This window comes from Acanthochromis polyacanthus, chromosome 14 (genome assembly GCF_021347895.1).
Source record: "Acanthochromis polyacanthus isolate Apoly-LR-REF ecotype Palm Island chromosome 14, KAUST_Apoly_ChrSc, whole genome shotgun sequence".
Taxonomy (NCBI): domain Eukaryota; kingdom Metazoa; phylum Chordata; class Actinopteri; family Pomacentridae; genus Acanthochromis; species Acanthochromis polyacanthus.
The window spans coordinates 10,017,237-10,089,325 of NC_067126.1; the positions used below are offsets into that span (position 1 = coordinate 10,017,237).

A 72,089-nucleotide genomic window follows, 5' to 3' on the forward strand; every position below is an offset into this window, starting at 1 on the left:
TTCACCCCGGCTCTCCCACACCGTCCAACCCACACACATCAGCCGAAACCAGATCTGCCTAATGGTCTGGAATACCCCTGTTCTGTTCGGGGCTGATCATCGCTCCAATTTTCTCTTCAAATGTGCAGTTTTGATAAAAACCGCAGGCCGGTGTGATGTGACGGGAGGAGGAGGAGGGTGTAAACACTGGGGTTGCTATGGAGGCGTTGAAGAGGTTTCATTTGTGTGTGTGTGTGTGTGTGTGTGTGTGTGTGTGTGTGTGTGTGTGTGTGTGTGTGTGTGTGTGTGTGTGTGTGTGTGTGTGTGTGTGTGTTTCACTGCAGACTGGAAGTTGACCTTCTCACCACAGAGGATGTGGGAGTGAAGGGGAAAGAGACAACTCTGCTCTTGATGTCTTTAAAGCGGCGTCTCAATCAGATAATAAGCGGTGGAAACATCCAGGCCTGCTGCACCTCCACATGCCTCCGTCGTGCACCAAGAATCCGGAGGAGGCCCGGTATCGCTTCTCCTCTGCTGATCAAATGCAGCAGCTGCAGGCCGTCCCATATTTGTGCCACTCAGGGCCTTCAGCTCGAACCATTTCCTCATATTTGGCTTCTCTAATTTATGCATCGCTCCCCTTCTGGTTTCCCAACAGGCTGAATCCAGTGGAATAATGCTGGTTTGCTTTGAAGCTGAAATAGCCCTGGGCGGAACCAGACTGACCGGACCCGGCTCACTGTGACTCCACAGTCCGAACCTTGGCCCCTGACGTCAGCGTTCGCAGGGAAGCTGGAGGTTGTCGGGTTTGACGTCGGGGTGAGCGAGAGTCCACGTTCACCGAGGAATGCTCTTAAAAACCAGAGATAATCCGCCTCCCAGAACTGAGCTCTCAGGTTTTATCTGTGCAGGCCACATGGGCACTCTGGTCCTCTGCACTGCAAAAAAAAGAGAAAGGTTTAAATTGTAATTCTTGAAATAATTTAGTATTAGTGTACAGATTTTCAATGTGTTGTTAAATTGCAGAAAGATTGTTACTAAAAGTGTAAATAATGTTTTAAAAAATCTGTATTTTTACAAATGGTAACTCATTCTTTTACAGTGTCTGATCAATAAATTATACTATTTTTTACAGTACTGAAATCAGCACAAAAATTATTATTTTACAGATATTTGCCGATATTTGAAAGTCACAGAAAAAATGTTTATTAGTTTACATATTAGCCCTGAATTGAGGATTTATATGGTTATTTTACAGACTCTTCACTGTAATTTTGTAAAATAGCACTTTTAGTAATTTAGTAAGATCACTGAAAAAAGACACAAAAAAGAGGCCAAAATTATAAATAATGTCTGATTTAAAAATCTTTATTTTTACAAATGGTAGTTTGTAGGGCTGGCCCAAATAGCATTTTCAGGGTAATATATATATATATATATATACATATATATATATATATATATATATATATATATACACACACACACACACACACACATATATATACATATATATATATGTATATATATATTCAGTGCCCTGCGTAATTATTGGCACCTCTGGTTAAGATGTGTTATTAATAAATTCCGTTTTTTAAAAATAATATAGGACCACAATGAAAAAAACAGGAAAATCCAACCTTTAATTCAAGTGCATTTATTCAGTGGGGAAAAAAATCACACATTAAGAAATAATTCTTTTTCATCAAATCATGTGTGCCACAATTATTAGCAATCCTGATGTTAAAATTTTGTACAACCACCTTTTGCCAACAAAACAGCACCCAATCTTTTCCTATTGTTCAACAATTTTCAGTGTGAGAGTATGCTTCTGCAGTAAAAATTTAATTTTAAGGCTTTCAACACATCTTAACCAGGGGTGCCAATAATTATGGAGGGCGCTGTTTATATTAATGGTGGCAGTATCATTACTCTGGGGCTGTTTTGTTGCCACTGGTGCTTTACAACACACAGTAAATGGAATAATAAAGGGATTACCTCCACATTCTTGGATCTTGAATGCAGTTGGGTTTTCCAACAAAAAATATTTAATTTAAGGATTTCAAAATATTACTGATTTTTTTCCCCTATTTTGTTGAACTTACAGATAACATTTATTAAGAAAAAAAATTAAATCATATTTTACTTTCTTTGAAAAGAATAGTACAGTGAAAAATCTGTAAAATAACCGTTTAAAAAACTAGACTTTTTATCTTTCATTTACTGATTTTTTTTTTTTTTTTGGGGGGGGGGGGATTAACATGTAACTGAATTAACTTATTTTTTTCTGTGACTTTCAAATAATAATGTTTTTCTGATTTTATTACTGCAAAAATAGTGTAATTTCATGATCATACATTGCAGCAGAGGAGATTACCATTTGTAAACATACAGATTTTTGGTGCAGGTATTACACACGTGGACAAAATTGTTGGTACCCCTCAGTTAAAGAAGGAAAAACCCACAATTCTCACTGAAATCACTTGAAACTCACAAAAGTAACAATAAATAAAAATTTATTGAAAATTAAATAATCAAAAACAGCCATTACTTTTGAATTGTTGATTAACATAATTATTTAAAAAAACAAACTACTGAAACAGGCCTGGACAAAAATGATGGTACCTCTATAAAAGATTGAAAACTATTTGACCAGAGTGACATGATTAACTCAGGTGTGTCATTTAATTGACATCACAGGTGTTTCCAAACTCATAATCAGTCAGTCTGCCTATTTAAAGGGAGACAAGTAGTCACCCTGCTGTTTGGTGAAAAGGTGTGTACCACACTGAACATGGACAACAGAAAGCGAAGGAGAGAATTGTCCCAGGACATCCGAAAAAAAATTATAGACAAACATCTTAAAGGTAAAGGCTATAAGACCATCTCTAAACAGCTTGAAGTTCCTGTGACAACAGTGGCTCATATTATTCAGAAGTTCAAGACCCACGGGACAGTAGCCAACCTCCCTGGACGTGGCCGCAAGAGGAAAATTGATGACAAATTGAAGAGACGGATCGTTGGAATTGTATCCAAAGAGCCCAGAGCAACCTCCAAAGAAATTAAAGGTGAACTCCAAGGCCAAGGTACATCAGTGTCAGATCGCACCATTCGTCGTTGTTTGAGCCAACGTGGACTTCATGGGAGACGACCAAGGAGGACACCACTGCTGAAAAAACTCATAAAAAAGCCAGACTGGAATTTGCAAAAATGCATGTTGACAAGCCACAAAGCTTCTGGGAGAATGTCCTTTGGACAGATGAGACCAAACTGGAGCTTTTTGGTAAGGCACATCAACTCTATGTTCATAGACTCAAAAACCAAGCATACGAAGAAAAGAACACTGTCCCTACGGTGAAACATGGAGGAGGCTCAGTAATGTTTGGGGCTGCTTTGCTGCATCTGGCACAGGGTGTCTTGAAAGTGTGCAAGGTACGATGGAATCTGAAGACTATCAAGGCATTCTGGAGAGAAATGTGCTGCCTAGTGTCAGAAAGCTTGGTCTCAGTCGCAGGTCATGGGTCTTCCAACAGGACAACGATCCAAAACACACAGCCAAAAACACCCAAGAATGGCTGAGAGAAAAGCGTTGGACTATTCTAAAGTGGCCTTCTATGAGCCCAGATCTGAATCCCATTGAACATATGTGGAAGGAGCTGAAACATGCCATTTGGAGAAGACACCCATCAAACCTGAGACAACTGGAGCTGTTTGCTCATGAGGAGTGGGCCAAAATACCTGTTGACAGCTGCAGAACGCTCATTGACAAATACAGAAATCGTTTAATTGCAGTGATTGCCTCAAAAGGTTGTGCAACAAAATGTTAAGTTATGGGTACCGTCATTTTTGTCCAGCCCTATTTCATTAGTTTGTTTTTTTAAATAATTATGTTAATCAACAATTCAAAAGTGATGGCTGATTTTGATGATTTAATTTTCAATAAATTTGTATTTATTGTTACTTTTGTGAGTTTCAAGTGATTTCAGTGAGAATTGTGGGTTTTTCCTTCTTTAACTGAGGGGTACCAACAATTTTGTCCACGTGTGTATGTAGCGTTTGGGGCCTGATTTTTTAGAATCAACATGTAAATTAATCACTTTACTAAAAGGAAAAATTAGCATTTAAAAAATAAAAAATACAGATTTCTGAAGCAGACAGATGTTATTTACAATTTATTTGTACTTTTTTCAGTGATTTTACAAAATTACTAAAGCTACAGTGAATAATGTGCAAAATAACAGCCAAAAACAATACACTTTTTAAATCCTTAGCTTACAGATTTCTTTAAAAACGTTAACATGCAAATTAGTTAACTTATTTTTTCTGTGACTTTCAAATAACTGCAAATATATTTTATTGAAAGATTGTTTCTTGATTTTTTACAGTGTGTTTTACCTCTCCTTACCCTGCCTCTGTCTCATTCATGCTTCATCTCTTTTTCTTCTTTTTCCTCCTCTCTCCAGGGCTTTTGGCCGTCTGTCATCGTCTCAGAGCATCAGGTTCTCTGGCATGGAAACCGACCAAACACTCGCTCATGCACACACTTGAAGATCAGCCCAGCGTGAACACAAAGTGTGATACAACCCAAACAAACACGCGTTAACCTGAACGCCGCCGCAGCAGCACCGAGCTCCTGCAGGAAATTGCTGAGGGCACAGGAAACCCACAGCTGGACGTGGGTTCTCACGGTGCGTTCAGGAACCCTGACCGAGAGAACAGCATCAGTGGCACCACATCCACAGACGAAGCCAAGAGCAGGCCTGGGCCAGCCAAGTGCAGGAGGTCGCAGAGCCGTGGCACCGGTTCAGAGGGTCTCCAGGGATTGATAAAAGATGATCTGGCAGCAAATGTGCCAGAAAAAACATGTAAAAAAGTCAGAGGAATCCATTAACATTCATAAACTGTATTAATAACAAATGTTAAAAAACAGAAAACTGTAAAAACATTGGCAAATATTTGTAAAACTTAATTTGTTAGCAGATTTAAATAAAGTAAAGCAGTGCGATTTCACATTCAAACGTTAAATATCTTTCAAAATAACTTGCAAAAATAGAGATTTTTTTTTATGTAAATACATAATTTTTCCTGTGTTTTTTTCTAGAAATTATTTTACTTTAACAAAAAAATTTTCAATCTTTGATATACAGAATTTTTCTTTCACACAACAGCAATCATCTGTAAAATAATAATTTTTCCAGCAAATTTAATACCCGTAAACCTGTGTATTTGCATTTGAAGAGTTCATTTGCAAAAAATTATAACTCTGTTTTGATAAAGTTTCAGAAAACTTTTTTTTAATTGTTTACTTGAGATAATATCAATCAAACTGAAGTTGAGTGGATCTGACTCAGTAGAAAAATACATGACAAAATTGAGAAAAAAATTAATTATTAGTTTTACTATTATTATTATCTCAAGTAAACAATAAAAAGATGAGTTTTCTGAAAACGGAGTTGCCTGTTTTTCTTCATTTGATAGCATTTGCATTTGTTAGCATTTGTAAAAATAAAAAAATGCAAATGTGCACCTTATTTACAGTTATAGTCAGTTTGTTTTCACACTAAACATGTACATTTATTTATTTTACTGCTGTGATTCTACTCAATATAATTTAAGAAAAATAAAACTAAACTATTACTATTAAATTAAAATTAATATATATATATATAATAGCAAATATTTGGTAAAAAAAAAATGATGACTGTATGCCAGGGGATTTTTTGCTTTTTTTGTATTTTAGCTGATTTAAATACATTAAAACAGTTTTTATTTATTCAATTTTGCTGTGATGAAATTAATCATTATTTGTAAAAATACAGTTGTGGACAATAGTTACAATAAAATCACTGAAAAAAATATGAATTTACATATTGACTGAAAAAATAAAACGAAACAAAACAAAAATATATATTCATATCATGTTATTATTTTTACTTATATAAATATATGTTAGTTTGTTTTTGCAAAAAAACAAAACAAAACCCAGTTTCATTATATTTAAATCTGAAAATAAACATCATTATTTCACAAATATTTGCTTTTATATGAAGAAAATGTAGTTGAGTTACGGCACAGTTTTGGCTCATAAAAAAAAAAAGTCAACCTGTAAATTAGATAAACTAGATAATACCTGTAATTTAACAAAACTTGCAAAATCTGTAAAATAACAATTTAAAAAGATTTGGTAAGAACAACATATATCTTTAAAATAACTATTTTTCAGATATAAATACGCTTTATAAAGTCATTTTATGGTCAAACATTGTAAAAGAACAAGTTTTCTGTTGTAAAAATGTAGATTTTTTACATTATTAACAGTTTTTTGAGAGTTCAAATGTAATTGTTCACTTTTTGTGTCATATTTACTAGATATCATTTTATTTAATAAACAGGGAAATGTGCCATATAAAATACAGTTAAGTAGCATTCACGTGTTTTTTTTTACAGTGCAGTTTCAGAAGCAAAACATCAACAGAGGCAGCTCTGTACAAGGGCAGTAAAAATGAGAGCAATAGTAAAAGGAGGGAATGTGGTTGTACAACATAACCGAAATCATATGTGTGGTTTATGAAGTTAGAGAGCCCATAATGATGGAGTATTAAATGATTGTAGTGCCATGAGGTTTGCTGGTTTCAGAGGAGGGGGGCAACGTATAAAAAGCCAGCTCCCATGAACTCCTCTGGCACCCAGAAACTGGATTTCGCAAACTCATCCAACCTACTACAAGCGGCCCTCCTTCCCATTGTCACTGAAATAACTCGAGCTCCTGAAGGAAGCTCGTTTTCTGCTGGGTTTTCAAATACTACGCTGTTGTTCTGCTGGCGGCGGGGAAACAGCGGAGGTTATGGAGGTCAGTCTGCAGCCAACGGGAGCCGCTGCCGTGTTTAGATGCTGCAGGAGCCACGATGTTCGACCGCCGGAGCGTCTGTGGACACTGGGCCTGATGAGGTGGTCCAACAGTCCCCCACCGAGCATGTTTTTAGAGAGCGTAGGCGCATTATAATGGGACACTAGAAGGCATTAATAGCATCAACTGCTGTTTGTCCTTTGCTTTTTATAGGAAGGTGCAGATTACGCAACATTTACAACTCTTACTCCCGTCTGTCTCTCTAATTTAAAGTTGCATTAATCAACATTTTATATTATTAGATATTACATTACTGCTGTTTAAAAACATACACATAGTTTACTTATGCTTGTAAACATCATGTATGTCACAGCAGTCTTGAGTTTCCAATGATTTCTATAATGCGCCTTTGTCATGAAAACATTTGGTTCTTTCACAGATTTGTGAAACATTTTCTGGAAATATGACAAAATCTGCTGATTCAAAAATATACACACAGTAGCTTGAATTATCAATTTGTTGATGCAGGAAGCCGTGGTAATCAAATTTTCTTAGTGGCATGGCCTTATAACTTCTCGTGAATGATTACAATTGACTACAGCTGGTGACTCCTCATAATTAGGGCCCATATGATGTTTTCAATAGACTCTTCCACCAAGGAGCTCAGAAAAGATCTGAAAAAGCAAATCAATGACTTGAACGAGTCAAGAAAACCACTTGAAACCATTTTAAAGCTGCTTCAGATCCTAAAATCATCTGTATTTTAGTATAAAGTTCATGGTCCAGTTGGGTTACTGCCATGAATAGGAAGAAGACTCAAACTGTCACTTGCTGCTGAGAGACAACTGGTCAGGAAGGTTAAGAGTCAACCAAGAATCACCAAAAAGCAGGCCTGTCAGTATTCACAGTGTTTTACATCAACATGAGCTGAGAGGCTCCGTGAAGAAGGAAGTTCTTCCTCAAGAACCAGAACCCTAATGCTTCAGTGTAGTTTGCTGCTGATCGCATGGACAAAGAAAAGTCCTTCTGGAGGAAAGTTCTGCGGTCAGATGGAACAAAAACTGAGCACAAATATGTTTGAAGGAGAGAAGGTTTCTAACCCCAAGAACACCAAACTTACCATCAAGCATGGTGGTTTCAGTCTTGGCTGTGGGCTGCTTTAGACCTCGTATTGTATGTAATTTAAAGTTGGTTTAGGATTTATGTTACAATGGATTTGGCTTAGGACTGGTTTTAGACTGTGTTGGGTCTTGAACTTTAGGAATAGTTTAGGTTTGATTTTGGTCCTGGTTTTGAACTGTTTTTTGACTTTTTTACCACTGTTTCTAATACTGGTTTCCGTTTTGGTTTTGGACTGGTTTCAGACTGTATTCTGACTGACTCGTTTTAAACTTTTTCAGGACTAGTTTAAGGCTGATTTCAGACTGTCTTTGATGAGTCTTTTTTGACTCCAAGAACACCAAACCTACCATCAAGCATGGTGACAATATTTTCCTCTGGGGCTGTTTTGGTGCCACTAGAACTGGTGCTTTACACACAGTAAATGGAAAAAAGAAGACGGAGGATTACCTCCACATTTTTCAGAAAAACCTACATTCATCATCCAGAAGGTTGGATCTTGGATGCAGTTGGGTGTTTCAAGAAGACACTTACCCCAAAGAAACGAGTAAAACAGGCCAGAAAGAAGGTTTTAGGCTGATCATCCAAAAATCCTGACCTAAAGCCATCAGAAACCTGTGGACTGTGATGAAGACACAAGTTTGTGTCAGGAAGTCAACAAGTTTAGTTTATCTGCATCAATTTTGCCAAAAGGAGTGGACAAAGATACAACTGGAAGCTTCTAGACCGCTACAGAAAGCACCTAGTTGAGCTGAAAATGGCCAAACAACATTTGATCAAATTTTAGCATTTCTGTATGTATATTTCTGACCTGGTAGACTTTGTCATATTCCCAGAAAACCTTACATTAATCTATAAAAGAACCAAAACACATGAGGGTTTGTTGTGACAAAGACGCATAAAAGGAGTCACTGGAGACTCAGGACTGCTGTGATACATATGATCTTTACAAGTGGATGGAAACTTTTGCTCACAACTGTGCATGCAGACAAAGTTTGGCAAACAACCGGCCAGTGAGTGTAATACAATATTTACCAAATGAAGAGCCACATATTTCACTCCGTTTGGGACCAAAACAGAGCTTATAATGGATTTAACAAGTGGTCAGAAACACACTCAGAATGAATGTTTATGTTACACTGTCTCTACTGGATGTGCACGAGGAGACTTTTACTGAAACATTTGCCAAAAAAATAGCATTATAAGGCGATTACTTTGTGCTAAAGAATAGATGAGAACCGCTTTAAATAAACAGTTTGACATTTCAGAAAATATGTTTTTCCCCCAAAAAGCTGCCAATTTAGCTGCAAAATTCAATTAGTAACAAGTTTTATCTGGTTTGTTGAAGCTGTAGAGACACCAAAGATTAAAAGTGATGTGTTGGAGCCTTGCCAGCTTTTCCCCTTTGTTTCCAGTCTCTGTGCTAAGCTAAGCTAACGTACTCGCCTCATATTCAGAGCACAGACATGAAAGCGATTTATCTGACTCTAAGCGAGGAAATGAAACCAGAAACCAGACCTACAAATGAAATCAGGTGGATTCAAATTCAGATTTAAAGCGAAATACTAGCAAATATGCACATTAATTATCGTGCCTTGTCATTTAAAGCTGCTTAATTTACACCTTCAGACAAACAGAAGCCATGAGGTCTTGTGTGCTTGCTCTTCGAGGTTTGAGGAACTGCTCTTGTGTAGTTGTGGTTAGATTCAAGAGCTCAGAGGAAATCAGAAATCTGTGTTTTTTTGCCTGCAGGAACATTTGAGGCCTTAGTCACAAGCCACTGTGACGTTTCTGCATTAGTTTCTTGACTTTCTGTAATACTGGAAATTCAGGCTTGCTTTCATGTGCGTCACAAAAATTACATGAGCTGTCTTTGGTGAGCATCTGTTTTAATGTGTCTCTTTGGTAAAACTTAGAATTTTACGTGTAGCTGAGCAGATTTTTGTTGGGAGAAGTCATCTGGGAAAGATGATTTTCAGGCAATCTGAAGATATGATCATTCTGCATTTACTTGAGGGGTTTGCAGCACAAGTCATGAGCTCCATGTGAGTAATTGCGTGTTCAGAATACCAGTGAAAAAGGAACAGGCTGCAGGTCATTTTCGAAAAAACCAAACATCACTACCCAACAAATTTGATATTCTGATGTGGGCCTCCACTTTTTTCAGCTCCAATGAAACAGTGACACTTCAGTCAGTCATATGTTTTGTTTGCTTGTTTGTTTTTTATTTCCAGGTGTTCCATCTCAAATCATTCGGATCCTTTGGCTCAACCACCTCAGATTCACTTCAAGCTGTTTTTAGTCATAAAGGTTTGAGATTGATTGCCCCACTTTAGATTAAAAAAAAAAACTGCTTGAGCAACAATATATCAAGAAGTAACAAAGATAAAAGTCTGAAATTGTTATTTCTCACCATGTCATTGATTTAGAATACTCATAATGGAACAAGCAGACCAAATAAGTTAGGTTATGTCCCATCGTTGAACTCTTATTAACAGAAAACTAAAAATGCAGAAGTAAACTAGAAATGTTTTCTGAACCACACGACCATTCAAAAGTTTAGAGTCACTTAGTAATGTCCTTATTTTTGAAAGAAAAGCATTTTTTTCCAATAAGGATAACATTAAATGAATCAGAAATACAGTCAAGACATTGTTAATGTGGTAAATGACTATTCTAGCAGGAACGACTGATTTTTAATGGAATATCTCCATAGGGGTACAGAGGAACATTTCCATCAACCATCACTCCTGTGTTCTAATGCTACATTGTGTTAGCTAATGGTGTTGAAAGGTTCACTGATGATTAGAAAACGCTTGTACAATTATGTTAGCACATGAATAGAAGTGTGAGTTTTCATGGAAAACATGAGATTGCCTGGGTGACCCCAAACTTTTGAACAGTAGTGTATATGTAGCTGCCTGTCACAATAATACAAAGCAAAACACACAGATTATGTTTTATTATGAAATAATTGGCCACAGAAATGAGGAAAAATTGTTTATTTTTGTTTCATAATTGATTGAGCAGGTTTGACAAGTAATACCACAAGATAAGCACTCAGAAAGCGCAATACTCCTCCAAAGTTGTTCATTCCCCTATATGACATTGTAAGAAATGCAGCATTTTATTTTATTTTTAGAAATGCAGAATTTTTTATTAGTTATTGATGATCAGAAATCTTGGCACTATAAAATGTGGCAATTTAGTATGGATGTACCCACAAACAAAATGACCTTGCGCTGAGCACAGAATGTGTGCTATGTATGTGTTGATAGGCCTGCCTCTGCAGGCTCTAGGTAGGGCCCTCCTTCCCTGTGTATTTGTTTTTTTCTTTTTAGGTGTGCTGGCTGCTGCGGCACAGTGTCGTAGTGGTTAGCACGTTCGCCTTGCAGCAAGAAGATCCCTGGTTCAAATCCCAGTATGGGCCTGGGATCTTTCTGCATGGAGTTTGCATGTTCTCCCTGTGCATGTGTGGGTTTTCTCCGGGCACTCCGGCTTCCTCCCAGAGTCCAAAAATATGCTGAGGTTAACTGATTACTCTAAATTGCCCGTAGGTGTGAATGTGAGTGTGATTGTGTGTCTGTGACAGAGTGGCGACCTGTCCAGCCTGTCCCCTACCTTCACCCGAGTCAGCTGAGATAGGCGCTAGTGACCCTAGTGAGGATAAAGCGGTGTATAGAGAATGGATGGATGGATGGATGGATGGATGGATGGATGGATGGATGGATGGCTGCTGCGGTGACAGGTAAAGGCAATTCTCTGCAGGCAATCAGCAGAAGCAGGAGCAGGTGCACCAGTATCAATCAGCCCACCTCACCACACAATATAACCAGACTCTATTCAGCTCTCAGATGCCGGATTGTGAACTCTCACTGTTAGTTCACTTTTAAGTTTCTATAGCCTTAATTCCTGACTGAACCTCAGTAACCGTCTTCTGCTTTTTCTCAGTTTGGACGCCACCTGCTCCTGCTACTCTTTAGTTTGGCTCTTCGGATTCATCTTTGCCTCAAATCCACTCCCCTCTAGACTCGTTGCCTGCTTCATCTCCGCCATCTCCACATAACCCAAACCCTTTTGCCTTCCCCCGTCATTGCAGCCTCCGTCTTTCAGCTCCCTGGACACGCAAGCCTTCAGCTCCCAGTTTTCCCCAGTACATGCCAGTAGCAGTGCCTCAGTCGGAGCAGTCCAGGCGTAAACTACCCGTGACGTCACCCGTTGGTTTCAACGCCGAGAAAATGAAGCCCGGATTTTGCTACTTCCTGGTCGCCGTTTTGGATTTTTTGGAGCCAGTGACATAAAAAGCGTCATCAAACAGACTGGACTGGAGAGCAACTAGGGCAGGATTGGCTGAGGACTCTCTTATCCCGCCCACATTTTACTGCAGAGGCTTCTGTTGCTGTCAATCAAGTATAGCCACGCCCCCTGGCTCCGCCAACTTCAACGATTTATTTAAAATTCAGTATTGATTTATTTTAAGATCGGCCACCTGATCTCTCATTTTGACCATGAAAACTAACGGGGAAAAAATCCTGAGCTGTAGAAAATCAGTCTATCTAATTTTATTTTTTCCAAAAATGAATTGGGGTCTATGGAGAAAAAGCTTTTTGGAGCCAACCCTAGCGGACGGCGAGATATTGCAAGTTTTTGACACTTCCAGGTCGGCTTCAATTCTGGAGCCAGATGCTACGTCCATCTTTATATACAGTCTATGGAGCAGTCACAGGTCAGGTTTCTGTGTTTTCAGCCTACAGAGTATTATAGCCCTGAGTTTAAGCTTTTGTTTTTTTTGCAGATTTCTGTCCACTTCTTAGCCAGTGCTTTTCTTTAGTTTAGCCTTTAGTCTCAGAGAATTAGAATCAGTAGCTTTTGTTCTTGTAGTTGTCATAGTGTTATGACTCTTTAGACAGAGTTATCTTGTGGTACTGTAGCTATTTGGTTTCTTACAGTATTTCCCATGTTGTAGTAGCCTTTTGAGAAGTTTCTCTAGCTAACTTAGTTGAACTATTTTTGAAGCGCACTTTAGTCTGTTATTGTTTTTAGTTGGTTTTCTCATCTCGCATTCCTTCCCAGGTGTTGCCTGCAGTGGGTTTGTGCTTACTTTAGTTTTGTCTGCCTCTAGAGGCAGCACAGTTTTCCCCAGTTTAGTTCCCCTAGGTCCTGAGTTTTAGTTTCTGGGGTTTGATAGCTGGGATTTGTAGTTCTATTTGAATTTATTGTAAATAAATCATTAACTGCATCTGCCTTTCTCGTTCTCATTTCCTGCGCCTGAGTTGTCTTGCACAACCTAACATGTGTGCGTTATGTACAGATATCGAATTGTGACCTGAATGTGTAACAGGTGGTGGGAATTGATGGGACTCAGAAACACCCCCACAATTTAATCAGTGTTCCTTGTATCATTTGACGGATAAGTTTCGATAAGTCGGTGGATTTGTAGTAGGATCACAATCCTCTGATCATCAACAGGCAGCTGATGTACTGTTCATTTGTAGTCCCAGTTACAGTGATGCCCTGCTGCTACCTTGCAATGATACAGAAATCTTTAACCAGTCTGTGGATCCAGACTATAAGTCACTGCCAAAATCTATTGATGTGATCTTTGTATCATTTCTGACCTTCCCTGAAAATTTCATCCGAATCCGTTAGTCTGTTTTTGAGTAATATTTCACATAGACTAACAGACAGATTGTCACATAACTCCGCTGCATTCCTTGGCAGAGCAAAAAGCATCGGTAAATGGAGTTGGGTAGTTTCAAGCTGAAAATTCACAAATATCGTAAATATTCAGATTTCATACTGAATTTGGAGCTATCTTTCAAAGTCACCAGACTGTCAGTGCAGTTGCAAATGTTGGGTATGTGTGGGCTCAGTCGAGAACAAAATTTAATTTAATTAAACCATTTGTAAATCATAAAGTTGCATTTGTAGTTTCTACGTCTGCAGGAGTCCCTCTGTGGACGACTTGTGCATAGGGGAGAAGGCGGCAGCATTGAGAGAGCCACAAAGTCCACCTTAGAATTGGTGGGAGGAGGATGGAGGCTTAAACAAGAAACATATTCATACAGAACTGTACTACAAATAAGTTTTGAAGGGAATCTAACTTTGTTCTGAAATAAATAACTGGAAGCATGAGCGTTCCAGAGTTTACCGTCAGCATAGAGTTTCATTTTCTGTGGTTGTTTACTTTTGGTTTTCACTTGAATTCTGTTTCGGTTTAGGCACCAAAACTGCTTGGTTCGGTTAGGACAACATCATTCCTTGTTAGACACTTTCGCAGGTTGGAAGCTTGGTTAAAGTTCAGAACCGATCGCAATTATTTGGTTAACATTCGGAAAATATGATGGTTTGATGGTTGAAATACAACAGTTGCACCAGATGTTTAAAACGTCTTCTCCTCCAGATTCTGGGTTGCCATCGTGACAAGTCCCAGCCCAACTAATATATGATTGGTCGGCTGAAGAAAAATGACTCTTAAAATAAATGGTAAAGTTGACTAGAAATGTAGTTGTGATACAGAAAATAAGTTATCTTCAAAAACCTAATTAGATTAAAAGTAGTTTAGCTGTACAGGAACGTAATGTGAATACTGGGTTTTGAAATAACTAGGTTTAGTCCATACATACACAGGGATGTTTAAAATGGGGTTTTTCCTCAAATAGAAATATCTGTCCACATGAAAACACAGAACCTGCCAAACCAACAAGCAGATAATATAAACCATGCCGGCCAATCGGATCAGAAGCAGGAAATAAAGTCACTGTAGGCTGCTGACAATGGCACATTATAGAGGAACAATATCATATGTGGACTGATTATGCAACCCGGTCTCACGGGGATTCGTGAAGCTGTCACGTAAGTTTTAGTTTCGGTTTCGTGCGCACCAACACGATTTCGTCATGTTTTTCGTGCCGCTCACCACGAAATGTTTTTCGCTGTGGTAATCACATCTGAAAGTGGTTTATACCAGCGGATTCATGACGATCTAAGCTGTTCATCGGCGTATACTGCTTGTGTGATCGCGTTTGCGGCCGCCGGCCGCCGGACATTCTTGAAATTCCTATGCAAATTGGTAAGTGTACCACCGGCTTATGGTTAGGTTATGGTTAGGTTATGGTTAGGGTTATGGTTAGGGTTATGTTTAGGGACGATGTCATGCAAAATATAGCGTTGGATTCGCCACGGTTTTACATTAAAAATATAATATACACATTCTTTTGAAATACGTTCTGAGTGGCACGAAAAGTCCGCCGTTTAAAATACATTGGTGCGCATTTCGTGGTGAGCGGCACGAAAAACATGACGAAATCGTGTTGGTGCGCACGAAACCGAAACTAAAACTTACGTGACAGTTTCACGAATCCCCGTGAGATCGGGCTGGATTATGATGCTTCTGTTCCTCCATTTAGGAATGTGTACATATGTAAATCCTAAACTGTAAGTAAAAGATGAATATAGTGACCGTTTTGAAGCCTTGACTTTGGCATTTATAACACTTCCCCTGCATTGTCTATTTTCTCCCAAATAGCACAATTCATTAAATAAACACAATGCTATTCTAAAAGAGACTTGAAACCACATATTGAAACCATAAATTCATGAGAAAAATGATTAGTGAAGTCCCACATTGAGTGAAAAGTGAAAGATTTTCTCATGGACTTCCGAACAATCAGACCAGAGGAGTCGCCCCCTGCTGGCGCTTAGAAGGAATGCGGGTTTAAGGTTCTACTTTTTATATGTGGAGGTGACATTTATCTTTTATAAGCAGCCTGTGGTTTAAAGATGTAAAAAGTCTTATCAGGAAGGTCAGCGCCGGCAGTGCTTTAGCTGCCATTGCACAAAATAAAGTAAACAAAGGAGAAAATTCTGTCGACAAATCAACACTGCAAACTGAGTTTCCAAATATTTTCCAAAACTTCACGTTCAACGTTCAAAGTCCAACACACATTTAAAAGAATAAATAATAGTCATGAGAGCAGGGCCCATAATGGAGGTCATATGACTGCTGGTTTCCAGGAAACAGGTGTATTGATCATCCTTCAGGTGACTCATGCTACTTCATTCACCGTTTGTCCTTCAGCTTCAGAACATTTCACTTCATTTTATTGCTCAAGTCGTGTTTACTCTGCTCTCTCTTCAGTTTATTCTGGCATGATTATTATCTTTTCAAGGTGAGGGTGTTTTCATACCGATCGATTTAACAGCATTGTGCAATGATTTCTGTGGAACACCAATGTCTTCACCTCTCACCGCGATGAAAACAAACCACAGCGAGGGCTGTGAAACGCAGGAAATGTAAGTTTTTCTACTCTTAAACTTGTCATCGTAGTGCTTAAAAGTTGTACAGCAGTAAAGTGCACATCTCTTGGCATGCAGGGGGTCATTTTACAAGTTTCCATCATGCAAAACGACAGCTTCAGCTCCACAGTTAGTCCTTAAACCTAACCTGACTTTACTTCCTATATATTAACAAATATTTAATAGGACCTGCTATTGTGCCACATTCAGTCATGATCTATGGAAGTATTCTGAGTCATGTCTGTCTGTTATCTGGAACATTTCCCCAACTATGCTGTCTTGCCAAATTTTAATCAAATATTTCATTTTAATTCAAGATATTGTGAGAAAAAAAAAAAGGTTAGTATGGTTGTTTTAGTTGTAGGAAATGCTGTCAAACCTGCATTCCTGTGCAAATAAGACCAAAACAAATTCTAAAAGATGTGAAGCAGTCAACTGTATGTCCACTGCAAGTTTACATGATGCAAAATGAAAAAAAGCTGAACAGTTAGTCCCTAAACCTAACTTGACTTTACCTTCCTATATACAGTATTACCATAAGATTTAATATGACCTGTTATTGTGCCACATTCAGTCATGATCTATGGAAGTATTCTGAGTCATGTCTGTCTGTTATCTGGAACATTAAACCAACTATTTTTTGTTTTTAGACTTGCTAAATTGCAATTTTGATGAAGTACAGAATTTTAATTTAAGATATTGTGACAAAAAAATATTTGTATGTTTGTTTTAGTTGTAGAAAATGTAGAAAATGCTGTCAAATCTGCATTTCTGTGCAAAAAATAAGACCCACTGACACATCGTCAGGAAAACTAGACAGAAAAATTGATCATTTTCCATCATTGTTGTGCGTCATGCGGCAACTGTGGCACACTGGGTGGTCCAGTTATTGTCCTCTAAACAGCAAATACGTCACAGCTCAATGTGAAAATTCAGAAGTGAAGGATGCCATGAGGGGATGATTCCTCATCAGGCATTATCACCATTTACTGTCACTGTGCTGCATTGCATAGAACTGGATGCCTGCCAGGGACTTTTTGATTTCCACTTCCAGAGTAGAAGACTTTGTCAGTGATTCATGCATGAATAACATTTTTTAAGGTATTTAGCAAACAGGGCTGGTTTGATTTTCGATGGTATTCCTGTTTTTGCAGAAAAACTGCATAAGTTATGGCAAAACAGCCTCAGTGTTCCTGCAGAGAACCTCATTTTACTTTTACTTCTATTATTATGACATGCATATTTTTTTAAGTGTTTAAAATTACAACAATTTTACAGTGAGCAGTGATTTGTTAAAACATAAACATTTAAAATGTATATAAAAATCATTTTAAAAAAAGAATGTGAGTATTGTCCTCAGTCTGACCACTTCTCTTTAAAAAAATCTGTCTCACTGCTAAAAACAGCATTCAGACAGAATGCTTTGAAATATGTAAGTAACATTAATAAATAATGAAAAAATCCCATTTAAATTGCAATATCCATGAATTATTTCAAAGACTATTCATTTATTCATTCATTTACTCTTTAATAAATTAGATCTGTTTATCCTATTGGTTTGCATGTGTTCATATAATACATAAAAAAATCTAAAATATTATTCTGTCAGCTGTGGTGTCAAAAAAACAATAAAAGAGTCATTTTCTAAAATTAAAGTCCATTTTACGTGAGCTAATTTGTATTTATTTGACTTTTTTAGTGCTCATGAAGGATATTTACATGTGTTAAAACAAAGAAATGATATACAGTGGGTACAGAAAGTATTCAGAACCCTTGAAATTTTTCACTCTCTGTGTCATTGCAGCCATTTGCCAAAATCAAAAAAGTCCATTTTATTTCTCATTAATGTACACTCAGCACCCCATCTTGACAGAAAAAACAGAAATGTAGAAATTTTTGCAAATCTATTAAAAAAGAAAAACTGAAATATCACATGGTCAGAAGTATTCAGAGCCTTTGCAGCAACATTCATATGTAACTCACATGCTGTCCATTTCTTCTGATCCTCCTCGAGATGGTTCTGCTTCTTTATTGGAGTCCAGCTGTGTTTAATTAAACTGACTGGACTTGATTAGGAAAGGCACACACCTGTCTATATAAGACCTTACAGCTCACAGTGCATGTCAGAGCAAATGAGAATCATGAGGTGGAAGGAACTGCCCAAGGAGCTCAGAGACAGAATTGTGGCAAGGCACAGATCTGGCCAAGGTTACAAAAGAATTTCTGCAGCACTCAAGGTTCCTAAGAGCACAGTGGCCTCCATAATCCTCAAATGGAAGAAGTTTGGGACGACCACAACTCTTCCTAGACCTGGCCGTCCAGCCAAACTGAGCAATGGTGGGAGAAGAGCCTTGGTGAGGGAGGTAAAGAAGAACCCAAAGATCACTGTGGCTGAGCTCCAGAGATGCAGTCGGGAGATAGGAGAAAGTTCCACAAAGTCAACTATCACTGCAGCCCTCCACCAGTCGGGGCTTTATGGCAGAGTGGCCCGACGGAAGCCTCTCCTCAGTGCAAGACACATGAAAGCCCGCATAGAGTTTGCCAAAAAACACATGAAGGACTCCCAGACTATGAGAAATAAGATTCTCTGGTTTGATGAGACCAAGATTGAACTTTTTGGTGTTAATTCTAAGCGGTATGTGTGGAGAAAACCAGGCACTGCTCATCACCTGCCCAATACAATCCCTACAGTGAAACATGGTGGCGGGAGCATCATGTTGTGGGGGTGTTCTTCAGCTGCAGGGACAGGACGACTGGTTGCAATTGAAGGAAGGATGAATGCGGCCAAGTAGAGAGATATCCTGGTGGAAAACCTCTTCCAGAATGCTCAGGACCTCAGACTGGACCAAAGGTTCACCTTTGAACAGGACAATGACCCTAAGCACACAGCTAAAATAACAAAGGAGTGGCTTCAGAACAACTCTGTGACCGTTCTTGACTGGCCCAGCCAGAGCCCTGACCTAAACCCAATTGAGCATCTCTGGAGAGACCTCAAAATGTCTGTCCACCAACGTTCACCATCCAACCTGACAGAACTGGAGAGGATCTGCAAGGAAGAATGGCAGAGGATCCCCAAATCCAGGTGTGAAAAACTTGTTGCGTCATTCCCAAGAAGACTCATGGCTGTACTAGCTGAAAAGGGTACTTCTACTCAATACTGAGCACAGGGTCTGAATACTTCTAACCATGTGATATTTCAGCTTTTCTTCTTTAATAAATTTGCAAAAAATTCTACATTTCTGTTTTTTTCTGTCAAGATGGGGTGTTGAGTGTACATTAATGAGAAATAAAATGAACTTTTTTGATTTTGGCAAATGGCTGCAATGACACAGAGAGTGAAACATTTCAAGGCGTCTGAATACTTTCTGTACCCACTGTAAATGTGTGTGTGAAAGATGTATGTTATTACTTTTATTTATTCATTTTTGTTTTAAAACGTTTAATTCAAATATTCATTTAGTTGTGTTAATTTTATACACTATATAAAAACACAAAACAACTGTGGTGTCAAAACAACAATGAACAAGAAAAATGACATCATTTGGAGTTATTTTGCTTTTCAATGCTATAAAGGATATTTAAATGTGTAAAATGAAGGATTTTTATATTACAGTATTACTATTTTATAAATTTTAATTTGACTGGTTCATCTATTAAATCAAAAGGACATATTAGTGAAATTATGGGATGGTATAGTATTGTACGAGTCTTTTTAGGCTGAAGAAATACATGTAAAAATAATAGAAATTACCATTTTTCATTCCAAACATTTGGAAGTTTTCTGCATATTCACAGCAGCAGGTTTTTAAAGTGATTTTGTTTTAGGTTTGTGAACTCAGCTTTTACAATTTTACTGATATTTTATGTAAAATCTGTGAAAATTATAATATGTAAAAAAAGAATTAAACTGGTTTGATTAATACATTAAAAGTGAATATTTGTGAATTTGAAACTGTCTTGTTAAAAATATTTTTTCTTTTTTAAACTGGCAGTTTCCATTTTTATGTGGAAATAAAATTTTCTGCTCATTCACAGCTGCAGGTTTTTGATGTTATTTTGCTTTAGGTTTGCAAACTCATTGGTTTTTGTCATTTTCTGAACATTTTTTGTGTATTTTTGAAATCCATGAAAATAAAAATTGAAATATATAAAACAGTATTAAACTATAAATTCGACTGATTCTGCTAATAAATTAAAAGGAAATATTTGTTATCTTTTAGGTTCAAACTTAATTTTCTGCTCATTCACAGCTGCAGGTTTTTATTCTTATTTGGCATTAAGTTTGTGAACTTTGATTTAATAATTTTACTGATGTTGTGTATTTCTGAAATATGTGAAAATGAAAATATGTAAAACAGGATGTAACTTTACATTTGACTGGTCTGATTAATAAATCCAAAGGAAATAATTGTGAATTTGAAACTGTCTTTTTAAATTAAAAAATATCTTTAAACTTTTTTAAAGTGTCAGTTTCCTTTTTTTTTAAAAAAAAAATGTTGAAATTTTCTGCTCATTCATATCTGGACGTTTTTAATGTTATTTTGCACTAAGTTTGTGAAGTCAATCAGTCTGAGTAATTTTAGCAATGTTATTATTTCCAAAATGTATGAAAATAAGAATGTATATATCCAAAACAGGATTAAACTTTGAATTTACTGGTTCAGCCTCTACATTAAAATGAACTATATAAAATAGTCTTTATACGACAAAACTTAATTTTCAGCTCATTCACAGTTGCAGCCTTTTTTGTTATTTTTGCATGAAGTTTGCCAATTCAGTGCAGTCAAACTTTTTTTGTGTTTTTACAGTGCACTCTGCTGCTGCTGCTGCTTTGATTTGAGCTCCTCCGTGTCCCGCCGTCTGTGTGTCACAGGTGGGTGTGGACGCTCGGGGGCGGATCTCATGTTAACGTGGCTGAAGCCATAAAACGCGCGCTTTACCTGTCGTCCGCTCAGGTCGATCCGGTTCACGGTCCCGCTCCGGTCCGCTCTCTGCTCCTCCTCCTGTGATTGGCTGCTCGCCTCCTTTAGCCCTCCCATCGCAGACTATAGCCGCTGTGCACACGGAGCTCCGTTGAGTCTGGCCCGGGGCGGAACGGCACACACACTGCGCATCATGGCAGCTACGCACAGCGAGTACCGAGGCTACCTGCGGAACACCGTGGACATCGAGGCGGCGCAGCACCGCTTCCACCCGGTGCAGAGCTCGGAGCCCACGTACCGGCCGCTGCTATTCGGGACCCTCGCAGTTATGGGATTGCTTCAGGTGGCTTCCAGCGTGGCGATCTTATTACACCTGACAGGCTATTTGCAAGAGGTATGTGGACTGCTGCTGTCACTCTGTGTGGTCCGGGGTTGGTGCTTTGCTCTCCGGCGCGCCGTGCGTCATTCGGCGAACTTTGGCTGCGCGTAAATATTTACCTTCAAACTACTGTCAACAGCTGCAGGCTTCGCCGAGTTAAGAGAGATTTGCGCAATTTTATAACGCCATAAAATGTCATGAGCCGTCGGCGCTTAGAAGTGAGGCAATTACACGAGGCAGGGAGGGAGGAAGAAAAGAAAAGGAGAAAAAAAAGCGCAAAGTTGTGCCGTTCTTGTGCGCCACGCTTTGTCTCTTTGAAGGCGCAGATACCATCTCACGGAGTTCTTCTGAAACTTTACTTGTTTCTGAGTTTTTCCAGCTCATGTGCGGCGATAACATCTCCTCCGCTGCAGGAGACAAATGTCAGACTTTGCAGTAAAGTGATGTTTTGCTTTGAGACTCGGATTCTGCAGCTGCTTTTCGTGTTTACATGCCATCCGGGGCGCGCATCTGTGATCATCATGCGAGCAGAAGCGGAGCTGGATGGCTGTTGCTTATATTATTATCGGGCTGCTTCTGCCTCTCGTCATACTTGCAGAGCTGCCATCGTGTAAAAATAACATTTACAATGTGCCAAGATTTGTTTTGTGGAAGCTGAATAATTGTCCTGTTAGAACAAGCCAAGTGCGCAGACCGCACGTCCGCCGCGTCCGGGTTCACCTGGAGAGCATCTCTGCCTCCCTTCCAGCCTCTCCGGCTCTTATTCTGTTTGTGTGTTTGAATTTCTCTGGCTTGTCTTTGGCATAAACACGCTGCAGTGTGGTAGTAGCTATAGTTATGTACGTGGAGGTGGGCCAGAGGGGGAATAAAAACAGATTGAGGAAGGAGGGAAAAAAAGGAGCAGAAAGAGGCAAAGATTTAATACTTTAATCATGCTGGGGTGATAATAAGAAGATGAAATGATTCCTCGAGTGCTCAGCAGCTGCTCAGAGTCCTTCCTGGATCCTGAATTCCATGACATCTGGTTGCACTCTGAGCGTGAGTCAGCACAGTTTAAGTTTTTGGTTGGCCGTGAGCCACCATCTGCCCTCCAACACCTGTAGGACTTCCTGGAGATGCAGATTGAGGAGCTGGAATCTGCTCTGCAGGACGCAGGAATGTGCAGGAAAAAAAGCTGCTGATGTGCAAAAAAAAAAAAAAAAAAAGGTGTTGAGATTCACGATTGCAAGAGGAAAAGCTGAGCTTCCAGAAAACTTTAGGTTTTGTTTTGCTCACACTGGAATGCACAGAATCAGCTCCCACACTAAGGAACATTCTGGTGTTTATTAACCTCCTTCTGTTTCTGTCTGCAGGTAGATTTGTCCACGGCTCCACACCGGCCCATAGAGGTGAGTCCAACCCTCAGATAAACTGCCTCCTAAACACCTCCTGCTGCAAGCCCTCACACATGCACGACTGCTGCTTTTGACTGATTTCACCCTAATTGGTGCTAAAAAGGAAAAAATAAAGCCTCCAGCCATAATCCTCTTTAACAAGATTTCCAAGCAAACCAGGTATTTCCTCCTTGGGAAGTCCAGCTCCTCTACTAGCTTAATGTTTCAAATTAAAAAGGAAAAAAAACAAAACAACTAAATAAGATAATCATCTGCAGTTTTGCACTGACAGGAGTTGAGATTTTCCCACGGGTGTGTTTTCAGCTTCTGTACAGCAAGCACAAAAAGCCAGGGTGGTCAGAGAGGCTGCAGAGAGGTCAGACCGCTGCAGGGAAAACACCTCTCCGCCTTTTGATATCGGTCAAACAGCCCTTTTCCGCAAGTTTGATTAATCTCGTGAAGCAGAAGGAGTTTACAGCGTGGAGCTCCTGGTGAGTCACTCGCTGGCGTCAGTGGTCTCTGCGCTGATCAGTAGCGGCATGAGGGAGTTATAAAGTAGGGATTCTTAATTGTTGAAGTCATATTTTTTGTCTAATCCCCCTGTTGGAAGTCGCCGCCCGTCTTTTGGCTCGGGCTCTGCTGAGCAAAAGCAGCAACAAAAAAAACCCATCCAGGAAGTAAAACAAGACTGAATAACAGCACTGCTCTGCTTCACCAGTGTTTGGTTTCCCATAATGCTCTTTTAAATGATGTATTTGTGTTTGCCGTGGGTCTCCCTTGGTGGAGCGCTAACGCAAACCACCCAGCCAGACTGAGGAGCTCATTGTGTTGGCCGGTTCCCACAGCGAGGCATGCTGGGAGCTTTACGAGGTGTCGGCGTCCACTTAGCCGCGTCTGCTGGGGTTGGGCCTCCGTTGACAGCTGTCAGGTCAGGCCTTTCTGCTGCTTTGATGCGACGGGGACGGGCAGGTCCGGGTTCGGCCTGCGGTTGGTCTGAACTTCGTGGATGTTTAGAATCTGAGGACGAAACACAAAGAGACGCTCTGCTGCCGCTGCTTTGGTGGCCGGTTCCTCTGTTCCTCTGAGTGGATCACTTTTGTTCCAAGTGCAGCATCTCAGAAACCACCCATCAACATAATAGACATGTTGACTGATGTATGTGGTGTGTAGTTAAAGGGCTGAGCTGCAGCCCGCATGCACTGCGGCGTCGCAGGAACCGAGCATTGCACATTTCAAGGCTCCGCGCCGCACTTGAGCTCCAGATCGCGCTGCAGATTAGGAAGCTGCTGCTACTTTGTCTAAATGATCTCTTCTGTCTGGTCGCCGAGGTATGACGCGGTCTCGCCACAAATCAAGACGGATCCCACAATGCATTGCCAACTGGGAGCTCGCAATTACTTTGCAGCCTTGGCAAGACACTGTTTACCCCTGTCTCCATTCAGGACGCTGCCTTATAAACATGTTTGTGCAGCAAATTGTTTTCGGCGCTTGCTAATCTTAGATTGACATCAAATTAGTCCTGACTGGGGTTGTGTGTATAGAGGAGTAATATTAGCACAGTACAGGTGCAGTGTGTTGCAACACCGCACTTACGGCGTTGGCGGGCCTGGCGCTGGAGATGAGTTTATTTGGAATGCACTTTGTTTGTGTGTGGGTTTGAACTTTCGAGCCATTTCAACACTTTCCCTTTTGTTTTTTGTTGTGTTTTTTTTTCTTTTGGTTTTTGGCTCTTGGCTCAGGCGTTGGGGCAAGATGGTATCGCCAAGAGATTATTGGATCATAGGAAACAACTCTAACAACCATAAAACAAGTTCAAACACCTTCAGGATACAATAAGCCTTCAGTCTAAACAAACTAACTGAATAAATGTGCACTTTATAGACGATTTAGTGGGTAGAAAGTGCAACGTTGCTTCGCCCTTTCGTCAGTGCAACTATGTAGGTCGAAAACAACACACCTGATATTTGAACCTCCTACCTGATGTGTAGGAGAGTTGGCAGCTGCTGTGCGCCGACTGTTTACTTGCTTGGAAACCATGTTTTCCTTGAGTGTATATGCTGGGTCTTGCCTGAGGACAGCCGGGCTCAGACTGACTGCACGGCGGCGTCACTGGCCTTGAATAGAATCAGCACTCGGGTTCTGAACACAATCCAGATGCGATTTGTGCCAAATCCGCGAGAAGCACAATCTTTCTGAAAGGTTACACTCATCGGGAGAGGAGAAGAAGTTAGCCGGCTCACCAAAGAGGATGTAGAATACATGTACTCAAATCTGCAGATAAACAGATGCTTATTCAAAGAGACAGCAGGACAAATCTGCTGAAATGCGTCCAAGTCGTGTAGTCGTGGGGGCAGGTTGGTTCTCGAGTCTTCTATGGTGAAGTTTAGCAGCTTCTTGCATTAAAACAAGAGACACAAGTGTTTTTTCAACCCTTACGTCTGTCAGTTGAGTGTTTTGTTAAATGAGCTTTTCCTTTTTCCTGCAGGAGGTGCAGACGGAGCCGATGCTCGACGCCCTGAAAGACACCAGGAAAAACAGACGGTGCAAAGCTCCGAGAGAAAACCTGCCGGCAGCCCATCTAGTGATCAGCCGGCAAAACGAGGAGTCCAAGAGTGAGTCCAATTGATTTAACGTTTTATTGTTATTGCACTGGGGTTGAACGGTATGCACAAAAAAAAAATAAGAGTCACATTGACAGATATTGCCATATGAGTCCTGATTTCAGTGGGAATGGTGTTGAAATGTATTGTTCCCATATGTCTTGAGAATCTGTTGCACCACAAAACTACATCTAAAATGTTATTTTGTGACGCATTTATCCAAAAGTTGCAGCTTTTCCATATTTAAGTCATGTTTTGGTTAATTACTGTGTTGTGCCACAAATGCAGCTCATTCTGTCTTTGTTGTAGATTCTGTACTAAAGAAATTGGCCACACCACATTTTCCTTGCAGTTTAGCCTTAGCTTGTTCATCATGTAAGTGTTTGCTAAGTGGATATTTACTTTTACTCAAATAATGTCAAAGGAAAATGTATTTTTTTAAACTTCTGTGAGACATGTTAGCAGCTAAGCTTAATACATCAGTCTTAAGCTTAGCTTATGGAGTAATGTTGGACATCATCTTCACAGCAACTTAGCATTTTCACTGTTAGCATGTTTTTAATGTAAATGTTTGCTAAGTGCAGATTTACTTATTAATAAATCATTAAATAATGTCACCCTAAAATTACACAATAATGGGCCAAAACATGTTAATACCAAAGCATGCTAGGAATTAGCATTACCAGTTAGCTCCCACTGTTTCTAAATTGTGAGTCTAGCTAACTGAACATTGGCTTGCTACCGGATATTCCCCCCCCCCCCCCCCCCCCCCCCCCCCCGTTTGCCCCCTAAAACGTTATTTATTTTAGTATATATATTTAAAAAAAAAACAACATCAGTACATCATACTTGTGGATCTATAACTGCACATGCCATAAAACCAGAAAAAAGTTAGCCTATATTAAATCAGCTCCATTAAAATAATGTTAAAATCCTAAATTGCTCAAGGTAAAATATATATTTGAACTGAACTGTGCAGATACACATTTTTAAATTTCAAATATGATAAAATAGCTTTAACTGATCAACAATATTACAAATCAAATGCACACAAATTATCACACTGGAGTGAGTTGGATCACAATAAACTCAAAAATGTCAATTTATAGCAATATAATTGGCGACTAATATGCTAAAGCAGGGCTAATTTAGAGAATATACTTGAGAAAAGAAGCTGTAATAAAACCTTCAATCAGCCTTCTATGGGTTTTCATTTTAGTTTCATGTTTTCCATGAAAACTCACACTTTAATTCATGTGCTAACATAACTGCACAACGGTTTTCTAATCATCAATTGGCTTTTCAGCACCATTAGCTAACACAATGTAGCATTAGAACACAGGACTGGTGGTTTCTGGAAATGTTCCTCTGTATCCCTATGGAGATATTCCATTAAAAATCAGTCATTCACCACAATAAAAATGTCTAGACTGTATTTCTGATTCATTTAGTGTTATCTTCATTGAAGAAAACAGTTTTTCTTTCAAAAATAAGGACATTTCAAAGTGACTCCAAACTTTTGAATGGTAGTGTAATTAACTTTTAAAATTACCCTTTTGGGGGGGGCAAATAAGTCCAAAAACCTACGTGTACCTGTCCTAGTGTGTTTAGGAAACGTATATTTTGATTGAACAGTCCAAGTTCCTCCTTGCAAAGACATTTCTTAACTTTTATTGCTGCAACCTCATTCAGTGAATAAAGATATTGACCAGATGCATGAACCCACCCTAACTTATTGTTTTTTTTTTTGTTTTTTTTTGCTGCTCTTCAGGAGTCGACCCATACCCGAAGGCCGTCACCATTGACTGGGACGAGGAGCAGTCATACCGCTACAGGATGGATTACCAGAAGGGCAAACTGCTGGTGATGGAGGCCGGTTTCTACTACATTTACACAAACATCTGCTTCCGCTTCTACAACCTTTCGCAGTCGGAGGACAGCAGGCAGGTCCGGCTCATCGCGGAGCTCGTTCGCAACGCCCAGCTCATCCAGTACGTCTACCGCGACAGCATCAAACAGACCAGCAGGGCCCAGATGCTGATGAAGACGGGCAGCACCATGCGCTGGCACAACACAACCTACAGCATGTACTGCTCCCAGCAGGGCCGAGGGGTCCGGCTGGACAAGGGGGACGCCTTGTTCGTCAACGTGTCCAACTCCTGGATGCTGGACCGGGAGGGCGAAGGGACGTATTTTGGCGCCATAAAATTGGGCAACTGAACCCCAAACACGTGTGGAGCGGACATGCTACTGAACATTTGATATGCCAAAGAACCACTGTTAGTGATTTATAATATTGATTTTTGTCAAAAAATGTTTTTATATATATATATATATATATATATATATATATATAATTGTACATTTGTGTTTAGATTCATTTTGTTGCTCTTGATCATTCAGCGTTTTATGAGAATGGAAAAAAAGGTTTTCAAAAACTTGTCTTTCCACTTTCCCCCCTTTCTCCCTGCAAATAGACACATACAAAATAGCACTGGAGTTTTATTGGACTTTTTGGGTTTTTTTAAGTATTGTGGTTTCTGTTGGGAAATTTCAATACATTTCAGTTCAGATTACAACATTTAGACTTAAGAATTGACATGTGTTTATGCACTAATTAAACAAGCCGCGAGGGAGCGACTAAGGAAGTGAGTTTGTTGGCAGGAAGTGCAGCGAGAAAGGATTTATCAGTGCAGATTGTTGGGAAGAATGTCCAAAAAGAGCATTGTAGAGCGACGGAGCATCTGCTTGTACTTAGCAGATTATCACAGGATAAAAATAACAAGCCTCCCAGGCCTGCGTCTGACCCGCAGCAGCGAATGCATAAATGTTTTCCTGAAAGTTTCTGGAAGTGTGAACATGGCAGGCAGCGTAGCGTCTTCATGGCTTCGGCGGCATCGTTCGATTTCTTTCAAAACCTCTGAAACTTAAAGATCCCCTTTGGCTCTGACGTTGTTGCGTGTTTGCTCCAAAAACTCATTTGTTATCCAGTTTTCTGTCTTAAGCTGCCTGCTTCACTGAAGGCATTTACACGACAACGTCATTTATACTAAGGACGAAATGACATCAGTTAGTTTTTGTTTATGACGATCAACTCGCGATGCAGATAGCTGGACTGTCTGAACGACATGACTTGTCTTTTTTTTTTTTTTAAAAACTAGAGGAACCAAGTTGAGTTTGGTTCATCTTTTAACTTAATTTTTTTGTTTTTCATTTGGCTCTTCAGTGAGGTAAATGGGAATATGCACTAAATATTTATTTATTAGCTGTAGAAGTACAGAGGCGGGTCATTGTTACAGTGACCTTTCGGCTGTAAAAAAAAATCATTTATATTTTATGTCTGTATGACATTCATTATGCAGCACTTAGAGGAAATAGTAGACACGCTTTTTGTTATTAAAACACAAGGGCTTCATTTCAAATTCTATATTTATGTATCTTAATTCTCTTCTTCTACAAGATTGTAGCATACCTGTAAGATCTTCATCTGATTTCACCTGATAGATTTTTCCATTCAGTGTTTCTTTTTTTATTTATGTTTGTGTATGTTTTAATAAAAAAAGCTACTTTTGTAACAGTGTTTCTTGTGTACACTGTAAAACAGAAAAATTGATATAATTCAGCAGTTAGTGCACCAAAAATACTGGAAAATAACTATCGCATAATAAAACTGTAAATTTTCCTACTTAAAATAGGTTTTTAGCCTTGATTCTGTACGAGAATCTGTATTTTATGACATTATGTACATATGTAAAAACAATGAAATCACCAAAAATATAAATGTGATAAATGATACTGAGGATGACATATTTATTCAGCATTTTTATTGTGAAACCTTATTTAACAGTCAAATTAATGTAAAATACCAGAGCAAAAAGTTTTTCACCAATTCTGTCTAATATTACAAATATTTTTGCAGTTTTAAACTTCAGCTTAACACTTCATTCTACTGAGAAAAAAGGAAATATCTTCATTAAGTTTGTGATTTATTTTTTTGACTGTTTCAAGTTTTAATGTTATTTTCCTAGACATGGTTTTTTACAGGAAAATTAGGTAACATACAGATGTTTTTTACAGTTTAGGTGTGAACATTATTGACTGATCTATTTTTGTAGTTTTTCAATTTTTTTCTCGTATTTCAAAAATAACAAAACATCCGTGAATCAAAAAGCAGATTTTTTCTTTAAAAATAGAAATTTGATCCATTTTTTAATTAAGTTTTAAAAGTTTTTATTCTGATTTTATCAGACACATAAATTCAGTCAGCTCTTGTAATTTTAGCAATATATTGTTGCATTTCAATGTTTTTTACAGTAAAATTAAGTATAATGCAGATGCTGTTTAAAGTGTTGGCATTCAAATGAATGACTAATAATTTAATCTATTTTTGTAATTTTGATATTTTTGTGTATTTCAAAAATACAAAAACATCTAGAAATTTAAAAAACACATTTTTTACAGTTAAGTTTAAAGTTCAGTTTTTATTGTTATTTCATCAGACATGTAAATTCTAATTTAAAATTGTATCGATTTTCTCATGTATTTTAGTAGTCTGTACAGTTTAAAGTAAAAAATTTAGTAAAATTACAGGTGTATTTTACAGTTTAGGTGTAAACGATGACTGATCTATGTTTGTAAAAAAAAAACACACCTATGAATCAAAAACTAATATTTTTTTTCTTTAAAAATAGAAATTTTATGGGGTTTTCTTTTCCAGTTCAGGTTTTTGTTAGCTTATTAGGTTTTTCATAACATCTTCTCTGTAGCCCTGTGACAGACTGGCGACCTGTCCAGGGTGTCCCCTGCCTTCACCTGAGTCAGCTGGGATAGACTCCAGCACCCCCCCCGACCCTAGTGAGGATAAAGCGGTGTATAGAGAATGGATGGATGGATGGATGGATAACATCTTTTCTTACCCTCTTCATCCCCTACTTCACAGGAAATTCGAATTTAAAATTTGATCAATATGATCTTGTATTTCAATAGTTTTTACAGTAAAACAGTTTTACAGTGTAGATATACATGATGACTGCTGTTTTATTCTATGATATTTTCATTTATTTCAAAAATACAGAAAAACATCTGTGAAATGAAGAGCAAATATTATATATTCCATAAAATTAGAGCGTTCAGATTGTATTTTTACAGTGTATTTAGATTACCTGACTGTGCTGCTGTTGTTTGCAGTGACTCAACTTCAGCAGGATTATCTCGTGTCGCTCTGTAACCCGATGAACGGGCCACCCTGACTGTAATATTATTGTGATGTGCAACTCGATCATCTCCACCATCTTCACCGTCGTGGCCAAAGAGTGAAGTCATGCTGTTCCTTTACCCCACTGCAACCCCGGTCGGAGCGCCCCACCAGCTCATTACAGACATAGGTTGTATAGAGAAGCCGCCCACTGCTGCTGCAGCCCTGTTAACTCACAGCAGACGTTTGGACCAGCGACCTGCAGAATAAACAAGAAACAGACTGCATGGGACGACGTGGAGTAACGATGAGAATTTCATTACTTCACTGTAATGTGTGTGAGGCGTTTTGATCATTGTGGTGATGGGTCTCCCATGAAGCCCGACGGCATGTGCTCGAGAAAAAGAGAGGCTTTTTTAATGTTGGACCCAAAGCCAAACAATTCCTCTATTGTCTATTCTTGGGCGTTCACCAGCATATGGCCAGAGAATGGCTGGGGTTCACACGTTTGTGCTGTGCGCTGGGACCTCACACGACTTTCAGCTCATTGTTCAAACATTACAGAGAGTTTGAAATAAAATCTGGGGGTTGAGGAGAAATACTTGGCAGAGCTGTACGAGGAGCTGATTGGTGATTTTCTGAGGTGTACAGCGCTAACTGATCTGACTGCGGGAGTGTAATTTCAACTTGGCCTTAACTAAAAAGAACATTAGAGCATGTAACACATAAATGTCAAATCATGCTGAATTGTACCACCTGACAGTAATTGCATTCCAGCATTAAATATCTGCTCTTGTGTAAAATTAAAAACTAACAGCTTAGATTTGCTATATTAAACATAGAGGCTCCTTAAGAGGAACAACAGTCTGTCTGTACGCTTTATTACTGAGACTCTACTTGTTGACGTTTTCAGTACTTTGTATGGAAACCTCTATTTTTTTTTTGCCTAAATCCTCTTCAGTGTGAAGGATACTGCATAAGTTCTGCCATTCTTCAGAGATCTTTTTCAGCTGCTCGTTGCTGAAGGCTTTGTGTTGCTCTTCCTTTCTCTTTAAAATACCCCAACAAGCTCACTTTTGGATTCAAGTGAGACCATATATTTGTTACAGTCTTGGTTTATACCCTCGTGATTTTGGATGGTTCTCATGCAGAAACATTCCTCTTGTGTCAAGCTTCTGCAGACCTGAAGTCACCTTGTCAGGCAGTATTTCAATGTATCCAAACCTTTTGCGCTAATGCGGCCCCATATCATCACACTCCCACATGTGTGCTTCACTGTCAGGACTATGCATTCACTGTGAGAGTCCTGGTCAGGTGACTCCACTGGACTCCATCTGAGCCCAACAAATTTGATCTCATCTGACAAAGACTCTGTTTCAACATTCACCAGGCTTCCTTTTCATCTTGGAGTTATGTGGAGAACAGCATGCAAGGATTTATTTTATTTTTGTTGTTTTTGTTTTTGGTATGTCCATCCATGAAACTATCCATCCATCCATCCATCCATTTTATTAACGCTTTCCAGTTCTTCCTGTGGTGATCCCAAGAAGTTCCGAGTCCAGCTGAGATACATAATCCCTCTAGCGGGTTCTGGGTCTACCACAGGGTCTCCTCCATGGTAGATGTGCTTGGAAAACCTCCAAAAGATGCCAAAGGAGGTGGTTTGGACCTCCAAATCAGATGTCCAAACCACCTCAACTGGCTCCTTAATGAAGGAGCAGCGACTCTATTCCAAGCACCCTCCGAATTTCTGAGCTTCTCACCCTATCTCTGAGGCTGAGTCCAGCCACCCTGTGGAGGAAGCTCATTTCGACTGCTTGGAGCTGTGATCTTGTTCTTTTGGTCAGTACCCAGAGCTCATTACCATAGTTGAGAGTTGGAATGTAGATGGACTGGTAAATCAATCACCACAACAGTTTGGTACAGCGCCCGCATTACTGCTGCCGCCGCACCAATCCACCTATAAAGACATTCAAGATGCCATCTACTAATTTCATCTCCTCAGCACTTTCTTGTGCTCATGTAACCCCCCATTTTCACACTTCCACTTCTGTGCTTCACTGTCAGGACTATGCATTCACTGTGGTGCTGTGGTCAGGTTCACATTAGACATGCTGGACTCCATCTGAGCCAACACATTTATCTTGATCTCCTCTGACCAAAGAATGTGTTCTCATCATTCATCATGTTTCTTTTCATGTTCTTCAGCCAAGTTAAATCTTGCAGTTTTCTACGGAACAGCAAGCAATGGCGCTTTTTGTTTTTGGGCACATCCACCAACATTCATTCTGTGCTCTATAAATGTCATCTCACCAACACCTTTTCCACTCATGTAGGCCCACATTGTCACACTTTCACCTCTGTGCTTCACCATCATGACTATGCAACCACTGTGGTAGCCCTGGTTAGGTTCACATTAACCCTTTGACACACAACATGGGTGAAAAGTGCCAAAAATCCAATGGAAAATGGGTCTGGCCCACTTGACCCATGCTGTGCATAAAAGGGTTAAACATGCTGAGTCCAATACATTTATCTTGATCTGTGGCCAATGTTCATGAGACTTATTTATTTATAGCAAAGTTCCACCTTGCAGTTTTGTGCCAAAGAGGAAGCTCGGGTGTTTTTCTTGCTGTCTGTAGAGGTGGATGTTGTGAAATGTCATTCACACAGTCTGAGCTCTCACAGAAAGTCTGATTTCCACTGATAACTGCTTTGCCAAATTTTTCACCTGTCTATTTTAGATCAGTAGATTGTGAAAGTAGCACACTTCCTGTGTAGTCATTGTAGGAGGGCGACCAGTGCAGCCCTGATTAGTGGTACTATGACTCCTTTTTTCCTCTTGATTACAGCTATATTTACACAGATTTTTTAGTTGATCTTCCTGTGTCCTTTTCTATCTTCATAAAATCTCACATTCAGTTTTTTCATTCTCTGGCAGTTCTTTTCCATGTGGAGCCATGATAAAAACATGCAGATGAACACAGCCCATAGGTCTGAAACTGGGAAAGTTCTGCCGTTCACAGCTCATTTTAGAACCAAGTCCATACAGTTAGGCTGATTGGAAATCACAGGTGAGCTCAGTTAAGTTAAATAATTAACCACGCCTGATGTACATCAGCGGGGTTACTGCATTCGCTTCGGTATCTGGCTGGGTAAGTATGTATGTGGGTGGGTGTATGTGTGTGTGTATGTCCGGTCAGATATCTCTGCAAGTGCTGAAGTCAGGATGATCAAACTTGGCACCGAAGAGCGGTCTAAGGTCCCCAGCTCAGTTGTGGAGTCAGAGGTCAGCAGATCAAGTAGGAAGGGATATACGTAGGATGATCAAAATTGATACAGAGTATCAAGCATGGGCGTGGTTCTGCCATCTACTGAGGGCTCGTCTACTTACAGATGTTTTCACTTTTGCTGCACTGAGTTTCTAATTTGGGGCTTGAATCGTCAATTTAGTCTCTCTAAAGTGCCAGTTGTAGTTGTTCATAGGTGGAAACATTCAATCGTTCAACTTATAAGTAAGAAGTTATTCAGATGTGATTCAGTTTTGAATCATTTGGCATTTAAATGATATTGCACAGGGGTTTAGTCTCTTATGTCCTCTACTGTACATGTTAAAGGCTTGAGAGAATGCTTTGTCAAGAAGATTTTTTGCAAATAAACTCAGAGTTTTGCAACATCCAAACAATGGAGCTGTGGCGTCCATAGGGCCACTCTGCTGCAGATTTAAATAGCTGCAGCCATGAGTGTAAACAATGGACTTCCGTTAGCGTGCCACGCTTTTGAAGTGACTCAATTTCTCAATTCCTGGTACTCAACTGAAACCATTAAAATGTGTTGTGTCAGTAAACATTATGGAAAGCTCGGCATCCACTGGACCCGCACCCTCAACAAACACACACACACACACACACACACACACACACACACATATATATATATATATATATATATGAACACATACACATACATAAATTGAATAAGAAAGAAATTTCGCTCGCAGTGGTTCATAAAATAGGTCCATTTGGCACATGTAAAGAACTTAATGGCTTATTTTATTACCCACATATGTAAAAACACACGGGGCCACGGCAATGACCTGTCAAGGCTGCTATGGAATTTAACTCACACTACGCAGCTTAAACCGGACTGCTGAGTTGTGTTTTCGCTGCTGCTGCCTACAGATATTCCATGACTCCAGTGGAACATGCAGCGTGCAGGCCTTTATTCATGTCTTCTCTGGTTTTATGATGCTGCATCCCCATCAGACGTTATTTCAGACTCCCCTCCCCGCGGCGGCTCGCTGCAGAGGTGGAGCTGTTGATTCAGAAAAACAAAGTCATGTGCTGGAAAATATATCAGGGTGTTTTCCCCCAATAAGCAGCACCAGAGGCATTGGTGTAAAAGTTAATGCCATTAGCTAACTATGGGTGCTTAGCTTTATGAGACTTTGTGGTTTGGAGGAAATGGAGCTCTGAGGAGAAGTCAGTTTTGCCGAGCAGCTGGAGCGCTTTGTTCTGTGCAGGTTGCTCGGCGTTTCACATGCTTACACGCATTTAAATATCCACACAGTTGAGCTATCAGTGTAAAAATTTGTGCAATCACACACACAGCCATGCACACACTCCTCTGCTGAGTCAGCACGGCCAGCTATTTTCACAAGCTGCGCCCTCGCCCTTTGTCTTCACCCCAATATAGCTCCGATGATTCTGGCTTTTGATGTCTGACGTTTTTACCACTTGGCTAATGCTAACATTAGTGTTATTAAAACAATAACAGAGTGAGATTTACAGGCTATGCTGCAGACGCATGGGCGTGAGATTGCAGGCGGGTTATTACTGTAACCAGGCCCTGTCATCTCCTGCATGAGCTGTCGGCAAAAAGTGTTTGTGTGCCAGACAGTCTTTGTGAAAGTGTGTAGGTTGTCAGGAGGTGTTCAATCAATAGACACACCAGATAAGAATCAATTAAAGGGCTCATAATAGGTCACTTGGTTCAGGTATGATGTCAACCCAAAGACAAGAAACCCAACACTCTTTCTGCCCTTTATTTCTTACTCTCTGCTTTAACAAACTCAAGATGAAGTGAATTTATATGAAGAACCTCGACATTTATCCCACTTTGACCTTCAATGTGTCACTTTTGACCTGACTTCAGCACCATGGAGAGCACATCCAGAGTCTGACCTTCCATGACCAAAATTGTCATAATGCGTTCATATATTGTCTTTAGAAAGCAACAGTATACAAGAGAATTAAGTCAAATGATTCAAAATTGTATTGCCTCTTAATACTTGTATAATTTTTAAGTTGAGCAGTAGAGTATTTCCTCTCATGAGCAGGAGTGGACTGGTCATCTGGTATACCGGGCACTGTCCTGGTGGGCCGGTGTCTAGTGGGGCTGGTCAACAGGTTTCCCCGGACCTGTAATCAGTAAAGTGTAATGACATTTTAATTTTCACAGGTCGCTTCTGTGATCCCAGCGCAGCTTTTCCAGTGTTTATGTCCTTGGTTATCAGCTCAGGAAACACACAGACCAGTTATATACGAATTCAGGCATCCCACGTGACGCTACTCAGCCAATGAAATCTCTGCATTGTAGCCGCTAACCAAGCTCAGCGTTCAGAAAACAGTTTAGAGGCAAAGGACAGACAAGAGGACAGAGTAGATAGAAAGACAAATAATGCAACACCGAGAAGAAAGTAGCCCTGCACATGCTGATTATGTTCGGCTAAACATATAGCTGTGAGGCAGTTTCTCAACTATGAATATAATCCAAACTAAATATCGTACCAGACTGACCAATGAGCTCCAAGTGTGTTTGAGAACGACCCTGACACCATTCAGACCACGATTCAAAATACCGACAGGACAACCTGCAGTTCATTTCTCTCATTAAGCAGCAGGGATATAAGGGGAGAGATATAAGACTGGAAAAAATGTGAAAGTGTTCAATTCAGTGCTAGCCTCTTTTCACCGTCTGCCAGTTCGTTTGTAACCCTCTGAGTGGCAAAATAAGTGAGTAAAGATGCTGATGATATTGTTGGAATGTATATTTGTAGTTGCCATGATGTATTTGCAGTGTTGTGAGTGTCAGTCTGTTATTACGTTCACAATAATAGTCGCGGTTTCAGGCTTTGGGGTAGCTTCAGGGTAGTTTAGCTTTAGCTTTGATTCAATTTTCGTACCTTATTGCTTACCAGTCACCGGCGGTTTTCGTATGTAAATTAATCCATACTTACCCGTAATACTGTTGCGTTTGAAGCAATTTGTACTGTTATTGACCAGCATATTCTGTATGTTTATTTCAGTTTCACACTTCTCTGTATTAAAATCCGTTCAACTACTACACTGGCCTGTTCCTTGGAGGATGCGGTACAGGAGAGAGTTTAGCTGGCTGTGAATCCCAGTATAGGACAGCAGTCACACTGATTGCAACAGTACAATGAATATCACACATTTACGTTGGAAATAAATGTCCTTTAATTAGACATTGTCATGCAAAAGTTGTATTTCCCTTTAATGATGTTCAAAGCCTTGTTGATGTTGGTTTCTAAATGTTTTCTGACACTTGGCCACAAAGATTAAAACTTTCTACAGCTCACAAGCTGCAACAATTCACACATTATCAACTATCTTTCTGACTAAACTAAGATAAAAAGTGAAAAACTGCCTGATTCCTGCATCATGAATGTAAATCTTTTTGGTTTTTATGACAGTAAACTGAATATATTTGGGTTTGACATTTTATAAACCAAAACAAGAAATGAATTACTGGAGAAAGCAATCAACAGATTAATGGACAAAGAAAATGTGTTTTCCAACATATATGTCTAAATTCCTCCAACATTACAAGATACATACAATTTAAATTCAATTTTATTTATATACCGCCAATTACAGGTCAAATTGTGTCAAGACGCTTTATTTCTTATATATTTCTGTAATATTTAAAATATGACAAAGTAGGAAATTTAAACCTCTTGACTAATCCAGTTTATTATTTGGTTTTTAAGAGACTAATCAACAATTAAAATAACTTTCTCCACTAAAACTGATAAACGTAGTATTAGCAAATCGCCTGTCAAAAGTTATTGGGAGTGTAATTCAGATAGATCAATCTGGCTTCATCCCAAATAGTTATAGCTCTGATAATATTAGACGGCTAATCATCATCATCATCATCATCAAACTTTATTACAGACACAGGGTCCAGAAAAATAAAAACAACAACACAGAAGAAAAACACTACAGCAGACAACTGTACCAGTGACGCCACAGTTCAGACTGATAGCGTGTGGCACTTATTTTGATGTCTGTCAGGCAAATGATTATAGAGTTCTCACAATTGTTGAGCCGACAAATAAATTTAAACATCAGGTTTCTCAACATAGCCTGAAATGTCCTAATTCCAGCACAAACAAACGATGAACTGGCACTCTCCCATCGTGGTCTTTTCAAAAGAGTTCTTAAACAGTCATTGTATGCAACATTGAGTTTACGAATAGTAGCTCATTTGTACTTTGACCACAGGTGGGCAGTATACAATGGTTTACAATATGCTTTAAATAGTGTCTTTTTTACAGCATCTGTACAAGCACCAAACCTGTGCAAAAGCATATTGGCCTGAGCATATATCATACGGCATTGCCGAAATACATCATCATCATCTGACAAATCATCATTTATAATATGACCCAAATATTTATATTTACTACAAACCTTCAGAATAACCTTACATAACTTAAACTGAGGGAATGTCAGGTCTTTGTCCTCTCTGGTTCTACAAATCATTATGACACTCTTACTTGTATTATATTTGATGTCATAATCCAATCCATAAGAGGAACACAGATTTAAAAGCTCCTGGATCCCAACACTACTTGGACTCAAAACAACAAGGTCATCGGCATACATTAGATGGTTTACAAGAGTGGAACCTATCATACAACCAGTCTTACAAGCCTTTAATTGTAGTGACAGTTCGTCCATATACAAATTAAAAAGCACAGGAGAAAGAATTCCACCTGGCCTCACACCATTTGAAACACCAAATGGGGCAGAAATACTGTTGCCCCACCTTACCTGCATCACCTGGTGAGCATACCAGTATGCTAATATTTTTAATATGCATTCTGGGACCCCTCGCTGACACATTTTGATGAACAACTTTAGATGGTTAATACGGTCAAATGCTTTAGAAGCATCAGTAAAGCATATCAAAACAGATGAGTTTTTACTTTTGTACTTTCTTAAAATTTCCTCTAAGGCAAAAATACAGAAATCTGTGCCATGTTTTGACTTAAAACCAAATTGATTGTCTGATGATGAGATGATATGCTGAATTCTACTTAACAACACCTTTTCAACTACTTTTGATACAATGCTGGCTAGTGCAATGGGCCTGTAATTATCTAAATTTCCCAATCTACCTGCTTTGTCCTTTATAACAGGGACCAATATGACAGATAAGAGAGCATCTGGCAAAATACCATGGGTCATGCAAGTGGTAAAACAAATAGACAGAAGGGGAGATAGCCTACAGCTAGCATATTTTAGATGCTCTGCATATATACCATCTGCCCCACAGGTCTTCTTATCAGGCAGCTTATTTATGGCTTCATACACCTCATGTGCAGTGATACTCATACACTCATTCTTGTCAATCGCTTCTACATTGATGTATTCACTGTGAATACAGTTAAAGAGTGTTACATAATGCTGTTTCCAGTGCTCTGCTATGTTATCTGACCCAGAAATGCCATCCACCGTACATGACAGTGGAGTCTTGTTACTGTTAAGAATCCGCACCTCTTTCCAGAAATCCATAACATTGTTTGTTAAGAGCTTTCCTGCCATGGAATCTGATCTCATGCTTTGCTCATTTTTTGTGATGAATCTAATGGCATATTTGTATCTTGCATTTGTAAGTTTCTTATTTTCATAAACAGGTCCCTGCCTAGGTCTTCCAGCCAGAGCCCACTCTCTTGTTGCCTCACGAGCCATTTCATAGTAGCCAGCAACAAACCTATTCCAACCTGGACGCTTTGTATAATTCTTATTTTGTAGTTTACAATGTTTTGCACTACTTTTATCAAGTGCACATATTATATCATTATAAAATGTACAAATATTACTTATGTGGCGCTCATCTGCGCAATTTGGATCAGTACGTCTTATTGTGTCATAAGGTAGATTAACTTTCCAAAATAGTGTATCAGTGTGAAAAAAATAGGACATTAGATCTTCCTTAGTGAAGGCAGACCAATCCAGCTTTCCATAGAACACGTCATTGCTGGTTACAGACAATGCAGGCAACTTTTCAACTTTGACTGAGAATGAAAAAGGCATATGGTCGCCAGTGACGACATCATACAATATCGCCCTAGACCCAAGAGATGCATGTGCGTCAGACGTGCTGAAACAGTGGTCTAACCACGAGGTGGTATACCACACCTCACTGATATAGGTGTAACTACCATTTGGCAGCAGTAACTTGCTTGATAAAATATAGTTATGATCTTCACAAAACTGAACCAAGTATTTACCAAAGGCAGAGTTTCTATCAGTTATGTCAGCATTCATGTGTCCAACAACATAGATGCTCGAAGAAGGACAACTATCCACAAAAGAATTTAAAAGCAAGCTTATTTACATATTCATTTTCCTTCTGTGTACATTCATAAGGAGTATATACATTTAAAATCACAAAGTCCTTCTTGTCACATGTAAACTGTATTCCAATGCACCAATCAACACTCAGCCCGACAACTTTTACACATTCATCAAGTGTTTTTCTCCATAGTATTACCACACCACCTGCTATTCTTCCTCTGACAATACCACACTCGCAATCAGTAGTGGATTCTCCTGTTCCAAGAAAACAGTCATTAAAAGTGTTCAGCTTCTGCAACTGTTGTTGCGCTAAAAAAGTCTCTTGCAAACAGAGTATGTCACAATTTAATAAAAGACTGTCGATAATCAAACAACGAGCTTGATCCCCCTTGCTGTTTCCGAGCCGCAAACCGCGACAATTATAGGACAAGACTCGTATATCCATGATTCCAAACTAGTGTGCCACCGCCATGGTGCCATTACGCGCGCGATCATCTCCTGCGCCAAGCTCAGCCCTGGCATATCCACGGCGAGGCTCATAGTATCTCCACACGAGTGCACCCTCTGGCCAAAGATCTGGGTCAAACATCTCGTTCACGTCTTTACATTCAGCACAAACTTTAAACGAGCTAAATCGGTTGTGCGCAGTATCTATCTTAGTGCATGCAACTTCACGAGCAAGTTTTTCCTTGAGATAATGTGTTAGAGTACCTTCATCCAAATCCGGTGAAAATCTGGAAGCAAACACACTCACCAACTTGGTTCTGACCGTCCTGATGTTACCAACAGTCCCAGTGCCAACGATGGGCTTAGTGGTCTTGGGTCGCTTCACCGGTCCAACCGCAGCAGCGCGCGGTCGAGCCATAGCCTCCTCTGTTGTTACACGTCGGCCTTTTCTCACAACCTGGTTCCATTTTGGCGACAGTGGCACAGGCAGATTCCAATCCGATGCAGATTTCACCTGAGACGGGTCATCCTCGTGGGCTGGAACTGCTGTCGTCGCCTCAGTAGCCGGGACTTGGTCCCTTGGGAACTCACTCACATACGTGCCCGTGACTGTTGTCGATACATCCGCATTAGCAACATTAGCTTGTTTTGCCGAAGGGCCATACTCCAAAGTACTCACTCTATCATGAATACTTTCAGTAACCATACAAAGGTCAGTGCAAACGTCAGTTTGTTGCTTTACAGTATGTTTTAAGGTGGCTACCTCCACACTAAGTTGCTCCATTTTTGTTAGTAAACATGAAACGTCCAAACTGTTGAATGACACTGGAGGCAAATCATCCAAATAATATGACATGAATCTGGGCACAGTCTCACCACAGTTGTTCAAAACTTTAAGGCAACTCTTGATGTTATTTACGTCTTTCTGTGCCCCTTTGTGAAAGACGTTTCTTATTTGTGTTGAAGGACAGAGTTCAAAGAGGGCCTTCTTAGAGGACTCAATCCACTCAGAGTCAAAAGCATTTGAAGCCAGACTAAAAATCTCATCCTGATTCATTGTCTTTAGTTAACATAGAGGAAATTCAGTAGTTCATCCTCTACAACCACCCTTCCATCCGCGGTGTGATAGATCTCTGACTTCAAACGATAACGTTTAAAAGCAGGAGCAACCCGAGCAGCCGAGGCAGTGTCAGCCATTTTGGTTTAACCAATCTACAACACTTAGCATATGACTCCACCCATCCAACAATTGCTTTGCCACTAGATGCCGCTAAGGCATTTGATTGTGTAGAGTGGAGTTATCTTTTTGAAACACAGAGAAGATTTGGCTTTGGAAAGCATTTTATAACATGGATCAAAACCTTATAAAATACCCCCTATGCCTGTGTTTTAACAAATGGTCTTATATCTAATCCATTTCAGCTGTATAGGTCCACAAGACAGGGCTGTCCCTTGAGTCCGGGTTTGTTCGTGCTTGCCTTGGAGCCTTTAGCGCAAAAACTGAGGAACCATGTAGCTATACACAGGATCACAGTAGGCAGTGTACATCACAAACTTTTACTGTACGCAGATGATATGTTGGTGCTTCTAACCCAACCAGAAAAATCCATACCCACATTATTAAAATGTATTGAAGAGTTCACACTGTTATCTGGATATCGCATTAATTGGGATAAGTCTGAGGCCATGCCTATATCAGGCTATTGCCCATCTACCCTCTTTCACCAGTGGAAATTTCGCTGGGCTCCGAAAGGCATCAAATATCTAGGCATTCAAATAACTCCAGATTATAAAGATATGGTCCGAGAGAACATTAATGCACAGCTTCAGAAAATAAAATCAGACTTCAGTCGGTGGACTAAAATCCGCCTTTCTCTCTGGGGGAAAATAAACTCTATTAAAATGATGACTGCACCTGTGATCTATTACATGTTATCTCACCTTCCTCTGAGTATCCCAGAGTCCCACTTTAGGGATCTTGACACTCTCATTTCAGACTTTCTCTGGGGCAACTCACATCATTGTTTAGGAATATGGAAACTACAGGCCCACACAAAGAGAGGGGGATTTTCACTTCCCAACTTTAGATGGTACTGCTGGGCTTTTAATATGAAGCACATAAGGACATGGCTACCTAATGACAAGATAGGAGATAAACCAAGCTGGTTCCAAATAGAGGCTGAAGTTAGTGGAGGGCTATCCCCTTGGTCTGAGTTGTTTGGCACAAAATCACCATTACAGAATGATAACCCCATTATTGCCAACACTAAATTAATGTGGCATAAACTACATAGAGCAGGCCGTTGGGACTTCTTCAAATCGCCTCACGTGCCTCTATGGAATAGTAAGCGAATTCTAATTGGAGAAAAAACAGTTAATTGGACTATTTGGAAAAAAGCAGGGATAATCTATATCTTACATTTATTCGACAGCAACTCCAAACAATTCTTAAGCTTTAACCAAGTAATGGATAAATATAAATTGTCACATAATCAGTACTGGAGGTATGTCCAAATACGAAGTGCCCTGGCTACTTTTTTATTCTCTTGTGCTTATGGAAATTAAATTATTTGTGTATTTTAATCTGTTTTAATGCAACTTTTATCGACTTGTTTTATTTTGTTTTTGAATGTATATATGCCTTTACTGTAATGCACATTGGGCTGTCACTGTTACATGAAATGTGCAATACAAATAAAATTGCCTTGCCTTGCCTTGCCTTGCCTTGCCTTGCCTTGCCTTGCCTAAATGGTTAGGAGGTCAGCTTACCTGCCCTGCAGGTAGCCCAATTGAAGAGCTGCTGACAAAATCAAGCTCAGGAAGAAGCGTCACCCGTAAGATTAATGATCTGTTACAGGAACAACTATGTGACCCTTTACTCAAGGTTAAGAAACACTAGGCAGGGGACATGGAGGTGGACATATCTCCTGAGGACTGGGAATCACGTTGAAAGAATATCAACACAATGTACAAAGAAATGGGTAATAGGTTCATTCAACTGAAAATAATACACAGATGGCATTGGACACCAGAACAACTTCATAAATGGAACTTGATACCAGTAGACTCTTGTTGGAGATGTGGCGGATGTGGTGCCTCTACACTCCATATACTCTGGACATGTCCTGCACTTAAAGACTGGTGGAACAACATTCAGCAGATTATATTTGAAGTCCTGCGCAAAAAGTTTCAAATCTCTGTAAAACTGTCTATGTTGGGATCGACCACGGAGCTTCAGGACAATGACTTTTCATATTTTGAAAAAAGGTGGATTATTTTGGCTCTCACAACAGCTAAACGGATACTGCTAAGACACTGGAGGAGAAAACTTCCTCCCCCGTATGAAGAATGGATGACAACAATGGCACAGCTAGAAAGAAGGGGACAAAGAGGGGGAAGGAGAAAGGAGGAGAAAAAGGAGAAAAATTGGGAAAAATTAGGAAAAAAAAGAGATGCATTGAGACCCTTTCCCGGCCTTGCTGCCTTTCTGATTGACTTGAACGCAATTTCTGACTTAAATTTACTAATTTAGGCAAAATACGTAATTTTACAGGATGATGGCCGGGGAAGCTGTGGATCCGAAGGTCGTCGGTTCGATCCCAGCTCGTAACATATATATTCTTACGCAAACTGTAATCAATTGTTGTTAATCTTTGAGATATAACTAACTTTGATACAAAATTCTGAGTGGCCTATTGTGTAAATGTAATGCTAACTGGTCAGCCCTTCAGAAAAACAGCTTTTTCTTATGAGCTATTGACAAAGCTGTATAAACAGTGATTGTTTTTAGTGTGTATCTACTTATATTGATACTCTTATAAATAACAAGCTCCATTTGATCAATTATGAAATGGTTTTGAATAAGTGTTGTTCATATCAAGTTGTTTTAGTCTGATTATGCAATAAGGTCTTTGTCTGTTTGATCCTTATTATACAGATATTTATGTAAAAAAAGCACCAAAGCACTGCTGCAGAAATAAAGGCCAGATTTATCACAAAATTTACAGATTAATTGGTTATTACACAAACACACAAAGAAATGCAAGACTTACATGTATACACTGCTCAAAAAAATTAAAGGAACACTTTTTAATCTAAGTATTGCATCAAGTTAGTCAAACATGTGGGATACTGATCTGGTCAAGTAAGTAAAAGAGGGGGGTTTTAGTCAGTTTCAGCTGCTTTGGTGTTCATAAAATTAACAACAGATGCACTAGAGGGGTAACAATGAGACAACCCCCAAAACAGGAATGAGTTCACAGGTGAAGGCCACTGACATTTTTTTCCTTCCTAATCTTTTCTGACTGTTTTTCACTAGTTTTGCATTTGGCAAGGGTCAGAGTCACTTCTGGTAGCATGAGGCGATACCTGGGCCCTACAGAGGTTCCACAGACAGTCCAACTCCTCCAGGATGGCACATCAAAGTGTGCCATTGCCAGAAGGTTTGCTGTGTCTCCCAGCACAGTCTCAACAGCATGGAGGAGATTCCAGGAGACAGGCAGTTAGTCTGCGAGAGCTGGACAGGACCATAGAAGGTCCTCAACCCATCAGTAGGACAGGTATCTGCTCCTTTGTGCAAGGAGGAACAGGATGAGCACTGCAATAGCGCTACAAAATGAGCTCCAGCAGACCACTGGTGTGAATGTCTCTGACCAAACAATCAGAAAGAGATGTAATGAGAGTGGTCTGAGGGCCCAGCGTCCTCTAGTGCCCGCCGTGCTCGCTGACTGGCACCGTGGCGCTCGGCTGGCATTTGCCATAGAACACAGGAATTTGCAAGTCCACCACTGGTGCCCTGTGCTTTTCACAGATGAGAGCAGGTTCGCCCTGAGCGCATGTGACAGGCATGAAAAGGTCTGGAGAAGCCGTGAAGAACGTTATGCTGCCTGTAACATTGTTCAGTATGACTGGTTTGGTAGTGGATAAGTGATGGTGTGGGGAGGCATATCCATGGAGGGACACACAGACCTCTACAGGCTGGACAATGGCATTCTGACTGTCATTAGGTATCAGGATAAAATCCTTTGACCCATTGTCAGACCCTACATTGGTGCAGTGGTCCTGGATTCCTTCTGGTGCACGAAAATGCCCGGTCTTATGTGGTAAGAGAACTCATGCAGTTCCTGGAGGATGAAGGAACTGATACCATTAGCTGGCCCCCACGCTCACCTGACCTGAATCCAATAGAACACCTTTGGAACATTATGTTTTGTTCCATCCGACACCATCAGGTTGCTCTTCAGACTGTCCAGGAGCTCAGCGATGCCCTGGTCCAGTTCTGGGAGGAGATACCCCAGGACACCATCTGTCGTCTCATTCAGAGCTTGTCCCAACATCGTCAGTCATGCATACAAGCAAATGGAGGCCATACAAACTACTGAAGACCATTTTGAGTTGCTGCCAACGAATTTCAGCAAGATGGACTAGCCTGCCACATCACTTTTTCACTTTCATTTTGGGGTGTCTTGAATTTAGCCCTCCTAGGGGTTGATAATTTTCAATTCCATCAAACAATGTGGCATCTTTTCATTCCTAACACATTATCCAGTCCATATCACTGCTAATATCCAGTTTGTTTTTCCCCCGTATTGAAATATGATGTATTTTCAAAGTGTTCCTTTAATTTTTTTGAGCAGTGTACAATAAACAGTAACAATACTGAAACAATTCACAACTACAGTGCCCTCCATAATTATTGGCACCCCTGGTTATGATGTGCTGAAAGCCTTAAAATAAATTGAATTTTTATTACAGGAGCATACTCTCACACTGAAAATTGTACAAAAATGTCAGAACAAAAATGGAGAAGATTAGGTGCTGTTTTGTTGGCAGAAGGAGGTTGTACAAAGTTTTAACATCAGGGGTGCTAATAATTGTGGCACACATGATTTGGTGTAAAAGAATTATTTCTTAATGTGTGATTTTTTCTCCACTGAATAAATGCACTTGAATTAAAGGCTGGATTTTCCTTTTTTTCCCATTGTGGTACTATATTATCTAGAAAAAACTGAATTTATTTGAAGCTAAAGAACACATCTTAACCAGGGGTGCCAATAATTATGGAGGGTGCTGTACATATAACTGTACAATATAAAAAAAAGAAACAACATTTTGTGTAGCCCTATTTAAAACTATTTACAATATCTACACAGCATATCCAGTAAGGACACAGAATCCATTACTGGTTTGCTCTTTTTCGCCGCATCTCCTCCATCCACTGGTCAAGTAGCAAACCAGCATTTAGTGGACAGTATACACACGTGGACAAAATTGTTGGTACCCCTCAGTTAAAGAAGGAAAAACCCACAATTCTCACTGAAATCACTTGAAACTCACAAAAGTAACAATAAATAAAAATTTATTGAAAATTAAATAATCAAAAACAGCCATTACTTTTGAATTGTTGATTAACATAATTATTTAAAAAAACAAACTAATGAAACAGGCCTGGACAAAAATGATGGTACCTCTATAAAAGATTGAAAACTATTTGACCAGAGTGACATGATTAACTCAGGTGTGTCATTTAATTGACATCACAGGTGTTTCCAAACTCATAATCAGTCAGTCTGCCTATTTAAAGGGAGACAAGTAGTCACCCTGCTGTTTGGTGAAAAGGTGTGTACCACACTGAACATGGACAACAGAAAGCGAAGGAGAGAATTGTCCCAGGACATCCGAAAAAAAATTATAGACAAACATCTTAAAGGTAAAGGCTATAAGACCATCTCTAAACAGCTTGAAGTTCCTGTGACAACAGTGGCTCATATTATTCAGAAGTTCAAGACCCACAGGACAGTAGCCAACCTCCCTGGACGTGGCCGCAAGAGGAAAATTGATGACAAATTGAAGAGACGGATCGTTGGAATTGTATCCAAAGAGCCCAGAGCAACCTCCAAAGAAATTAAAGGTGAACTCCAAGGCCAAGGTACATCAGTGTCAGATCGCACCATTCGTCGTTGTTTGAGCCAAAGTGGACTTCATGGGAGACGACCAAGGAGGACACCACTGCTGAAAAAAACTCATAAAAAAGCCAGACTGGAATTTGCAAAAATGCATGTTGACAAGCCACAAAGCTTCTGGGAGAATGTCCTTTGGACAGATGAGACCAAACTGGAGCTTTTTGGTAAGGCACATCAACTCTATGTTCATAGACTCAAAAACCAAGCATACGAAGAAAAGAACACTGTCCCTACGGTGAAACATGGAGGAGGCTCAGTAATGTTTCGGGGCTGCTTTGCTGCATCTGGCACAGGGTGTCTTGAAAGTGTGCAAGGTACGATGAAATCTGAAGACTATCAAGGCATTCTGGAGAGAAATGTGCTGCCTAGTGTCAGAAAGCTTGGTCTCAGTCGCAGGTCATGGGTCTTCCAACAGGACAACGATCCAAAACACACAGCCAAAAACACCCAAGAATGGCTGAGAGAAAAGCGTTGGACTATTCTAAAGTGGCCTTCTATGAGCCCAGATCTGAATCCCATTGAACATATGTGGAAGGAGCTGAAACATGCCATTTGGAGAAGACACCCATCAAACCTGAGACAACTGGAGCTGTTTGCTCATGAGGAGTGGGCCAAAATACCTGTTGACAGCTGCAGAACGCTCATTGACAAATACAGAAATCGTTTAATTGCAGTGATTGCCTCAAAAGGTTGTGCAACAAAATATTAAGTTATGGGTACCATCATTTTTGTCCAGCCCTATTTCATTAGTTTGTTTTTTAAAATAATTATGTTAATCAACAATTCAAAAGTGATGGCTGATTTTGATTATTTAATTTTCAATAAATTTTTATTTATTGTTACTTTTGTGAGTTTCAAGTGATTTCAGTGAGAATTGTGGGTTTTTCCTTCTTTAACTGAGGGGTACCAACAATTTTGTCCACGTGTGTATGTGCCCATGATACTGGCTGTGTCCTTCTTCTTTGGCACTGACCGCATTTATTTTTCTCAACAGTCCGATTGTATGGCCTGCGAGTAAGTGTAGGAGGAGGAAGAGGGCCAGCAGGCACAACTGCTTTTGGTGCAGGTGCAAAGACTTGTGGGGCCTGGAATATGAAGGAGCTAGTGGAAGGGGTGGGAATGAAGACCATGGGTGGGGGTGCCTGTCTTGGAAAGAGCTGCCTCTGAGCAGGCAGCCTTGGCCGGGCTATTGGTGGGGCATCCAGTGGTGGGAAAGCAGTGGATTTTCTTTTGAGCATTGCCTGCCCTGCTGTGCTTTCAGGCAGGTTGTACTCATGTTGGGGACCAGGACGTGTCGGTGCAGCAGTGGGCTGTACCTGTGGTGGTGGAAAAGGCATGGGAGCTACAGAAATTGTGGCAGGGAGATTGACTCCCTGCAGCAGAATTCTGCAGTCTTGCCTCTTCAGCCTTTTATTGTGCCACTGAACAAGAGTTGTTTGATTGACTGCAAACAACTGCAGGGTAGTACTCTGCATAACTGTCCCGTTTCCCAGGTCCAGCTGCCGAATTTTATTGTAGTCCCTGAGAATCAGTGTCCATCACGTTAGAGCATAATTGTCTTTTTTTTTGAGGGCTCTTATGGATGCTGCAGAGCTTGATGAAGACTGCTTCTACTAAGCGACAACAGTCTGGCAACTGGGCAGGAGATCCTGACGAACCCAGGACACAGCAAGTCATGCTTTCTACCCCTGGTGTAAATTCAGCCTTTGGTTTGGGCTGTTTATCCCGCCCGGTCGTCAGAGCGGCATATGCCATACGCTGCTGATCATATGGCAGAAGATTTTGCCATAAGGCTATAATGGTGCTGGCCTGCTGGTTAGTCAGAGTTTGGCCATTTTCAGCCCGTAACCCCACCAAGTACTCTGCCAGGCTCTCCAAAGGAGGAGGAGGAGGAGCAGAGGCAGAGCTGGAGGTGGAAACTGATGCACCAGTGGCCTGTTAAACATGACAGATGAGCATTACAAATATACCACTGTAATCAAAAATTTATTCACGACACTTAATGTCACAACATGGATTACAAAAAATGTCCACACCTGTTGGTGATATTGTGCTGAGCTCATGGCCGGTAGTCTGGATGGACCAGCAGATGCATCTGTACCAGTGTAGATAGCGGCGGAGACAGTGGTGGCAGCTGATGTGCCGAAGGACGCAACGGAGCTCAAATCCTTAGCCTGATAAAGATTAAAACACAAATAAACTTCACACTCTACCAAAAATATAACATATTATAAAATACATGTCAGGATATTACAAACATCAGCTGTTCCAGATGAGAACATTAGTAATACTTACCAGCTGTTGCAGAGGTTGTGCTGGTGTGGGTACTGCAGCAGGCACAGTAGCTGGAAGGTCAGTAGGAGCAGGGAGGTATGGGGCAGAAGAGGTGGCCTCAGATGTAGGAGGTTGGACAGAGGTGGGAGTTCCTGCACTACAGGCTGAGCTGGCGATGGCTGTTGATGGCTGAGAGGATGGGTCTGTGATGTCGAGAAGCCCAACAGTGGGGTCCACATTGGCACCCTCAAAACCCTCATCTTCCAGGTCCTCCTCAGTGCCCAAGTCCTCCAGCATCTGGTCAGTCTCCTCTGTGTCAGGCTCCATGTTCTGCATGGCCCTTCCAGTTTGTCTGAACAGGTAATCAATACCTATCAGCTCACCTAGGAGGGAAAATTGAACTGAATTTTTAAGAAAAACAATGGCGATTAAATAAACATGTTTTGTTTATCTGTATAAGTGTTAGGATCCTCCCCTTCCTCCTTTTTCCTTCTTTTCCCCATTATCGCTCATCTGTGTGTGTTTTGACTTGTTTTTCTTTGGCTTCCTCCGTCTGTCATCTCTCCCTCCTGTCTCTTTCTCCCAGTCATTCACCCTCTTCCTCTACCTGCACTCTGCCAGCTGATTACCCAAATTACTATCAGCTGCAGTAATCACTGAACTCACCTCACCTGTCTACAAACTCTCCACTATTTAAACCCCACTCACTTGCTCAGTCTCTGCCGTATCATTGACTTACATGTTGTCACAGACACTGTTTCCCCACCAAACCTGCCATCTCTGGACTGCTTAGCTTATGGACTTTTCTGCTCTCCCTGCCACCTGGATTTTCCCCTTTTTGGACACTGTTGCCCTGCTGTCAGTTTATGGACTTTCCCCAGCCTGTCTTGCCCCCTTGGTTCTCAGTTCCCCCATAATGTGAGTATCCCTCCTTAGCTCTGTTGTGTTTTGTTTCTTAGCATTTAGTATAGTTTTTTTTTTCTCTGCCTCCCCAGTTCTGTTCTCAGTTTATATAGTTGGATTCTCGTTTAATAAAACAACTTTAATCATTCACCCATCTGCCAGCCTCCCTTTGTCTGCGCCTGGCTTCTCCAACACCCTCCATAACAATAAGAACATATGACAGAACATTTAAACTCACCAGCATACACAGAAGGAGGCTGAAAAGATGGGACAAGCTTCCTGCCAAGTACCTTGGTACTGTAATTGTTGACACACAGAGTAGCTCAGCAGGGATGGGGGCTTGACTGCCAGAGAAGCAGCTTCTCTGTCCTGGTTCCATCTATTAGGGCCTTCCAGGAGGTACAGCTGAAAATTCAAACTGTTTGCGCTCGTTCCTTAAAATAAATCAAAACAGAGAAACAGTACTGACACTGTCTCTGTTGTCAGGCTATATTATACAACATAATTTCAACCTTAACATATTTAGCCCTGCTGATAAACAGTGATGAATACTAACCTAGTGTGAGATGGAGCAGTGGAGGGGATGCCAACGGAGGTCACAGAGGTCGGCGCAGAGGACAGAGGGATGAGAGGTGCTAAGGAGGATGCTGATGTTTCCTGATATTTAAAAAAAAAAAACAATATAGACACACAATTACAAAGATGAAATTCTTATTTTAAGCTTAGTACAACATCAATGTAAATAAAATAACTACACTTTAAGTTACTCACAGCTCTAGCAGTACCTGGTGGAACAGAGGCAGTGGAGGTGCTTGTGGCTCCAGGTGAGGGAGGAGAAGAGAGACTGCCAGAATGAATATCCTTGGACTGCGGGCAGGCGACTGTGGTCGGCTTGCCATGGCGCTCGTAACAGCGTGAGGCATAGTCAAAGACGAAGAAGAGCTGGAGACCTAATGAGGAGAGAGAACAGTTCACATCATCATTATTAGACATTACAGTCACTGAGAAGTACACATTTCAGCATCCCCACTGTAATTACCCAAGCAAAACTATACAGCTGCAGCACTGCACAGACATTACCTTGCTAACATGCTTCCCAGCCAAACTTAAGTTGGGCGTTAAGGCAGCACCACGAGACCCTCCAAACCTTGTGAAGTAATAATGTGAAGTATTTTATTAAAAATGTTTTCTCCAAGTATTTTTTCTATTATAAACTCTTCTAACATCATGAATACCTACCGATGCCAAAGTCAAAGAAGGCTTCCGAGGTGTCTGCCCAGATGTTGCTGCTAGTCCAGATGTTTGTGGCTGCTCTGTCTCTGTAGATGACGCTGCTGAGGGACCTGGTTGTGGAGGCCCAGGGACAGAGCTGGAAGGCTACAAGTGCACAGAGAAGAAAGAGGGAATTTATTCATAAAGAATACAACACCTGTAGCTATTAATGTTATGAAAAATCACTGATACCTTCTTTGTATGGAAACCACAGCTGCATGTCTGCGTCCCTCCAAACAGAGATGCCTGTCCCCTCAGCTGCATCAGACATTTCTCAATCTATAATCAGATTTGAGTATATCATAGGAATGTATTCCACTTTTAGTTTAATTAGTTTTTCCCCCCCAATAGCTGCACAATTATTGTTGATTACTCTGTCCAACTTCACCTTCAGGTACAGTTCATGCCACTTTTTCTGTCGTGGTGCAGGTCTGTTTCCTGCCTCAGAAGGCCAAACCCCAGAGGCAGCAAACCTTCTCAGACGGGACATCCACTCCTGATCTGACATATCTCTGTGCTTCTTTTGTTTGGAAGCCATCTACCGTTAGCAGAGAAGAAATGTACAAGTTACACCAAATGTAGCAGCCAGAGGTTAGAACTAGGATAGTCCCCACCATTAATATGTATTATTGTACTTTCATTGTTATTCATAGGTGCATGAGCTGAAAAAGAGCAAATGTGATTCATATTCTAAGCTAATGGGACAACATAATAACATTACAGTAGAAAAGGACCGCTATAAGTAATCACAGTTATGGTTAGCTCATGACAAGTAGTGCTGTTGGGCTAAGAAAATGTACGTACATATGCTGCTGAAAGCTTAATTGTATTGTTAGAATCATGTCACAACCACAGTTACTCACTGAATGGTTCAGTAACGCAAGGAAAGATGAATGACTGACAACAGTAACGACGATATTCACATATAACATTACTTAAAACAGCGGTCACAGTTTATAAAAAACATACTGACTAATGTGTCTGGGAATACAGCAGTATGCTGCTAGAAAACGATAGTAATGAAAAACATTAACGCTATAACGATGCTTTAATGAAGGCTCACTCAAAAAGAGGTGATGAATGACTAAACGGCGAATGAACGGAAAGGCATAACTGTCAACAATTTGTAATAACATCGTAAAAAAGCGGGTGTACTTTTCTGACGACACACACGACTTAAACCGAAACACGGCTAGTGCAACCCTAAAGATATTCACGACCTTAACGGTAAAACTAGAGTGAAAAACGGGTAGCCAGCCGGTGTAATAACCAAAGGATGCTACGATCGTTTCTTTCTTGTAATTTTTATGCTGTCATTTGTGTAGGATGATAAAAACTAAATAAAGATAATGCCGTCTGACCTTGAAATGCAAAAGTTTCCAAGCAGGTGTCTGTATTTTTCCACAAACAAGTTTGAATGACGGGTCGGAGGGGAGGGGGGCGGGACAGGCGTCGCCCGGGGTCAAGGGTTGGTAGGCTCGAGCTGTCCCTCTCATTGGTCACCGGGGGAATTCTGGACATGCTGGACATCGATTGGTCGGGGGGTTATTCTGGACACGCTGGACGTTAATTTGTCAGCGGGCGAATTCTGGACACATTGGACACCGATTGGTCGGGTGATTCTGGGGAATTCTGGGCAGGGGAGGATGCGGTTGGCGGAGAATTCTGGAGAAATCTGGAGAGGCAGCCCTGTGATCCTCAGATACTAATTTTTCTTTTTTTGCGCATTTATCATCTATTTTTTTGTCGTTTGAGTTTTTTTTTTTTTAAAGTTGTCTCGTCTCGACCGTTTTTCTCAGAAGGTTGGACTTCAGCCTTTGTGCTGGAGGGTTGAACCCTCAGTTCCGAGACTTTCCAAAGCCTCCAGACCTCCCGAGTCCTCAGGACCTGAGCTTTCACACAGTCTGAGGGCTGAAAATTTCTTAGTCCCACAGCAGATCTCTGTTAGATTGAACTTTCAGACAGTCCAAGGACTGATATCTTCTAAGTTCCTGAGTAGATTCCTGTTAGTTTGAGCATTTTGACAGTCTGAGGACTGAAAACCTAAAAGTTCTTGAGTAGATCTCTGTTAGTTTGAACTTAGTGGTTAACAGAAGCCTGAAAACTTGTGACTATGAGTCTTGATTTCACATCTGAGTTCTTCTCAGACCTTCACCTGTGGGTTCTTTAGAAATCCTGAAAAAACTTTGATTCTCTTCACTGAACAGTAAAGTTTGTGGAGATCAGAAGGTAATATTAGTTTGATGGATGCCTTCAACTACTAGTAGACTCTGTCTGGAAAGCAGTTTTCTGAAGGTAGTGTCTACAGATACGGACCCGTACCCGTAGCCCACAGGCTACGGATACGGCACTTTCCATTTGCCAGACAGATACGGACCCGTACGTGAGTCTCGCAAGTCAAGAAGCTGCTAACCACTGCAAACTGTTGAAAGGTAAGCAAAGGTTAATGTTAGGGTTAGTGTTAGGGTCAGGTTTAGGGTCCGTACCTGTAGTACCGATGCTACGGGTCCGTACCGCTAGCGTCTACCGGGAGTCACGTGACCAGATCTTGCGTATCTTATTAGCAAATGGCAAGTGCCGTATCCGTAGTCCACAGGCTACGGGTACGGGTCCGTACCTCTAGCAACAACCTTTTCTGAAATGAGTTCTTAGTAAATCTGTCCACAATCAAACCAAGAACACAGAAAGAGGAAATGTTTGAAGAAACAACTTGATGTTTTACTTCAGATTAGAAAACACTTTAATACCTTTATCCGTTTTTGCTCTTTTTGATCGTTTTATCATCTCTTCTGTTTAATTTGATCTTCTAAAGTCTAACTGGTGTCTTTTCAAATGGTTTGTCTTTAGTTTGACTCTTCTTAAATGTTTAGTTTTGCTCTTTTCTCACCTTTTATTCTTTTCTAATGTCTGATTTGATGTCAAAATGTTTTGTCTTTTTAATGTTTAATTGTGTTTTCAAATGTTTTATCGGCTTGTTTGAAAAATTTCCTTTTCTATCCCAATGTTTAATCTTTAGATTAAATCTTTTAGGTTTTTCTTTTTAAATGTTTTACCACCTTTCAGTGTTTAATTTTCTTTTATTTGCTTCATTGTATTTTCTCTTTAATTCCCATTTAAGTTTTGTCTATAAGATTTAAGTTTCTAATTAAACATTTAATTTTTTAATTACATGTTTTGTCCTTTTAAAGGTTTAATAATCTAATTAAATGGTTTGTATTTTTTTAAATGCTTAACATTCTTGTTTGTATTTTTTAAAAGTTAAATTATTTAACATTGTCTTTAATGTTTAATATTTGTTTAAAAATGTTTAATTTCAGAATTACATTTTGTATCTTCTGTTAATCATCTTGTATGTTTAACATAATATAATTGTATTTGTTTAATTTTCTTTTTAAGTTGCTTTTTTCTTTGATTTAATTGCTTTTTTTTAATGTCGTGTATTTCTTTAATCGTTTTTTTTCTGTCAAGATTTTAACCCCAACTTTAAAAATGAAACAAACCCTTAAATCACAATGAAACTACTTCTGTTGTCACAATCATGAGTTAGTCAATTATTCAGTTTATCAATTCAACTTTATTTGTTTAGCACCTTTCACACAGATAACAGAACTACACAAGAAAAGAGAAAAAAAAACTGTACTAAACTATGATTAAAACTCAAAAACATATTTTAAAAAAGATTTAACATGGTAGTAATATCTGTTGTGTCCAGGGGATGGAGGGAGTTTATTGAAGTCTTCTTGGGCTCACACAGTAAATCATTTAAAATAGAAACTTGATATTCAGTCTAAGGAAACTGGAAACTGCAGAGCGACAGAAGAACCAACAATATCTCCAGTTTTCTCCTTTAATGAGTCGACTCTTCTGGTGCTTTCAGACCAAAGAACTACAGATTCTTCACAACCTGCTCAAACTCTTGGTACAGGACCTCACCACACGGGTCAAGAAGGTTTCCTTCTCATTTCTACTCTGAAGCTCACTTTCTGCTGCTCTAAAGTCTGGTCTCCGGAACGTCCTAAAAACTCTTAAGTCTCTTCTGCTGCATGTTGCTTTGTAGAACTGTTACAGAAAACCTCACTAAACCACATGGAGGGGCCTCAAGATAGTCATCCAAATGAAACCATATAAAAACCAAACTAGCACAACCCAAACGCTAAAGTCTCCTGCAGCCTACCAGAGAACCTCTAAATAGAATCAGGACAGGAATTCTTACCTTCTGGACAACCAACGTTGGTTCACAAACAAGAATACAGAATGTGTCTGACCAAAAACCTCTACAGACTCACTACAGCCAAGATAAAGACACAACTCAGCTGCACCAAACCCACTAATCACTGCACACATTAGCACCATTTGCTAACCGTGGCTAAAGAAACACATTTACCAAGACAACTATCGAGTACAAAACCCTAAAACTCACCAAGAAACACATTAAAGAGGATTTTACTGCTGGAAGCTACAAGCCAACGCCTAAAGAACAAACTAAAGCAACAGAACCAAACCCGGTTCAGTGAACAGAAGCGGAGGAAATGTTTGACTGCAGACATAAAGCAGGAAGACACTGAGCTTCTCAGGTGTTCCTGATAACACCAAGCAGCCACCTGGACAGCCAATAGGAACACAGCTTACTAGAAGTCCAGAGGGCTTCTTCTTCTTCTTCTTCTTCTTCTTATGAATAGAAGAGTAAGTTTACAACAACACAACATGTGAGCAAAAAAAATCACAAAGTCTGTCTTTAGTTCAGCTGAAAATATAAGTTTGTCTTTTTAATTGACCAAACTTCTCAGGAAGTAGATGAAGAATAATTAAAGCTCTCATGTAGAAGTCCAACTTATTTTGGATCCTTGTGGAGAGTTTAATCTTTGAGTTTGTAAAGCTGTTGAGTTTTTAGAGTCACATGGATTGTTTTGACATTCAATAACCGAGTCCTGAAATAAAATTACAGTTGTGGATTTCTGTCATTTAGTCTGGACTAAACAAATAACAGCAGCATAAATCTCAAACACCATTATGAGGAGTCTGGATTGAGGTTTCTCACTTGATAATGATCAAAACATGAAATGTAGGTTGGTTTAAAGGAATATTCCACCTTAAATCTTTGAATGTTGACCTAAAAGTTTGGTTTCAGGAAGTATTCCACCTACAAGGTCCTCACACATCCACCTTAAAGGAACATTTCACTAAAAATCCCTGGACATGCACCTAAAATGTTAGTTTACCGAGTATTCCATCCAAAATCCTCAAAGAGACCTGAGGGGCTGGTTAAAAGGAATATTCCACCTAAAACCTCAACTAGGGCAGTATGTGTAGCAGTGACAACCATAAGAGGTCCTCTGTGGGTGGAAGAACCACGTCCGAGTGGCAGCTCCCTTTCTGCTCTTACCTTACTTACTAAACTCAAGCACCATAGAGGACTCCAGTAGTTGACATTTCCTGCTGCAACCTTCTCTTTGTCAGCTTTCTTCCACATCTGATCGCTCCCTTTTTGTTGACATTTTTGACTCTTTTTCTGAGCTTTGACCAATCCGGGAACATGAAGTACATCATCGGCATCAGCAGTGTAACCAATGGAGGGAAAACCACCCTCACCAACTGTCTGATGAAGAACCTGCCCAACTGCTGCGTGGTCCATCAGGGTGACTTCTTCAAGCCCCAAGATCAGATAAAAGTTGGTGAAGATGGCTTTAAGCAGTATGATGCCATCACTGCTCTGGACATGGACATGATGGGTCAGATCTTCGCGTGGCTGGAGAACCCGGTGGAGTTTGAGAAGTCTCATGGCGTTAATAACACCCTGGACACAGAGATGGTCCCAAAATCCAACCACAAGGAGGAGGAGGAGGAGACTCACATCCTCATTGTGGAGGGCTTCCTGCTTTACACTTACAGGTCTTTGATGGACGTGCGAAACCAGCATTACTTTATTTCCATCCCATATGAAGAATGCAAAAAGAGGAGGTGTTTTAGGAAGTACACGGTGCCAGACCCCCCCAGCCTGTTCGATGGCCACATCTGGACCATGGACCTGCAACACAAGAACATCTGCTCACTGCGAAAGATAATTCAGAGCAGCTTTTTGTGATTTCTATGCAGAACACTATGATGTTTGCTGAGCTGTGAACTATGAAATGACTTAAGAATATGGAATATTGTTACTGTTTATTATTGTTCTCAGGTGTATTGTTAAATGTATAGAGTGTTGCTTATTGTATTTTATTGTATTTAATTAAAGAATATGGAGTATTGTTACTGTTTATTATTGTTCACAGGTTTATTATTAAATGTATGGAGTATAGATTATTTTAGCACAGATCAAGGGTACAGATTGTTGTTGTTCACTGTGTATTGGTAGTACTCATTTTGATTTTGACTGATTAGCATACAGATCCCTATAATGTTTCTGGTTTACAGCTGAGAACTAGTTGCTAAAAGTACAGAATTATTATAATTGTCAGTATACATTCTAAGAAGTGGAAAATTGACAGGGTCAATATAAAAAGTTATTTATAAATTAAATGTTGCCAAAATGTTTTTTGAAGTGTACTGAATTTATTTGGTTTTGATAGTCAGTTATTGGTTACATGCAGATGCTAATAAAACTAGTAGGTTACATCAACATAAAGCTATCGCACTCATTCAGGTTTGACATTAAGATGTTGTGGACCTTTGCTTTAATACATTTTCTCAGACTGGACCACTTTGAATTTTAGTTGAATACCCCTGCTCTACTGGATTGCAATTGTTTTTATCTGACTTGTCAACAAGTTTGGTTAGGTCTCTAGGGATATTTTTGAATTTTTGTTCTGAAAATCCAACCTAGTGCTTGATTCAGTCAACCGATAATGTTGTGGGCCGGTCTAGGCCACAAATGCCAGAGCTGATTTTTTTGCCCCAGTCCACCCCTGCTCATGAGCAATAAGAAACAAACTGCAGAATGACTGTACTGACTATTCAGGCCTGAAAGTAGAAAGTCTGTGCAGCAAAAGGGAAAACACCTGTGGAAAACAGACAACAGCTGATTAAGAATATTGAAAGGGGTTTTAACAGCGGAAATCAGAGTTTCGGTGACAGCTCAGTGACACATCATAACATCAACCTCGATAAATTGCCATCAGAAAAAACACCCTTGCTTGTTGTTCGACACTAATACAGAATTTCCCTCTGGGGATTAATAAAATCAGTCTAAGTCTAAAATTCAGTTCAATTCAATTTTATTTATATAGCACCAATTACAGGTCAAACTGTTTCAAGACGTTTTACAGAACCCATATGCCTGAACCCCCAGAGCAAGCCTTAAAGCAACAGTGGCAAGGAAAACACCCTTTTAACAGGAAAAAAACCTTGAGCAGAACCCGGCTCTTTATGTGGGGGGGGACCCATCTGCCTGCTGGCCGGCGGGTTGAGAAGGACAGAGGAGGTAGAGAGGTAGAAAGGTGGGCTCCAGTGGACGTGGAGATGAACATGATGCAAATTGCAAGAAGCCTGATTAATGTTGGAGCACATTCTTTAGTGAGATAAGATCAAGATGAATTTGCTCTGCACAGATGGGATCCAGCATGTTTATTATGAACCTGACCAGGACTGCAGTGAATGCATCGTCCTGACAGTGAAGCACGGAGGCGGGAGTGTGATGATATGGGGCCGCATTCGTGCAAAAGCTTTGGATAAACCAAAATACTGGCTGACAGGATGATTCCTAGACTGCAGCAGCTTGACAGAAGCGGGATGTTTCTGTCTGATAACCCTCCAAAACACAACAGCAAAATTGCACAACAGTTTCTAAAGAAGAACAAAGTGAAACCTAAAACCTGGACAACTATGTGGTCTGACCTGAGTCCAATCAAACAGCTTTGGGGTATTTAAACAAAGAGGGTAGAGGAACACAAATCCTCCATTAAAGAGCAGGAGGATTGAGTCCGTCACCAAAAACAGTGGTGGAGAGATGAAGTATTGAAAGACTTGAATCTCAGTTTGTTGTATTGAGTTCCTACTGTGAGGCCTGTGTATTTCAGTGTAGTAAATCTAAACTATCAGTCTTAATTTTACATTAAAGCAAACACCCCCAAGTGACGTAGTTACTCCCAAGCAATACAAGTTAGAGTCATTTGACATTTAAGTGTTATTGTGCAGACATTTTCGAGCCGGGACCTTAAACCTTCAGCTGCTCGAGTTGAGCTGCTAAATGACCAGTAGATCAGAATGTGTTTATACTGGGCAGCTTCCAGGTGTCTGTGCACGACTGCGCCAGTGATATGTGTGTTTGTGGCTGTTTGAAAAGGTCACTTAAAACGATGAGTGTCTCCACGCAAGCTGCCATTAACATTAATCAACTCCAAGTGCAGAAAAAAAAGCATATTGTTATACTTCTTGTTCTAAACAAACTTGTCATTGTGTTAAGAAATACCCAGTAGTCAGTTTGCTCTGCTGTTGGCACAACGAACAAGCCGACAAGCCAGCTGAGTCTCCTAAGGAGCGAGCCAGCAGCTGACCATCGGTGCTGAAACCAAAACAAACATGGCTCAATCTGAGCTCTGATTTCAGCAAGCTTTGGGACCATCTGAGGGAAATTCACGCTAACAATACCGTGCTCTTATTAATTGCAAAGAAAATACACCAATATGTAATCATTGTGACAAGATGTCGCTGAATGCAGTTACAACTCGTCTCATTAATCATACTGTAAGTAAATGTTGCTTCCCGCCAGAGCCTCTCAAACATTTTCTGTCATGTTACTATTTGGAGAAATCAGAACTCATATATTTAACGTAGACAGCAAAAACAATGAGTTAAGTGACTGAAGGCCACAAAGGACTCAGGAGACCAGCATTGACTCTCACTGAGTTCAGCTCTGCACAGGAGATGACAGAAACTTCAGTAATGTTAAGACTTCATGTTAGAAAGTCAAATAAAATAGATGCAAAATGTACATAAAGAGTTACAAAATGATGATGCAAAATGACTCCAAGAAATGACCACAATAAGGGAAAAAAGTGGCCACAGAGAAACGCAGAACAAACAAAAAGTGACACAAGAGACTTTAAACAGTCATAATCAAATACAGAGGTAAAAAATAAACACAGTGATGCAAAAAAAAAATGGCCACAGACAAATGCAATGCAATCACAAAATTACTTATAGAGAAGCAAAACAACTATTATCACATAACAACTTGTCATTAAAAGACACACAATAGGTCCAACACAGCAACAAACTGATCAAAAGAGATGGAAAATGGCCATAACCGAGTGCAAAATGACCACAAAGAGATGCTAAATTACTGTCAATATACACAAAACAACTGAAAACAAAAACAAATAACCATAGAGATAAGTAAAAACAAACACAATGACTCAAAATCATCAAAATCAGATCCAAAAAACACTGGCGAGATGCAAAATGACAAAAAAAAAGCTCCAAAGACACATAATATGATCACAAACAAATACAAAAAGATAATAAAGAAATGCAAAATTACTAAACACCCCCCCCACAAAACAACCGCAACTTGATCCAAAATGGTGCAAAAAACCCACAAACTGACCCAAATAATGCAAAACGACATGAGAAATTTACCCCAAATGATGCAAACCATTTACAAATAGACCCAAAATGATACAAAACAACCAAAGATTGACTCAAAATGATGTTAACCAACAACATATTAAATTCAAATGATGCATAACAATCAAATATTGATCCGAAACGGTGCAAAACAGCCACAAATAGACCTAAAATGATGCAAAACAAGCACAAATTGATACACAATGGGGCGAAACAGCCACAAATAGACAGCAAATGATGCAAAATAAGCTGACTCAAAATGATGCAAACAATCCAGGAATAGGCCCTAAATGATGCAATACAACCAAAGATTGACCCAAAATGATGTTGACCAATTACAAATTGACCCTAAATAGTGCAAAACAACCACAAATACACCTAAAATGGTGCAAAACAAATGCAAACTGACCCAAATTTATGCAAAACAACCATAAATTGATCCACAAATAGACCCCAGATGATGCAAAGCAAGCAAAGATTGATCCAAAATGGTGCAAAACAACCACAAATAGATCCTAAATGATCCAAAACAACCACAAACTGATCCAAAATTAGGCAAACCAACCACAAATAGACCAAAAATCGTGCAAAACAACCATAAATTAATCCAAAATGATACAAAACAACTAAAGATTGACCCAAAATGATGTTAACCAACTACAAATTGACCCCAAATGATGTAAAACAACCACAAACTCACCCTAAATTATGTAAAACAACCATAAATAAACCCTAAATTATGTAAAACAACCGCAAACTGACTCCAAATGAAAACAACCAAAGATTTGTCCAAAATGGGCCCTTGAGCAAGACCCTAAATGCTACCTGGTCCAGGGGCGCCGTACAATGGCTGACCCTGCTCTCTGATCCCCTCGATTGGGGGGATATGTGAAAAACAGAAGTTCCCCACTGGGGATTAATAAAGGTAGAAAAAAATTATGATGCAAAGCAACCACAAATAGACTTGAAAATAGTGCAAAATAACCACAAATGGACCAAAAATAGTGCAAAACAACCACAAATGGACCAAAAATAGTGCAAAACAACCACAAATAGATCAAAAATGATGTAAAACAAACCAAAGATTGACCTCTAATGATGCAAAACAACCACAAATTAATCCCAAATGATGCAAAACTATTGCAAAGAGGCACAAAACAACCACAGATATTAGGGAAACTGCTGCAGAGACATCAAATGTCATCTGTAAATGGCTGCAAGCAGCATTCATTGATATTAGAATTTCCCTCGGGATTAATAAAGTATCTATCTGTCTATCTATCTATCTATCTATCTAGAAGGTTTTAAATACTCATTTCTTGTCATTTATGTGTTACAGTCAGCAAAAAATGTACTCTTAATAATGTCCATTTAATAATCTCCAAAGAATTTTAATTTGAGTCTCTGCAGAGTTTTCTTCTTTCCTCAAAACTCTCTAAACTCACCCCTGACCACTCATTTTTCCTAATTTCCCCTATGGGGATCATTAAGGCTTCACCTAATACGATGTTTTCTTTTCAATTTCGCCGGTCCGGCTACAAATTCCCTTTGCTTGGACTGAAGAGCTGCACTTCTGAGGATCCCGATCGGCCACTTATCCCACAGATTTAATCATGGGACTCAAAAATCCACCCAGAGGAAGAGGGAATGTTAATAAAGTTAAAAACAGGAAAGGCTGCGGTCGAACTTACACTAATGGACACAGACAATACAGGCAGCAACACACACACATGCATGCAGCCGTACGACCGCATTCAAGTATGTGCACAATAGTTTGCGCACACATGGAGAGGGAATCCCCACCCGAGTCATCCAGCAGCAATCCTCGGTGTAATCCTTGGATGAGACGCCTCACACGGATCAGCGAGCCTCCGTTGAGCTGTGGTGACACCTGGATGGAGACAGAAGCGGCTTTAACAACACCATAATCCACCTGAGGACACCTGGATGAGATCAGCTGAAGGCCTCGGTGGTGTCAACAACACCACGGGGAGCCGGATCAGAGGCTTTGTGAGATGTGACTCGTTGTCGGTCAAAGTGACAGCAGCTGGATGAGTCAGAGCTCAGGGTTGTGCCAGGACAATGTCAACACAACCTAAATCAGCCAGACTCACCAAAACCACCAGCAACAACAAGCAAACACACCCAGAATCCAGATGGACGAGTGGGAATGTCGTTCATATGGTCCTCATTTTTAGCCCTCTGCCTAGTCTTTGCATCAAACGGCTATAAGATGGATTTCGTTGTTTGGTTGGTTGTTGACTGACCCCCGTTTGCTGTTTCATAAGATGTGTTTTTGTTGACCATATATTTGATTTAACAGTTTATTGTGATTGGTAAAACACATACACTCATGGCCACCAATGAAAACATATAAGAAGCAGAAGATTTTTGGGCCATTTTCTGCGGCACTGTGGTCTTTTTGATTTCCTTTTTGATGAAGTATCTATCAATCTATCTATCTATCTATCTATCTATCTATCTATCTATCTATCTATCTATCTATCTATCTATCTATCTATCTATCTATAGACATGTAAAATGATCACAATGAGATGCAAAAAGAGACTGAAGAAATGCAAAATGATGAAAAAAAAGGCCCTAAACAACCTCAAATATATCAAAAAATTACCTCAGAGAAATCCAAAACAACCACAAAGGGAACCAAAATATTGCAAAGTAGTTGCAAAGTGTGGCATAACATGATTAGAGTCAGATGCAACCTTAAAGATACATAAAGCGACCAAAGAGAAATGCAAAACAACCACAAATAGATCTAAAATGATGCAAAACAGCCACAAATCTCCAGTTGCTGGTTCCCATGATATATTTTTCTTGACCATATATATGATTTAACGGTTTATTGTGATTCTTGAACATTGGTCCAACACATGCATTCATGTCCCTGAATGAAAACGTACAAGAAGCAGAAGATATATGGGCTATTTTCTGCAGCACTGGGGTCTTTTTAACACCAAAAACCATGAAGTAAGACTTCATATGACCACTGAATCTAAACTCTGTGAAGTAATTTAAGGGACCTATCACCACCACTTAATTAAATGCACATTTGCAAGATAATGTAATGGAAAATTACTGCATAGTAAAGTCTTCCCCATATAATAAAAGTTTTGCAGATGTAACCAAAACAGCTTTCATTTTCAATCTACGCCACACAAGGACGTAACCATAGCAACTACAGTGCCTTGCGAAAGTATTCGCAAGGCACTTCTTTTTTTATTCTATACTTCTGTGAGCTGGGGTTGAGAGATATCGTCCCTATCTCCTCAAAACTATTTACTCCCTGCAGCACTCCTCGAAACTATGCACGTACAGTGCCTTGTGAAAGTATTCGGCCCCCTTGAACTTTTCAACCTTTTGCCACATTTCAGGCTTCAAACATAAAGATATAAAATTTAAATTTTTTGTCAAGAATCAACAACAATTGGGACACAATCGTGAAGTGGAAAGAAATTTATTGGATATTTTAAACTTTTTTTTAACAAATAAAAACCTGAAAAGTGGGGCGTGCTTGTTGTTGATTCTTGACAAAAAATTAAAATTTTATATCTTTATGTTTGAAGCCTGAAATGTGGCGAAAGGTTGAAAAGTTCAAGGGAGCCGAATACTTTCACAAGGCACTGTACGTGCATAGTTTCGAGGAGTGGTGCAGGGAGTGAATAGTTTTGATGAGATAGGGACGATATCTCTCAACCCCAGCTCACAGAAGTATGTACTAATGAACGCCTGCCCTTCTTCTTTTCCTTTTACTTCTGTGCACTTTCTTGTTTTTGGTCACTCACCTTCTGTAGACCTCGATGCTCTATTGAACTGCTTGACCTTACTTTTAAAAATGAACCACTAGTGGACAAACTGCTGCTGAAGCCTGATGCAAACTGTAGCGTTAATTTCTCAAACATTACTTTTTATTGTGAAAATTACATTACATTTTGAATTGCCACCTGGTGCCTGAACTATGAGTTTTCCTTAAAATAAATAAAAACATTTCCATCATAAATAGATGCAGAAAAGGGACAAATCAGTGCATAAAGATGTAACCTGAATGACAAAATTGAGTGTTCCAACATTCAAAAGAACCCCATGTCCACGAACAAATTAAGAAAAGCAAAAGAGTAAATTAATTAAGTCTCTTTAAAATATAAAACATTTACTTTCAAAAGGATGGCATGATGTTGTATCATTGTTATTGATTCTGCCTGCCGCTGTATATTTTAAACAGCTGCAGGCAAAATGTTACATCACATATACTGGAAATAACAGTTCATTGATTGTTCATAAATTGTCACTGATTTTGATAATTGATTAATATTTTAAATAATTTCCCAAGACCACCACAAAATAAAAGAAATCAAAAGACATGCAAAACAACAGCAATAACGTAAAAAAAAATGAGCGCAAATAGATGTACCAACACGACAAAGAGGTACAAGAAAACCCAACCATGATACAAAAACATGACTGAAAGAGATGCAAAACAGTCATAATCACATGCAAAATGACCACAAAGAGACCCAAAGATGTACGAAATGACTATAAAGTTACAAAAATGACCCAATAGAACACCGAAAGTGACAACAAATGTCTGCTAAGCCAAATAAAATGAGCACAGTCAGATGCAAGAAGACATCAAAGTGCCAAAAAGGCTTAAATCAACTGCAAATCAACACAAAATGATGCAAAAAGACAACAAAAATATAACAATGGCCCAATAGAACAGCACAATGACAGCAAAATGACACCAAATGATGGCTAAGCACAGTAAAATGACGACGATCACATACAAAAAAAGACACCAAACTAATGCAAAATGACAAAAAAAAGTCTTGAAATGAGCTATAGGAAAATGCAACTCCACTATAAACCAATACAAAATAATGCAAAAAGATCAGAAAGATACAAAAATGACTAAATGACTGAAAAACCATGTAAAATTACGACAGACGCAAAAAAGACACAAAAGTGAAGCAAAACGTTAAAAAAAAGGCTTAAAACCACTTTAAAAATGACCATGGAGAAATGCAAATCAACCATAAACCAACAAACATGACCCAAGAGAACAGCACAACAACAGCAAAATGACATCAGATGACCGAAAGTCGTGTAAAGCGACTACAATCGGATACAAAAAATGCCAAAAAGGCTTCAAACGACCTTTAAAACGACCAAGGGGAAATGCAAATCAACTCTAAATCAACACAAAATGATGCAAAAAGACCACAAAAATATAAAAATGACCAAATGAAAACAAAACGGTGTAAATATATTATAATCAGAGTCAAAATGTCAAATAAAGGCTTAAAATGACCTAAAAAATTAATACGGAGAAATGCAAATCAACTATAAACCAACACAAAATGACTGTAAAGATGTACAAAACAGCCACAAAGACAGATGAAACTACTACAGACACACAAAAAAGCTGTTAATTGTAGAAGCATCTACTGTGCGAGGATGTGGTGGAGTAATATGTAGTAGACTCTACAGCTTGTTAGTGCATATGAGTCCTTCTCGCTGAAACTGTTGGGCCGAAACAGTCTGATAAACAAAACTTCCCAAACTGCACTGTAAAGGTGTAAGGGCCTCGAAAAACCCAAGTAATTTAAAAACAAACCATTTTATTTGTTATTTGCCTGGTTTATGTGCATTTGTTTCATTTCAGCTCACTTTGAGAGTCTCTGCTATGTGTTGTTTTTAAGTTTATTATCGTTGATTTAAGTTTATTTTTCCGTTTTACTTTTATAACGTCTTCTCTTGTGCACTTCTAGTGGTTTTACTTCCTGTCTTTGTGACTGGATATCCTGCCCTCATTAGTTTCACCTGTGTGTCGTCTTCCAATCAGCTCCTATGTATAAACACTCTTGATTTTCCCTCTTTTAGTGGCCAGTTTGTCCAGTTAACGTCCTGTTTCCTGTCTGAGGTTATCAAGTGTTCACCTCTCTGCAGCTTTCCCTATAAGCCTCTTTCTGTTTCTTTGGTGTTTTATTACTTTTAATGAATTGATTTAGTCATTTTTGTTGGATGTTGTCAACTTTTCTGCACTTGACCAGCCAATTTTGCCATTCACAATATCCATAAGTTTATTTAATGCTGTGTTTTTGCTTATTTAACCTAAATATCTGCTGTGTTTGTCTGAATTTGAATCCACTTTTGAACTAAATCTCCTCTGCTGCTGCTTTTCCCTGATTATTTTCAGTTCTGCTCTGAGCCCTGAACTATGAAGCCGGTTCAGCATACCAGCAGCATCTTATTATCATCTGGTTTCAACAAATCCGTAAAGGTAAACGGTCACACAAAGCTGGTTATCGACTCAGTAAGGTTTCAGAATCTGACTGTGAGTATATTTACATGAAAGACCAAACACAAATGTACTAGATGAGATAAAACTTTATTAACCCCCATAGAAATTCTTGCAGCAGAGATTGCTCAGAAAAAAACAAAAATACATAACTGGTGATGCGTAAAAATCTCAACTTAAATGTGATATTCTTGTAGTGTGTAACAGATTTACCTGTTGCAGGAACAGTAGTGGACAGTGATTGTAATTCTTTGCTGCGTCCTAGAAATTTGTTAGTAAAATCTCTAACACAAATCTAAAAATAAATTTAAAAAGTTAAATAAATAAATGTTGATGGATTGTAATAAATTCTCTTTTGATGGGCTGTAAGTAGATGGACAATAGTGCTTTTATTGTATTATGTAGTGTTGTAAATGTATTCTGTATAGAAATGCATTCTTTTGTTTTGCTTCTTTTTGTTTTTTGTTTGTTTTTCTGATTGTTGAATTTAAATTATTGTGGACTTATGGTGGGAGGGAGTGGACATTGATAAGTTCTTTGAACTTTTTCTGCTCCCTTTTTGGGCCAAACTGAATTGAACTCGTCCTATTAATTCAACAAATGTTTGCTCAAAATAAACAAACAAACAAATAAATAAATTTATTCTTTCTGCTGTTTGGTGGAGGAGAAAGTAAAGAAAAAAATATGAAAACAGAGTTCAAACTCATAAGTAGATTTACTTGTGAAGTCAAGACTTTATTGATAAATTGTCGCCAATTTTGATAACCCAATTATTTTAAGAAGACCCCAAGACGACCACGAAATATTTGAAAGACACATAAAATGAGCACAAATAGCTGAACAAAGAGGTACAAAATGACCGCGACGATACAAAATATGACCAAAACACATGCAAAACAACCACAATCAAGAATTATTTACAGATTACTTAATGTAAATACTTCAGAGATGTGCCTTTAAGTTGCTATGGCAGCCTAGCCATAGCCACGCTAAGCAAACTACTGCACTGTTTTCAGCATTTCCAGCAGGAAAACACACAAACCCTCATTTTAAACACTTCCACAGTGAAACAAAAATTCGAGCCACAGATTAAGGGTCAAAACATTCTGCAACTGAATGTCTGACTTCCTTAAACACGTAATATTAGATTTCCTATTGTCTGGCTGGTGAGTCAGTCGGTAGTTTCTCATTGGCTAGTCAATAACTGGCTCATTATGTCACCGGCTGGTTGTTTGTGCGACTGTCGGGCTGACTGTTTGATTGTCCAGCGGGTTGCGGTGAGGCAGGCTGGCCGTCCCCCACCTGGCTGTTTGTGCAGCGTCTAAATATTATTATGTTGATAATCCTCGCATTGTTTGACAAGTCCGAGAGACAATAAAACTGCTGGTCATGATGGAGATCTTAGCTTGATACTTGCACGGATTGTGTTTAAAAGAATGGACAATTGCTAGGGGCCAAACAGTGAAGAAGAGGGTAATTTTATTATCTCAGTCTGCATTGAGGAGCAAAAAACAAGTTCTTCTAGATGGAGAGCGATGTATTAAATTGTGGCTGCAGGCAGTTTACCATGATGTTTCACTTTCCATAACTCAAATTGCAAAACTTCCCCTCAACACTCGAAAGGAAATCAGTATCACATTTGGCGATCTCTCCGATTCTTTGTCAAACTAGGCCGATGTTCCGAACTGCAATGCGCTGCCTTGGGTTTGATCTTTATCTCGGTGCTGGAACACACGTACTGTGATTAGAGCAGCAGTTTTCTATAAGTCTGTATATGACCCCACAGCACATCCTAACCGCCAGCATGCAGCTCTACCAGGAAGGCCCACGTTCTCTATCTGTGAGATCCACACGGCTTCAGATCTGTAATCTAGTGTCATTAAAATTGCTCCCGCTGGTTTTCCCCCTGTGCAAGCGCTGTGAACTCGCAGCCCGTCAGCGAATATTTGGACTGTCGGTTGTTTGGGCAGATCAGGAGATGAATTCTCCTGTTACACTCGTGGACGCTGAGCAGAGAAAAGCGGCCAAAGATCTGTCTGTGTCGTGGTCGACGCTCCGAAACAATGTCCAGTCACAGCTTGACAAAACATTTGTGTTCAGCGACCAGAAATGTGAGTGAAACGTCCACTTGTGTGCGAGTTGACACCTTTTGGCAAAGCGTTTCTGTTTTCTCCAATGTGCCAGGAACATAACAGGTTAATCAGGTTTGTAAAGGGAAAGCTGCGGTTGAAGAATGGACTTGGAACGAGATCAGGAGCGATGAGCCATCAGGAAACATTAGAAGCCAAAGTCTGCAGCGTTGTTGCTAAATGAAGCCAAGGCTCGGTGCATTCACCCGCTAGATCTGGCACGAACCTGCAGCTGAATTCCCTTTCCATTATTAATTTGTACTGACATGAACCCCTGCCAAACATGCCACCAATCAATCATGAGTACACAGTGTTGACTTTTTCCATCTTTGCAAACATTATAAACCAATAGAATTCAAAAAATATATCCTGCAAGTTCATGAAATTGATAGTTGGATGTTTAAACCACAATAGTAGCTTCTTGTTCTTCATGGATTTAATCACAATTTACCGAAAATGATTTAATTTCTTCAATATTTCTGGCCAATTTGCACCTTTAAAATCTTATATTAATATATTGTAACATCACAGAAAAAGGTATTCATTTACATATTCAGATTGGAAAGGAGTATGTCAGTGTCAGACTTCAAGGATAAAGTCCTGATTGACATCAGAGAGTACTGGATGAACCAAGATGGGGAAAAAGGGTATCTCCCTGAGTCCTGAGCAATGGAACCAACTGAAGGACCACATTTCAGAAATTGACAATGCCATTAGCCCGATAAGGTACAGTCAATTCCAGCCATTTTCAGTACAAAAAAATAAAAAATAAAATATTTTCTTTGTAAATAAAAATATGACGAGAAATACAGGGAATATTGGACGCGCATCGCGAGGTGCATTTCCTCGAAAACGACCTATTCGTGGATTATATACTGACTTCAAGACATGTTTTGGACAAAATAGTTTACTGGCTTGTTTCGTCTGGATGTCCAAGGTTGGATTATGGCCGTTTTTGTGGAATATTTTCATCTGTGTGTAATAATGAACCCGGAAATGTGAGTCGCGCTGTGTACATTGAAGCGGTGTATAGAGAACGGATGGATGGATAGATGGATGGAGTTTATACCGGCGGATTCATGAAAATCTAAGCTTTCCATCGGTGTATAGTGTTTGTATAATCGCATTTGCAGCTTCAGACATTTAAGGAAATGCTTATGCAGATCTCAAAGTGTTCTGCGGGCGGAACACTGAAGCGCAACGGGTTAAGAGAGCAAAAGCACTCCTTTCAGAGTTATTTGTTGAACTAATTGAGCATGTTGGCTAATTAGTTTTGTATCGAACCCCTGCCACACATGCCACCAGTCAAACATGAGTATGCAGTGTTGACTTCTTCCATCTGTGCAAACGTTACAAACCAATAAAATTCCCAAAAATATGCTGCAAGTACATGAAATTGGTAGTTGGACATTCAAACTACCAAAATAGTTTGTTTCTTCATGGATTTAATCACATTTTACCATAAATTGTTTAGTTTCTGCTAAAATTTTTGGGCCAACTTGCCCTTTCAAAATTTTATATAGAGAGGCCTTGACTTTCGTCTGAGTTTCATTCCTACAGTGTGACGTAAGTCGATTTTCACCATAAGTCGGAATTCCTGTGAAAATGTAAACAAAGGTGTGTCATGATATTGATCATTTTACATATTTGTACAACTACAGTAACGTAAACAGTCATCAGCTCACACTGAAACACAGCTCAGTAGGAAAATACTGCCGAAAATGTAAACTGTAAGTCCGACTTAGCTTGGGAGCCATAATAAAGTTAGCAAATGTGGCATAATCCAATGTGGCAACAAATATAAACAAAGCCGTCTATCTATAGCAGCGTGTGGTTACTGTACATGCAGTATTCATCCGCTACGCTCAGCGCATGACTACATATTCATCCGCTCCGCTCACTG

At 39.6% G+C, this 72,089-nt stretch overlaps 2 protein-coding genes and 1 long non-coding RNA gene across 3 annotated transcripts; 2 read left to right on the top strand and 1 right to left on the bottom strand.

The window, feature by feature from the left end:
* Positions 1-246: 246 nt before the first annotated feature.
* On the bottom strand, positions 247-21,331 carry LOC110961268 (uncharacterized). The gene is made up of 3 exons (XR_002596362.2): positions 21,184-21,331; positions 4,385-4,816; positions 247-917 (listed from the first exon to the last, which is right to left on the bottom strand). It is a non-coding gene; the product is annotated as an uncharacterized LOC110961268 (long non-coding RNA).
* tnfsf11 (TNF superfamily member 11) lies at positions 21,209-28,905 on the top strand. The gene is made up of 4 exons (XM_022208812.2): positions 21,209-21,559; positions 22,897-22,932; positions 25,403-25,529; positions 27,289-28,905. The coding sequence occupies exons 1-4, from the start codon at positions 21,359-21,361 to the stop codon at positions 27,735-27,737; spliced, it is 813 nt and encodes a 270-aa protein (XP_022064504.1). The 5' UTR covers positions 21,209-21,358; the 3' UTR covers positions 27,738-28,905.
* A 28,808-nt stretch (positions 28,906-57,713) lies between these two features.
* Positions 57,714-58,262, top strand: LOC110961262 (nicotinamide riboside kinase 2-like). Its single transcript, XM_051959411.1, has one exon. The coding sequence runs from the start codon at positions 57,714-57,716 to the stop codon at positions 58,260-58,262; it is 549 nt and encodes a 182-aa protein (XP_051815371.1).
* The last annotated feature ends 13,827 nt before the right edge of the window (positions 58,263-72,089 follow it).

Bases quoted from the DNA above. Each gene is read 5' to 3' on its own strand.
- tnfsf11 (XM_022208812.2), top strand. From the start codon at position 21,359: ATGGCAGCTACGCACAGCGAGTACCGAGGCTACCTGCGGAACACCGTG. The intron at 21,560-22,896 runs GTATGTGGACTG...TTCTGTCTGCAG, and splicing joins TGACAGGCTATTTGCAAGAG to GTAGATTTGTCCACGGCTCC. The intron at 22,933-25,402 runs GTGAGTCCAACC...TTTTTCCTGCAG, and splicing joins CTCCACACCGGCCCATAGAG to GAGGTGCAGACGGAGCCGAT.
- LOC110961262 (XM_051959411.1), top strand. From the start codon at position 57,714: ATGAAGTACATCATCGGCATCAGCAGTGTAACCAATGGAGGGAAAACC.